Consider the following 52,536-nt stretch of genomic DNA (forward strand, 5'->3'; position numbering starts at 1 on the left):
GTGTCCGAATCTTGAGGAATCCCTTGCAAAGGTCAACGCAGCCGTCATCTCCAAAACCGCAAATGGCAATTGTCAACTCATTGGCGGCAAACAGTTTGATACCTACGCCAACTTCGATTTTACGTATGTTTGGGACCGCATCGATTTTCAACCCCTTGAATTCTTCACAAACTGTTATTAGTGATTTTTTTCGATTACACACATCACATATGTTTGGTATTTGTTACCATGTCAAATAAAAATATAAAATGTGGCTTAATAATTGGTTATTGCACAAAAAAAGAAGACAAATTTAGAATAAACGGTGCTATTATTGAACTGCTTATTGGGTATTATTAGAAAGTTATTGATTGGACGGAATTGAGATTGAGAAATTTAAAGTTGGATTTTTGGTCGGAATGAAACTTGGAAATTGGAACCCTCTATCTTATTTTTGATGTTCTATTTTCGATTTTTTATAGTTTTTAATTATTTTTTTCTTAGGTTTTAGTAGTATAATATTTAGATAATTATAGTGGTTATAAAGTAGTTTATAGTGGTTATATTTAGATAATTAATTTTTTCTTATATATATATATAGGGGAGCGCTCCAATGATACCCCTTATTTTTAGTGAGACCTGAGACACGATCTTGTGCGTTTATTTCATCAATCATATGATTGATATTGTATCTAGTTCAATTTGTATCATCCCCTTTCCTAATTCACAAAAAATTAAAATTTTGTATGGTAACACTCATAAATCATACGAGCTAAAATGCTTCCACGGGGAACCTTAGCTTTTCTATTTTGTTGGATAAGGATAATTCTCATACAAAAATGAAGATACGTTCAAACGATAGAAATATGTATTGTAAAATTTGCACGATAAAAGCACAAAATATGAAACCAAAAATAAAAGTAATCATCGTGGAAATTTATTCAAACCAAGAAAACGAAAATTGAACATTATTAAATGTGAGGCCCTGATGTGTGTATTTTAGCTACCTAGTTTAGTGTGCGTTTTGCCGTGGTTTCATGTGATATTACATGGTTTGCTATGTTTTTGGCGCAGGAATGAGAAGAATTGGAGATGGAGCTGCTAATTGGAAGAAATTGGAGAAAGACGAGCTTGCGATGGGATTCGACGTGAAGATGGAAGAAAGTAAAGATTGGGCTTTTAATTACTTGTTATATTTTTATAAAGCTCAAAACTCTTATTTGTTAAAAGAGTCGAGAACCCATCTTTCGTGGGCTTTGTGCGGTCTCTTTAGGGATTAATTCCCTTAGCAATTAGGGGTGTGGTTATTATTATGAGGCTTAGCCGCCACTTTAGGCACATATACATGTAGGAGTTAGTTGACTTTAGGGAAGACCTTTAATTCCTTAGTTCACACAACTTTTGACTCCATATATTTTTTAGCACTTCACGATTATTTAGTTTTTAGTTTGATTAGGTGAATTTATTTTTAGCTTTTGAGAATTGAAGAGTGGCGGCTGGGATTCCAAGTTGTGGCAGAAGATTTCTTTTTAATTTCCATTGGTGATTTAATTCAATTTGTTTTAATTCGTTAGTTTAATTTTCGGTTTGAAGTGTTTAGTTAATTTCTTCGATTGCAATTTATTCGTTTGCTTGTGTTTGATTATTTTATGTTTGCTTTTGATTGCTTAATTGTTGTTAATTTAATTATGAGTAGCTAAGTTTTTAATTCGGCGAGAATAATGAAACTCTAATTTAATGATATGTGAGACCTAATTGGTTTAAAATTGATTCCTATTGATTCCGATTAATTCCTAGGTTCAATGATAATTCTGATTTTATTTAAGCCTGATCAACTTAGATTAAATTGGATTACAGTCAATTAGTTCCTGCCAATCCGTAATTGTTGGAATTGGACTAATTAGTGATACAACTACCGTGTTCGTAGGGGGAATTAATTGGTATATTAATTATTACTAGCGTCTCTAGGATAATTGATATAAATTGGGTTCCTTCAACTTAATGCTATTAGAATATTAAATCTAGGTCTGGCGTCTCCAGCTAAGTTATATTTTAATAAGGGAAATAAGCAGGTCTGGCGTCTCCAGCTGTTTATCGACACAGTAAGTAGGAATTGGGGTACGTCCGTTGCGTTTCACGGTATCCTATAACTGGTTGGTTGGTAGGGATTGATTAATTATTGCGTCGAGGATCAGAGTTGAATTAGAGTGGATTTATTTGAGCCGAATTACCTTTTTCATATATTTACTTCAAGCGTATTTTATTTGATTTAATTCTGCATTCTTAGTTTAATTAACTCCTCTTAAAATTAAGGCGTGGTGGCATCACCGTTTTTATAGACTTAGGAGGTGATTGGTATGATGGAATGGAATGAGGGTGGAATCGAATGAAGGTAGGAATGGAATGAAGGGGGGAAAGGAATGACAAACCTTGGTGATTCCTTTGCTTGGTATGCATAAGGAATACAAAAGGAATGGAATTGTAATTCCTTGTTTGATTCCACTAGTGTTTTACCCGTGCGATGCACGGGATTACATATGTTGTTAAAGTTTTATTGTAACATTCTCGAAGACATTTTTGTATAATCTCTAAAATAAATGAGTTTTAAAAATATTTTATTATACAATTGTTATACCAATTATATTACTACTAAAATATATTTAAGACTATCATTTTTAATTACATAAAAATCAATGTAAAAATAATAATACATGAAAAGACAATTGGAAACTTCTCATCTTATTATTATAAATTTTGGAAAATTTCTTTATATACAACATTTGTAGTAGACGAACATTCTACTTTGTCTTCATTACATATCAAGATTTCAGACCCCTTCAACTTGTCTTCCATCATTGCAAAGTACAGTTTTGACTACTTTGTGATAAACCACACCAATTACACCTACATATATAAATGCATACCAATAATGTAGATATATCAAAATGTTGAGTTTATAAAAATATGAATTTTGAGATTATCAATTGAATATGCATGTATAAGGAAATAATGAAATAAACACATTACCAAATAGCATATTGTCATTGCAATGGAGGCCACTTCTTCAAAACTTTTAAAGTTAAATAGTTGGCGTGGAAAACCTTCTTCATAAATTTCAACTATATGATTACTATTAATAAATTTAATAGAGTAGACATTTGTCGTTGTTCTATACTTTTTGTTGGAATCATGCATCACCAAAATATTTTTTATGGCATAAACATTGTCTTCTTTCAAGTATAAATTCATAAATATACTATTGGTGATTTTAAATTTTAAATATTGGATATTTAAATTCACACGGGTAAATTCACAATATATATATATATATATATATATTTCAAAATTTATATAAATTCACACTGAAAAATATTGGTGACTTTAAATTTTAAATATTGGATATTTATATAAATTTATCTAAAAAAAATATAAATTCACAAAAATAAAGGATATTTTTCACAAAACTATAAATTGCATGATATAAAAGAGCACTATATAGATTGTAGCAAGTGGGCCCCACAACTTATATATATCATCCTATGAATTAGTGAACTTTTTAAATATAAATCAACTTTCCAAAAATAGATTGAGTAAAAGAGCGGAAATTTTTTTTTGCTAGATGGACCAGCTTTTATATATGTATAGATTCCTATGATTGGTAACTAAAATAAATTCTAGTAATGGAATGGAATTATTTTGTTTTACTAAATTAACATTTACTAATTTTTTTTTTAAAATTTTCTTGCCACCTCCACTCCCACCCAACCCAACCCCCAATTTTTTTTTTCTCGCCACCCCACACCCCACCCACCCCCCCCACACACACACTCACAATTTTTTTTTAATTTTTCTCGCACCCCCCCACCGACTCCTCTCCCCAATAATTTTTTTTTCTCGCCACCTCCCACCCTTCCCCCAATTTTTTTTAAAATTTTTATAATATTCATTGTTCTGTTTTGCAATATGCATAGTTCATTTTTTTTTGTTTAGGGGTGGGGGTGGGGTGGGTAGGTGGAGGTGGCGAGAAATATCATGCATATTGTGTCAATAAACATGACATATTGCAAAACAGCACAATGCATATTATAAAACTGAACCATGCATCTCGAGTTAATGAAGCCTGGTGAGAGGTGGGGCCGGTCTTCTGGCGTGGCGACAGAGGGAAGGCCGAAGCGGAGAAGGAGTAGTTCTCTAGGGTTTCACTTTGAAAGTTCAGATTCTAGAATATGGGTGTGCGGCGCAGCGGTAGTTCTCTAGGGTTTGAGTTTGAAATCCTTTATTTTGTTTGAAATACATGTATTTAGTTTTAAATTTTGTTCTCTAGGGTTCGACCCTTGATTCTCCTCTCTCGAGCCCATCATTGGGTTCTCGTCGCCCAGAGCTCGTCGCCTCTGGTCTGTTCCGATTTGGTGCCGCGATGAAGAAAAAACCCTCCTCAAGTGCAGATCCGGAATCTCTGAGCGGTGGCCGTCCCCCCTGGCACCCCGCTGCGTCCACTGGTGTGCCGGCGTCACCGGAGCCATTCGCCTCTCCGGGTGGCGTCAATCTACACTCAAATCGACGCAAATTTGAATGGAGCCCTGAGTCCTTCGCCTCTCTGAGTGGTCGCCGTTCTCCCTGGAATTCCGTTGCGTCCACTGGTGTTCCGGCTTCACCGGAGCCTTTCGCCTCTCCGGCTGGCGTCGATCTACACTCAAATCGCCGCAAATTGGTGTTTGAATGGAGCCCTGAGTCCTTCGCCTCTCTGAGTAGTCGCCGTTCTCCCTGGAAGCCCGTTGCGTCCACTGGTGTTCCGGCGTCACCGGAGCCTTTCGCCTCTCCGGGTGGCGTCGATCTACACTCAAATCGATGCAAGTTGGTGTTCCAATCGAGCCCTGAGTCTCCGGCGAAGCCGGAGCCGTATCAGTCTCCGCCTGAAACACCCGATTCCGATGGCTGTGTTGTGGCGGACACACTGTCACCGTGGTCTCTTGGGGAATATGCTGTGCCCCTCGATGACGACGTCGACACCGCTGGGTGGACGCCAGTGCCTGAGACTGAGATGCAGTCCTCTCCGGCGAAGCCCCCTCCGGTGAAGAAAATGACCCGTTGGCAAACATTGAAGCAAATGTTTCCTTACTCGGTGAGAATGTTCCTTTTAGTTGTCTTATCTGATTTTGTATGATGATTGAGTGGGGATTAATTGTTGCATTGTTGGTTGTTGGTGTACATGGTGCTGAAATGATGAAAATATTGAACTAAATTCTGTGATGAAAAATGATTTTGAATTGTATTTCTGAGAATTTTTGTGAAATTGGCTTTTGGTGTTTTGTTTGCATTATGTTTAAGGCCACTTGGTGCCATCTTTGTTGTTGATGTATCGGGCTGTGATGTACAGCCCGGTGCCTTCAGTTTTGATGTTGTGCCTTGTTTGAAGCTTTAAGGCCGGCTGGTGCCTTCGTGTGTTGATGTCTCTGTTGTCTGAAGCTTTAAGGCCGGCTGGTGCCTTCTTGTTTGATGTCTCTGTTGTCTGAAGCTTTAAGGCCGGCTGGTGCCTTCTGTTATGTTTGAACATCACATACTAGGCTGCACACATGAGTAATGCATAACTAATTTGCTTGGTCTTTCATTCATTTGCCTCCAGCCCTTTACAAAATGCATAACTGAGTTTCTTTACAAAAAACATACCTTTGCTATACAAAAAAACAGACCTTTGCTATACAAAAAAACAGACCTAGCAGCCCTAAATTTCTTTACAAAAAACATACCCTTGTTTTTTTTAAAAAAAGAGACCTAGCAGCCCTAAATTTCTAACTGTTGGAAGTCATTGATTAGGCCTTCTTCTGTTGCACCATGATCTGCAAAGGGATACCCTAACTTCTCCATGATCTGTTGCACCAAATTCATAGGTGCATGTTCAGTCAAGTAAGTAATGCACTCTTCCACCAAGTTCTTAGAAACCTCCAAATCCCTTGGCAGCTCCCCTGCTCTCATTAGTGCATCTTTCCTCATGTGGGGAATTTTGTATGCATTATGACCTCGCTGTTTCATAATCTCTACCATGCATGATTGCAAAGCCTCTAGTGAGAACCGTAGTCGCAATAACTTGTTTGGTGCTGTTAAGTCGGGCTTAATAGCACTAGAATGCGCTCTGATCAGCCCTTTGTTTACCCACCTCCAAACAGTTGATTTGCTTTGATTAATCCCCACTGCGAGTCGTCGTATGGTTGATCTTTTTTGTAGCTCCAGACTTTGTATGAGCTCTATGTCGACTTGTATTCTTTTTTTTCTTGTTGCACCTGGTTTGGCATTGGCTAGATAAATTTCTTGACCATTCTCCTTTTGTTTTTTTGCAGCCGCCCAAAGACGAGTAATCGTACGTTGTGATGTGTTGAAGAGGGATGCCGCCTCCTTCATGGCTCCGTACCGAGGCTTGCCATTCTTCAAGTTGGCAAGAAGATATTGCACAATCTTATTTCGATCTTGGTTAGAGAGATCCTTAGGTGGTCTCATTGGTAGATGTGTTTTTCTAGGATTTTTGGAATCGGCTGAATTTGTAAAAATGAATCAGCCCTTGTTTTTATAGATGTTCTGCCGCCTTTTTAGTTGTCTTAGTGCACCGAAAATTTTTGGTGGCAAATGAAAATTATGTACTGCCGCCTTTTTACTTTATGTAACAGTCCACAATGTGTGCATTATTAAATTAGTTTATCTAACAGCCGTTTTTTTCATTGCAAGTCTTTATGTTTAAGTTTTCTCATTGTTTAAAATATTGACTTCCTTAAATATAATGGGTAGATTGAATAAGTTAAATGATTGAATAAAATAAAACTGAAAATTAAATTTAAAACTGAAAATAAAATAAAACTGAAAGTAAAATAAAACTGAAAAGTGAAAATAAAACTGAAAGTAAAATAAAACTGAAAGTTAAAACTGAAAATAAAATAAAACTGAAAATATTGGTTTTAATTTAATAAATAAAATAAATTAAATTTATAAAAAGTGAAAAAGGTGGTTGTTAAGTTAGTTGAAATTAACAATTTAATTAAGTTTCAAAAAGTACATCAAATTTGAGGGGACCACCCTTAATCTCCACTAACTATCCCTTTCTTAATCTCCGTGCCGAAAAGAATGTGGCCAACTTTCTTGGGACGGAGGGAGTATGATTTTATACCAAATTTACCATTTTTTTTATTGCATGTTCAGGTTCACCAGCAAACTTTTCCCTAAGAACTGGATCTTGAGTTGCAATACCAATGGGGCATGTGTCTTTGTGGCATTTCTGCATTATGATGGATGGGTGTGGCTGGGGTGGGGGTGGGGGTGGCGAGTAAATTAAAAAAAAATTGTGGGGGTGGGGAGATAAATTAAAAAAATAATAAAAAAAATAAAATTTTTGAAGGTGGGGATGGCAAGAAAAACTAAAAAAAAAAAGTTACTTTTTTTTGGGTTGGTTAAGGGGTGGCGAGAAAAATAAAAAAAAATAAAATGTTGGAGGGTGGGGGTGGGTGGGTGGCAGGTGGGGTGGGGAGAAAAACAAAAAAAAAAATTTGGGGGGGGGGGGGGGAGGGGGAGGAAGGGAGGGGTGGGTGAGGTGTGGGGGTGACGAGAAAACTTAAAAAAAAATGGGGGATGGGGGGTGGGATGGCAAGAAAAAATTTTAAAAAAATAAAAAATATTTTTTTTTGGGTGGAGGGGGTGAGGTGGGGTGGGGTGGGGTGGAGTGGGTGTAAGTAGGGGTGGGGTGGGGTGGAGTGGGGTAGGGTGGGGGTGCAAATTATATAAGGATAATTTTGTCAAAACCTAAATTTAGGTGAATTAGAAATGGAATGGAATGGGTAATACCATGTTGGAGGGAAGGAATGATGATTCCTATATGTAAAGGAATGGTGATTCCCTTAAGAATGATGATTCCTAAAATAAAATTGTACCAAGCATAGGAATGGAATGGAGGTAGGAATCACCATTCCATTCCCACCTCCATTCCATCATACCAATCACCTCCTTAGGGATTGAATGATTTTTAACTGCTCTCTGTGGGATCGACCCTGCTTACCATTGTATTAATTTATCTTGGTAATTCCGCAGGAATTATTTGGTGGTTGGCGACGTCCACCAGGCCCTCTGCTTCCACCATTGCCATGAAGAACTCCAGTTCATCATCTTCTGTGTCGAAACTAATTTGGATTTGAAGGTCATCATTGGCCTGACACTCGAGCTGCACATTCGTCCAACTAATAATTAAGGCACATTGACTCGTCATTTTTCTTTTTCTTTTTATTTGCATAGATCATTTTCTTCTTCGTGTGTAAATGAGTTCTAAATAAAATATGCAATATGTCTATTAAATGAAAATTTATAAAAAGAGGTTTAATTTAATATATCATATGTATAAATTGAATTTAAAATGAATATGTTATAATAGTTTAAATTTTCAGCATATTGGTTGAATGAAACAACTTTTTTGGTGAGGAGCAATATATGCAGAGTAGGGAGAGAGTACAAATCAGGGGAATCATTCTCATCAGAGGAACCGTATGGGTCAGAAGAACCATTTTTATCAGAAGGATTTCACCCATCGGAGGAATGACTCTAGCCAGAGGAGTCATCCACACCAAAGAAGTCATTCTTGACAGAGGAGCCCTCTTAGTCAGAGGAGTCATCCACACCAGAGAAGTCATTCTTGACAGAGGAGCCCTCTTAGCCAGAGGAGTCATCCGCGCCAGAAAGGTTACCATCGCCAGAGGAGACACCTTTACCAGAGATGACGTGTTTACCAGAGGAGTCCTTCATGCCAGAGATGTCAACATCACCAGAGAAGACGCCTTCGCCAGAGAAGACATTTCCATCAGAGGAGCCAATAAACGCGCGGGAAGGTCTCCCGCGTATTATCGAAATTACCATTGTACCCTTCCATCACACAAGACGCATGCATCGAAGATGTTTTTACTATTTTACCCCTCTGTTTGTAAATCTATAAATAGGGCCCGAGCTCGTGTACTGTTACTTACGCTATCGTACATTTTCAAATACAACTGATATTTTCTCCTGCCGTGCAAGATTTCCGATTGTTCTTTACTCCGTCTTCTTCCAGTCATTACACTAGGTATAGTTCACGGTTTTTTCTCCATAGTTTTAGGTGTTGGTTTCATTAAACACCAACTGGCGCCGTCTGTGGGAAAGCTACTGAATTAAGACGTGAGATTACGGTCGCCGGCGTACGCAGATCTGTGAATTCAATCGGATTTGCGGGCGTTGGCACCGGTTGGTCCGAATAATCTGGATTTCCAACTATGTTTAATCGTTTAGTGGCGTTTTCTGGTTTAATATGTGATTAATTTGCTGAGCTCTGCGTTGATGTGTGTTTTGGGTGCATGGGGAAAGGTGGCGACGGGCGTAAAACATGAATTAGGGGAAATTTACGTTTATTTACCGTTTGTTTGGTGTAATTATCCGCGAATAAGGGGTTCTCTTGTAGAATTGAGATTTTACTCACCGATCTAATGTTTTGCATGAGGAAATTGTATTTGGGTGCTCTGTTCCGATTATGTTCGACATTTCCTTACGGATCCCCGATATTTTGGGTTTATGGTGCGTGTATATGGTCGTTTTATGTGTTAATGCGATAACTGTGGGTGATCTTCGTGTTTTATCTTGTTTTCGGTGAAGCGTGTGATTATTACTGTCAATTCAGGGGTTTGCATCGATAAAACGCCGATTAGTACTTTGCTTCTGTTGTGCTCGGGTTCGTGTTGCTAATCCGTGGGTATTCCTTGTTTACAATTGATAATTACCGTTACTTCCTATGTTTTGGTGACTAATCCTCGATTTGTATCGATTGGATCGGAGTTGATGCTCTATTTTTGTTATATTGGTTATGTGCCGAGGGTTTGTAGACGTTTTTCGTTTAAGGGAGGGGGTTTATGGGTGTTTTCCATGATTTTCGTGGTTGATCTTCGATTTCGATGATTGAATTGGGAAGCAATGCTCTGATCCTGATATATTGGGGTTTTTTGCTGCGGATCTATGGGTTTTCGTGGTTAATCGTCGATGTCAAGAGTATTTATTGTCGTTGATGCCAGAGTTTTACCTCAATAATATGATAATTAACACTTGGTCTTTGTTTTGGTGAAATTCATATTATTGTTTTGTGAATGATCTTCACTTGTGGGAAACGATTATTCATGATTCTTCATGTTTTCCTTGACCAATCTTCGTATTATTAGCTTGATCTCTTACATAATTCCTTTTCTTATCATGTTTAATGCAATCGTGCTAACATATCTCCTGGTGGTAGCTCTGCTTGTGTTTATCTCTGGGTATTTTGCATCTGTGGAAGTTTTATTGAGGGCCCTGTTTTCTCAATCTATACTCTGGGTTTATTTCCCCGAGTGTAGAATTACTTGGAAGGGAATTTTTTAACGGTCTCTGCACCGGAAGCCAGGATTTCTTATTGGATTTCTTACATTGGGACTCCAATCGGTAATAAGGGGTTTATTCTTTCGTCGTTAGAATGGTTTCTCACTCTGTTTATGTGTAGGTACCATGGGATCATCAGATGCACACCGCAACCTAGAAAGGGAGTTCGACTCCGCTGCTCTCACCACTGAGATGCCACCTTCACTGTTCCCAGGCCTACAGGGCAATGCTACTTTCACTACCCCACCAGGGTTTCAAGCTATCCCCGCCACTCCGTTGACAGGGTTGAATGCAAGTCTCCAGAGATCTGCTCTGGTGACTCCAGGATCTGACATGCCATGCTTAACTCCCGCGTCTGGAGCGGGACAACTCACGTTTGGATCGATGGAACAGATGATGGCGCTGCTTCACTACTCCGCTGTGCGCCAGGCACTAGGAACTCCCATGTTGTCCACTGTTCCCACTGTAGCTCCACTGGTGGGAACGGCTACTTTGCAGGGCACTGAGGCCCCACCTCCCGCTGCTCAGGAGGTAAACGCTCTAGCAATCAACAAACAAGCTGCGGTGCCTCTGGAAGTGCAAGGGGACCCTGCTGACAGGGAAGTGGAAAGAAGACCAGAGGGGAGCCGGGTCAGACTTAACAGTGTGGTGAGAAAGGAGAGGGTTGACGAGTCTGATAGTCAATCCGTCTCTTTGGTGTTCGAGGAAGAGAGACCGAGGGAGAAAGCTCGGCTAAAAAACCAAGTGTCTCAGCTAAAACATCAACTCCAGGATCTGGAGGAATCACTGAGGGAGAAATCCCGAAGGGAGGACAGGGAACAAAGGTCAGGAAAATCGCACCGGGTGGAAAAGTCCCATCGATCGGAAAAATCACGCTACACAGAGAGGTCAGAGGAAAGAGAGCCGGAGTATTCCTCTGGCAGACATGAATATAGAGTCCACAAGCGCCACGCTCATGAAGTACCCAGGGACAGAAGGGAACAGGGGAGGCATAAGGGGGACAAGAGAGCTAAGACATCGAGGTTCCACCTGATCCATAACCGCAGTCCTTTCTCGGACGATATTTTGGCAGATGCCTTACCTAGAAGCTACAAGCCCATCTCACTGGATTACGATGGCACTACCGATCCGGAGGTACACCTCAATCGGTTTGAAGGTTTGGTTACGTTGCACATGTACACGGAGGGCATCAAGTGCCGGATCTTCTCCACTACCCTTACTGGACCAGCTCAGTTATGGTTTGGGACGCTGCCCCCAAATTCCATTCACTCTTTCGAAGAATTACAGACTCGTTTTTTGCGTCAGTTCGCGAGTTCACGGAGGGTAGGGAAGTCAGCCCTTTCGCTGATGGATATTAAGCAGGAGCAGGGAGAAACGCTTCGGGAGTACACAGCAAGGTTTAACCTTGCCGCTCTGGAAGTGCCAGAGGCAGAATCGCAAATTAAAAACTGCGCCTATGTCAGAGGACTCAGGCCAGGGATCTTTTTTGATGAATTACAAATTCGACCAGCAAGGGATTTTGATGACATCATGGCAAGGCTGCCGGGTTATCTACAGTTGGAGGACGCCAAAATGGCGAGGAAGGTGGAAAATGAAAAACACAGAGTCAAGAAAGCTGAGGAAGCACCCGAACGACAAAGACAGCAGGATAGGGTCCCATTCAGAGGGTTGCCTCCTAGGGTACTCCCACCTCAGGGAGGAATGCCATCTAATCAACAGCGCACAGTGAATGAAGTAACGCGGTTTACCGAATACACGCCCTTGATTAAACCACAAGAAGAAATTTTTCATTTGATAAAGGATCAGCCGTTCTTTAGGGCACCGGGGACCTACCGGACTGGGCCGCCGCAGGAAGGGCCTAACAATAAGTTGTGTGAATATCACAATTCCTTCGGGCATTACACGAAATATTGTGGACACCTTAAGCACCAATTGGAGTTATTGGTGCGCCAGGGATGTCTTGACCACTTCATTGACAGGGGAAATGAAGGTCAGAGGAGGATTGATCAGAGGGACCAGCATAATCAGAGGGATCAGCGAGATCAGAGGGATCAAAGAAATAACCGGGATCAGCGACGAGAGCAGGGGAACAACAACAGAGATCGCAGGCTCGATGATAACCAGGATAATCGCAGAGAAGGGGCAGACAGACAAAATCTTCCTCCCCCCCATATAGAAGGGAAGTTCACATGATTTGTGGGGAAAATGGGATGCCCACATCAAATAGGGCTAAAAAGCAAGTCGTCAGAGCAGTCAAAGCAGGGTATTATCCTAAAAGAGTCATGGAAGTCACCAGCGCGGCAGAGGAGCCGGCAATCACTTTTGGAGCAGAGGATATACGCACATTAATGTATCCGCATGATGATGCGCTGGTCATCACGGCGGACATTGCCGGTTGCATTATTCACCGTATCTTCGTGGATTCGGGCAGCGCTGTAAACATCTTGTACAAGGAATGTCTCCAAAATATGGGAATTAACGCTCATGTTGAGCCGACAAATGCTCCTCTGTTTGGGTTTGGAGGAGAGATGGTCATGCCCCTGGGATATGTAGAGCTGCCGTTGATTCTTGGCAGTACAGCGGCGGGCAACAAAACAAGGATGGTACGTTTCTTAGTGGTGGATATGCCTAAACCCTCGTACAATGTCATACTCGGCCGGCCCGCCTTGACGGCGTTCAAGGCGGTTATCTCTTTGTTCCACCTAAAAATGAAGTTTCCAATCGAGGGTGGAAGAGTGGGAGAAGTGTGTGGCGATCAGACGACATCAAAAGCATGCCACGTGCAAATGCTCACACAGTCAGCGGGGCAGAAAAGGGAAAGATGGACGGAGGGGTCGAACGCCCGGAAGAGGGGGAAAGTGGGCGAGGTGCATGCCCCAGCAGAGGAGCGCCAAGAGTTGGCGGATTTATTAAAAGACAGAGACTCCACAGAGAAAACCGCGCTGGTGTCCACTAGCGATGTTTGCAATATGATAGAGTTATTTCCAGGGAAAGAGGGTTTCCAGACTAAGATTGGATCGGCCATGAGTGATCAAGTCAGAGAAGAGCTCATTGGTTGTCTTCGACGAAATGCGGATGTGTTCGCTTTTAGTACCTCAGATTTGAAGGGAATCGATAGAGGGTTGGCGGAGCATTGCCTCAACGTGGACCCTAAGGTCAAGCCGGTAAAGCAACGGACAAGGAATTTTGGGGCTGAAAAGGACACTGCCATCAGAGAGCAGGTCTATGAATTATTGAAAGCTGGGCATATTGTAGAAGTGCAATACCCAGAGTGGATCTCAAACGCAGTGATGGTACCCAAGAAAACAAACACCTGGAGGATGTGTGTGGACTTCCGAGATTTAAACGCTGCTTGTCCGAAGGACCACTATCCTCTGCCGAGGATTGACCAATTGGTGGACTCCACTTCAGGATGTGCCTTATTATCCATGATGGATGCGTACCAAGGGTATCATCAGGTAAAGATGAACAGGGGAGACATAGCCAAAACGGCCTTTGCCGTCTGTTGCGGGGTATATGGGTGGAAGAGTATGCCGTTCGGTCTGAAGAATGCAGGAGCCACATATCAGCGGATGATGGAGAAAATTTTCAAAGAACAGCTTGCTAAGAATATTTCAGTATACGTAGACGATATGCTCGTACGGAGTAACAGGGCAGAGGACCATGTGTCTGATCTGGAAGAGATCTTCACAGTAGTCAGAGATCACAGGCTCATGTTGAACCCAGCCAAGTGTACTTTTGGGGTCACCACAGGGAAATTCTTGGGGTATAAAGTCACGCCAGCAGGGATTGAGGTCAACGCCGACAAGGTCAAAGCTATTTTGGAAATGACACCGCCTAGAGGAATCAAGGAGGTGCAGACTCTGAACGGGCGTATCACTGCCCTGAGCAGGTTTATATCGAGATCGGCAGAACGGAGCATGCCGTTTTTCAAAGTACTGAGGAAGGGAACCAAGTTTTTGTGGACAGAGGAATGCCGCGCGGCGTTTGAGGATCTTAAAGTATACCTAGCAAAACTCCCAACTCTGACCAAGCCAGTTCCGGGAGAAACGTTGTATCTATACATAGCTATGGGGGAGGAGTCAATCAGCTCTGTGCTAATCAGAGAGGAGGGAAGTCATCAGAGACCCATCTATTTTGTCAGCAGAATTATTCAGGGCCCTGAGCTCAACTACACAGAGATCGAGAAGGCGGCTCTGGCGGTCATGATCACGGCAAGAAAGCTGAGGCCTTATTTCCTTTCACATCGAGTGGTGGTACGCACGTCTCTACCTTTTAAACAAGTTTTGGGGCGCGCGGATTTGTCGGGAAGAATGGTCAAATGGGCTGTGGAACTAGGGGAATATGATGTAGAGTACGAGCCACGAACGGCGATCAAGGCACAGGCATTGGCAGACTTCATACAAGAAACAACTCGTCGTCCCATACCAGAGTTCTGGGTGGCTTATGTGGATGGGTCAGTGACAAAAGAGGGGTGCGGAATTGGGGTTTATATTACTTCGCCGGGTTATGGGACATACCAGTTCGCCATCAAATTCACCTGTCGGTTATCTAACAATGAGGCGGAGTATGAGGCCGTGGTCAGAGGGGCTCATATCCTATCAGAGCTTAAAGCTGAGTGTGTCATTATAAAGACAGACTCCCAGTTGGTTGCACAACAATTCTCGGGAAGTTATAATGTCAAGGATCAGAGGATGAAGGCGTACCATACCAAAATTAGCGAAATGAAAGAAAAATTCATGGAGTTCAAGCTCGAACAGATCTCTCGGGAAGAGAACACGAAGGCCGACCTACTGGCGCGCATGGCTAGCGCAGTAGAGCAAACTTGGAGCGACGAGATTATTTTACTCTGTGATACCAGAGAGATGGAAACTTCGCAGGTGTTCTCGGTAGAAATCAGGGATGATTGGCGGGCTCCGATTATACACTTTCTGAAGACAGGGGAACGACTAAGCAGAGAATCCAACCAAAGGGCCCGCTATGAAAATTACTGCCTAATCAATGATCAACTCTTCAAAAGATCTTTTACTCAACCTCTGCTAAAATGTTTATCGCCAGAGGAAGCTAACTTTGCTCTGAAAGAGATTCATGCAGGTTGCTGCGGCGGGCATACCGGATTTCGAGACCTCGTACGCAAGATCATTCGGGCAGGTTTTTACTGGCCTCACATCAACCAGGAAGCCAGAGAGTTTGTCCGCAAGTGTGAAGCTTGCCAGCGGCATGCCGGGAAAATCAACATACCAGGGGAGCCTATGGGTGTAATGTACGCCGCTTGTCCGTTTGATAAATGGGGCATTGATATAGTTGGGAAGCTGCCTACAGCACCTGGAGGGAAATGCTTTCTCATTGTGGCAGTGGACTAGTTTTCCAAATGGGTCGAAGCTGAGGCCGTGAGTAAGATCGATGAAGTTACAGTGGAACGTTTTATCTGGAGGAATATCTGCTGCAGATTCGGAGTGCCACGCATCATCGTGTCTGATAATGGGACTCAATTTACGGGGCAACGGGTTGCGGACTTCTGCGATCGAATGGATATCACACAGCGTTTTGTCTCGGTGGCTCATCCACAGGCAAATGGACAAGTAGAATTGGCTAATAGGACCATATGTGAGGGCATCAAGAAGAGGCTAAATCAGAGCAGAGGGAAGTGGGTGGAGGAGCTGGATACCGTTCTTTGGGCTTACCGAACTAGTCCAAAAACGGCGACAGGGGAGGCACCATTCACACTGGTGTATGGATCCAATGCGGTGATACCAGCAGAGGCACGACTAGAATCATACCGGATTACCACGTACGACACTGAGCACAATGAGGAGCTCCGCCGAGCAGAGCTGGACTTGGTGGAGGCACAGAGGGAGGAAGCCCGTGTCAGAGCGGCCAAGTACAAAGGCATTATCAAAGCGGGATATGATAAACGGGTCAGAGTGAGGAAATTGTCGAAGGGAGATTTGGTTCTCAAGCGAGCTGATGCATTAAAGGCGGTGGGTAAGTTCGAAGCCAATTGGGAAGGGCCATACATCGTCACAGAGGTTTTGGGAGGCGGTGCGTACATATTGTCGGATTCAGACGGCAGAGCTCTACCCAGACCATGGAATATAAACACACTCAAAAAGTTCTATGTATAACTGCTTCTTAGCAGGAGTAATCACTTGTAGACCGGATACTCTTTTTCCCCACAGGGGTTTTAACGAGGTCCGGGGCCATAATATCAATAAAACAGATATGTGGTTCTAGGGAATTCCCTGGTGTTGTGTTTGTTTATTTCAATTCTTGTTTTCTTACACTACATATGCTACTTAACATGTTCGTGCAGAGCACTGCACATGTCACCAGAGGGGGGAGTAGGGTGTATACCCATAATCCTCAATTTTTAAAATTCAAAATGCAAACTACTTCTTAGCAGGACAAGGGAGAAACAAATACAAAAACTGCTTCTTAGCAGGTCAAAGGGAAAACAAGCATCAGGGATGGACGTCTCTTCTTCCATGATCCAACACCCCAAGTTCTTCTTCGTGGCTGGGACATGCTCACCTCTCAGATCTACTTCAACTCCACTTTGTGTCTGCAGAATACCAAGAAAAACAACAAGTCAAAATGCCAAAAAGAAAGAATACAGAGGAGGGGGTTACTATTCAATCGTAAGCCGCGAAAGTTGGTCGCGCCATCCGGGCCTTCCATGCTCCGCGCAGAGGTGGCACATAATCATAAGCCGCGAAAGTTGGTTACACCCCCCGGGTCCTCCATGCTCCGCGCAGAGGTTGTCCTTAACCGTAAGTCACGAGAGGTGGTGTGCACCCCCCGGGTCTACCAAGCCTCGTGCAGGGTGTTCATTTAATCGTAAGCCGTGAAAGTTGGTCGTGCCACCCGGGCCTTCCATGCTCCACGCAGAGGGTTACTATTTAATCGTAAGCCGTGAAAGTTGGTCGTGCCACCCGGGCCTTCCATGCTCCACGCAGAGGGTTACTATTTAATCGTAAGCCGTGAAAGTTGGTCGTGCCACCCGGGCCTTCCATGCTCCACGCAGAGGGTTACTATTTAATCGTAAGCCGTGAAAGTTGGTCGCGCCACCCGGGCCTTCCATGCTCCACGCAGAGGGTTACTATTTAATCGTAAGCCGCGAAAGTTGGTTGCACCCTCCGGGTCTTCCATGCTCCGCGCAGAGTGCTCAAGCATGGATGGGAAGCAGCGTGGATGGGAAGCACGAAATCGCCAGCAAAGAAATCAACCAAATCCTCGTCAGAGGAGGCGGTGAAATCCTTTCCAGAGGAATCAACCAAATCCTCGTCAGAGGAGGCGGTGAAATCCTTCCTAGAAGAGTTAACCAAATCCTCGCCAGAGGAGTCATCACAATCCTCGCCAGAGGAGTCATCACAATCCTCGCCAGAGGAGTCATCACAATCCTCGCCAGAGGAGTCATCTCAATCCTCGCCAGAGGAGTCGTCACGATCCTCGCCAGAGGAGTCATCTCAATCCTCGCCAGATGAGTCATCTCAATCCTCGCCAGAGGAGTCATCTCAATCCTCGCCAGAGGAGTCGTCACGATCCTCGCCAGAGGAGTCGTCACGATCCTCGCCAGAGGAGTCATCTCAATCCTCGCCAGAGGAGTCATCTCAATCCTCGCCAGAGGAGTCATCACAATCCTCGCCAGAGGAGTCATCACAATCCTCGCCAGAGGAGTCATCACAATCCTCGCCAGAGGAGTCATCACAATCCTCGCCAGAGGAGTCATCTCAATCCTCGCCAGAGGAGTCGTCACGATCCTCGCCAGAGGAGTCATCTCAATCCTCGCCAGAGGAGTCATCTCAATCCTCGCCAGAGGAGTCATCTCAATCCTCGCCAGAGGAGTCGTCACGATCCTCGCCAGAGGAGTCGTCACGATCCTCGCCAGAGGAGTCATCTCAATCCGCAGAAGAGGAGTCATCACAAGAAATTAAAGCAATTCCAAGGGAGGGGATTAGAGAAGCATCAACAACAATCATAATAAACCAATTCAAATCAACAGGGGAAAGACGGAAATATAAACCCCACCTCAACAGGCAGCGAAAACAACACAAATAACAGAGATAAAAGAAGCAAGGAGGTGAACGAAATTTCATTAAAGCACGCTCAAGAAGCAAAGCTGTACATCAAAAACCGGCGGTAAGTGTTTAATTGGTACAAATTAAAGAGTTACAAAATTCTCTTTTGGTAAAGTCAGGAGAGAAAGGGGAAACATCAAGAGGGAGGAACAGGGGCAGCTTGGGCAACAGCAGAGGAGACGGGAGCAGAGGCAGAGGGAGCCCGGGAAGGAACACCACTTGCAGAAGCATGACCCGAAATGGTTTTCTCTGAGAACACGGGCAACAGGCCAGTTTCCTTCGCTTGGGGAAGACGAACTCCCAAATCCAACAACGGTGCAGCCTCCTGCACATACAGATCCTCATTCTGGTACAGATTGAACAGCTGTTCCACCGCGGCAGAGGAAGAGGCAGGGTCGGTGAAGGCAGAAGCCGCTAAGTCAGAGGGCAGGGGAGGCTCCAGGCCGAACTGAGAAAATGTTCGAGAACTCTCGCCAGAGGGATCCCGCAGCCGGTTCACAAAGCGCGCCAGGGTAGCAGAGAACGCAGGCGCATATATGGGAGCAGAAGGTAGCAAGTCAGATCCAATCCCAAGAGAAAAATAGGGAATGGCTTTCTCTAGCACCGGGTACCACCACTCTGGCTTCTCTGGAGAATGCGCAGGGATCCCCATCCGCTTATTTATCTCCTCATCCTGGAGATTATCCATCAGGGCTTTGAAATTCAAAGTGGCAAGTTGCTCCGGGGTGGCCCCCGCCATCTCCAATGCCTTGGAAGCTGTTTGCTCTATCACATAAGCAAAGAGGGGTCCAAAATCCGCCAAGTACTCGGGAGTCTTTTTGAAAGCCTCCAGAGTACCTTCCAGCATCAACCCCAGGAAATGTTGACCCCGCGGAGACAAGAAATATTCCAGGCGTTGATCTCGAGCCCCCAGAACGAACGCGCGGTTCTGAGCTTCCACAAGTATCCTCTTCCAACCCCGCCTGGCTTCCCTGTAGTCTCTTTCATAACCAGCTTTGAACTTGACTAAGCTTTCGTGGCTCTCCTTTGTGGCTCTCAACAACTCGGAGGCCAAGGATGCTCTCTCCACCTCCACCTGAGCTAATTTATCTTTCAGATCAGCGATCTCCGCTTCAGCTTTACTCAGACGCTCCACCACCCCAGCGACATCATCATCACGCTTGGCGATGTCCACCTGTTCCTTCTCCCGTTCTTTCTCAGCCATTTCGTAGTCATGGATGCATTTAACAGCCCCCCACATCCCTGACTCCACCTGCAAGAAGATAAAATGGGTTCCAACAAAACCATAAAAAGGTTAGTAATTTAAAAAAATTCTTAATAAAGAGCATAACATGCAGGATACCTGAAGAGCCAACCGGCAGAGCTGAGTAGCTAAAGCCGGTCGGGTCAGCTTCCCCATCTTCTCTTGGTCCTTTGAATGGACACGAGCTATCAAGGCGTCAATCAATTCCTGCCCCGATAAGCTCGAAATCGGTCCAGGAACAAGATCCTCTGGTTCGTCAGCCGAGGGCATTGCAGCTTTGCCCTTACCCTTTCCACCGGCAGAGGGGAGAACCTTGGAACCACCAGCTGACTTCTTCGCTGGCCCTTTGCCCTTGTCCCCAGCAGGAGTGAGAATCTTCACACCACCAGCAGACCTCCTCGCTGGCTCTGAGGACTTGCCAGTCTTTTTCAGGCTTTCCTGTCTCTCCTTCTCACCCATAGAGATCAGGGAACCTCTCTTCCGCTTCTTCGTAAGATCAGCAAGGGTGGCATCGGGAGCCGAATCAGGTGAAGGAACCTCATCAGTAATATCCACGACTTGGATATCTTCTTCACGGATGCCAGTGACATCATCAACGCTGGAGTGTCTACCCCTGCGAACAAGGGCCCCCACATCAACTTCCTCCGCATCAAAGGGGCGCGAGGCTTCCACATGCCTCTCTGGGATCTCAACTACAGGGGGAACAAGGATCAGTTCGGACCCAGCAGGTTGCTCCGAGGGACTTGTTCCGGAAGCAGAACCGCCCGGGCCATGTGCTCCGCGGCCAGCAAGAGAAGGGGTGTCAGGCAAATTGTCCCCACATTTCGATCTCCAAGACATATCTGCAAACCAAAAGTTCACATCATTAAAAGCAGGGTAACAAAAGCTAATGTGTTTTCTAATGTATATTTTTTACCTATTGATCTCGCTGGATACAGGGGAAACAGACCATTATATGCCAGAGAGGAATTGTTCTCGGCCAGGTACTTACAGTCTAGAGTCTGGGCTTTATTCATAGCATTAAGGTGAGTTATAATACTCTGGTCACGGGTAGAAGGGACTTCGGGAGAGGCTGGCTTATAAGTAGTGCGACTTGTATGCCATTCCAGCTCCGAAGCACCATAATCGCGCCAGTTGCCAAAAGGGGTGCGCACATAACAATAGTATTCCAGGAAGCCCTTATCGAAAGAATTCAGAGAGGAAAGGAAGGTGATAGGATATTTCGGGTGAGCAGCAAAGCTATACAAGGGATTGCCCTGCATACGAAGGGTCTGGGTCTGACAGAACAATTTGGCGGTGTCCCCAACACCGTGAGCCCGGCACAAAACATGAAAGGCATATAATCTCCGAATAGCAGAAGGAGCGACTTGAAAGAAAGGGATGTGAAAATAGTTACAAACGTCAACCAGCAGAGTAGGAGGAGGGAGCCTTAAACCAGCATCTATCTGAGCTTTCCAAACAATTATCACCTTGGGATGACGAAGGCTTTCAGGAGGCGTTGACTCCTTAGAGAAGGCCTCGAACTTCAAACCCTCAGGACGCCTACATTTGCTCTTCAATTTTTCCACCTCCGCGACACTAAGGCGGGATGGAGGAATACGTTTGGGGGGTAGGCGGGGCTTTTTCCCTTTTTTCTTAGGTGGAGAAGGAGGGGGTGTAGTTTGAGATTCATCAGAAACAGAAGGGGAGGGAAGATTTTCAAGATCTTGCTGCGACGGGGAGGAAGATGAAGGGTCTTGGGCAGAAGGAGAGGGCGAACGAGAGGGTTGAGGGGCGGAGGTGCAGGCCATGATGGGAGATGTTAACCCTAGGGTTTCTAGCACGCTCAATCAGAGCACCAACAGTTATACCACTACACTACGATTAAACACAAAATTGCAGTGAAGAGGATACGCGAGTTACCTAGACCGGAGAAAGATGGACGGTAAAACCTGGAGCGGAAAGGTCGCGGGAGAATGCCGGAACAGTGAGGAAATCGCCGGAAAATGCAGAAAATTCGCTCGGAAAACTTGGAGAAGAAGAATAGGGAAAAAAGGGGAGTTCGAATCGGCTAAGTAAGATTGTACGCGGGTAACCACCAGCACGCGGGATGAACGGCACGTGGCATACGGAAGAAATCAACGGATGAGAATTTTTACGGAAAGGCGAAAGGACGCGAAGGTTAAAAAGTAACCTCGGGGTACGGGGAAAATACTGTAGACTGGGCAGACATTTAATGCGGATGACGTCATCCACGCGGGCGAGTCCTCTGACTAGTTGCATCTCTCCAGAGTGAACTAGCCAGACCAAGGGGTGGGAGTAACAAAAACGCCAGAGAACAATTTACAGGGCTTCTTTTTATTCTCTCATAATGTCAAAATGCTTATGTCTTTATGATTTGCAGGGGTCAAAGAAAACAACAAAGTGTTGATAATACACCACTGGTTGAACACGAAGAATACCCGGTTCAACCAGACTAGAGGGGGGAGTGGTTGGTGAGGAGCAATATATGCAGAGTAGGGAGAGAGTACAAATCAGGGGAATCATTCTCATCAGAGGAACCGTATGGGTCAGAAGAACCATTTTTATCAGAAGGATTTCACCCATCGGAGGAATGACTCTAGCCAGAGGAGTCATCCACACCAAAGAAGTCATTCTTGACAGAGGAGCCCTCTTAGTCAGAGGAGTCATCCACACCAGAGAAGTCATTCTTGACAGAGGAGCCCTCTTAGCCAGAGGAGTCATCCGCGCCAGAAAGGTTACCATCGCCAGAGGAGACACCTTTACCAGAGATGACGTGTTTACCAGAGGAGTCCTTCATGCCAGAGATGTCAACATCACCAGAGAAGACGCCTTCGCCAGAGAAGACATTTCCATCAGAGGAGCCAATAAACGCGCGGGAAGGTCTCCCGCGTATTATCGAAATTACCATTGTACCCTTCCATCACACAAGACGCATGCATCGAAGATGTTTTTACTATTTTACCCCTCTGTTTGTAAATCTATAAATAGGGCCCGAGCTCGTGTACTGTTACTTACGCTATCTTACATTTTCAAATACAACTGATATTTTCTCCTGCCGTGCAAGATTTCCGATTGTTCTTTACTCCGTCTTCTTCCAGTCATTACACTAGGTATAGTTCACGGTTTTTTCTCCATAGTTTTAGGTGTTGGTTTCATTAAACACCATTTTTATTTTTATTTTTTAGAATTTTCTTTTTATAGAGTTAGGATCATGTGAGAACTCATCTTTTTGTGAGAACGAAAAATCATGAACAAATACATAAAATACTTGAACAAATTATGAACATTGTTGTTCACATGAACAACAATATTCATGTCTTACTGTTGAACAACAATTGGATCTGCCCAAATCAATGGCTGTGATTTTTTTTTTTTCGTTCTCACAAAAATATGTGGTTCTCACAGGATATTTTGAAAGTTGAGACTACTACAACACTTAACATTTTGTTGTTTTTCTCATTGTTATTTTTATTTATTTATGATATTCCAATTTTTCGTATTATGTAGTTTTATTTGTTTACATTGAAAATTTGTTAATATAATACAATTTCACTATTATTAAAAAAAAATAGCAGTATTATATTATATTATGTTATATGTGTAGCTCACGCAAGTCTAAAATCATAATCACCGCACATCGCGCGGGAGATACACTAGTAGTATTAAATGCTTAATTTTATTTTTAAATTTGGGTTGGATCATTTAAAATGGGACAATCCAAAATAAAAATTGGATCATTTGAAATGGGACGGAGGGAGTAAATACTAGTATAATATTATCGACTCTACCTCTTTAAAAATTATGCAATGAAGATGGAATTGTTTAATCCGGAAGCATATAAATCATATGTAATTCACAATTTGGGGGGCTATATCTTATACTAATATAAAAAGAGCTTTAGCACAACATATGAATTACCTATTTTATCTTATATTTTATTTTAAGGTTATTTTTTGTATATTATATATTGATGTTTCCAATCATACGAAATCAGCCGCCAATGAATTTTTCATATATATCGAAATTAGGAGCCAATGATTTAGTTTGGCTTAGTTGTAATATACTCCCTCCGTCCCTGAAATAAGTTCCTCTTTTTCCATTTTGGGACGTCCCCCAAATAAGTTCCTCTTTTTTTCTTTCTATTTTTGGACAACTACCCCACCACTAATAATATTTTATTTATTCTTACTTTTCACTTTTTCACCACTCCCAATACTAATTATAACACTTTTTCACATTTTCACCACTCACAATACTAATTATAACATATTTTTTTCCACTATCAATACACTTTACCATTTTCCTTAAAACCCGTGTCGTCCCCAAAGAGGAACTTATTTTGGGGACGGAGGGAGTATTTGATATATATCTAATTACTTTTATATTTGAGTTGAATTGGGAATCCCTTATAACTAATACAAATTTATATATAATATAAAAGAGGAGTTTTTTTACCTTTAATTTTTCTCTCTCCTCATAATTTTTTCCTCCAAATTTTCTATCTTCTTTTTTCTATTTTAATTATTTTCTATAAAATAATTAATTTCGATTCATGAAAAAAATACTCAATATGGATGTTAAATTACAGATTATGAAAAGATATTTAATTTGATGTAAAAATTATAAAAAAATAATTTTGAAATGAATAAGTTATGATCATTTGAAGTGTCAAAATTATAAAAAAATGAATAAGTTATGATCATTTGAAGAGCCAAAGAGCTTGGTAGCTTAATTGTGATATTCTTGAATGACAACAATAGTTGCATTTTTTTTTTTGGTCCTTCGTGTCCCTTTTATGTGCATTTAAGGGTATTCTACATGATGTGAATAACGACATTCTTTTGTGGTTAGGATAATCATGAGGAGGCTGATGAGGAATTGCCCAAGAAAGCAAAATTTTTCTTTAGCGCAGCAGTGCAGATGTGGGATGCAGAGTTTTACATTAAAGTTGATGACAATGTTGATCTGCAACTTGGTAAATTCTGGAAATATTACTTAGAAAGTTGCAACTTTGCTTAAATTTCCTATGCTCGGTAAGGATATCATATTTGCCGTTCTCTTGGCAGATGATTTGATTCAACTTATACAAAGCCGCCATGGTCAGGATAGTGCTTATATTGGTTGCATGAAGTCTGGGGAAGTAGTAGCTGAAGAGTAATTCATTTCTCTTAATTTGATTCTATTTGAGTTGTTATGTGTAATCTATATTTCAGATGAGGCTCTTGTTCATGCTGGTTTATCTAATGATCCAATTGTGTGCATTATAAGTCTATATTAGCGAATCTTAGTCATTTCTGGGGGGCGCTTATTTTGTATTATTGATAACGATTGAGCATTTTGATCCTTAAGAATATCATTTCTCCAATTCCACCATTTGAATGGGATATGAATCAAGCAAAACTAGTTCAATGGTAGAAATTATTAAGGGCCTTGAAGTATCCCAAAGTTTCAATTCATCTTAGTAAACAAGGGATTAACCTTACTATTTTTGTCTATCTAGGCTTATCCTCAAAAGGAAATGTCACCTCAGTTGGTGAGGAGCAATATATGCAGAGTAGGGAGAGAGTACAAATCAGGGGAATCATTCTCATCAGAGGAACCGTATGGGTCAGAAGAACCATTTTTATCAGAAGGATTTCACCCATCGGAGGAATGACTCTAGCCAGAGGAGTCATCCACACCAAAGAAGTCATTCTTGACAGAGGAGCCCTCTTAGTCAGAGGAGTCATCCACACCAGAGAAGTCATTCTTGACAGAGGAGCCCTCTTAGCCAGAGGAGTCATCCGCGCCAGAAAGGTTACCATCGCCAGAGGAGACACCTTTACCAGAGATGACGTGTTTACCAGAGGAGTCCTTCATGCCAGAGATGTCAACATCACCAGAGAAGACGCCTTCGCCAGAGAAGACATTTCCATCAGAGGAGCCAATAAACGCGCGGGAAGGTCTCCCGCGTATTATCGAAATTACCATTGTACCCTTCCATCACACAAGACGCATGCATCGAAGATGTTTTTACTATTTTACCCCTCTGTTTGTAAATCTATAAATAGGGCCCGAGCTCGTGTACTGTTACTTACGCTATCTTACATTTTCAAATACAACTGATATTTTCTCCTGCCGTGCAAGATTTCCGATTGTTCTTTACTCCGTCTTCTTCCAGTCATTACACTAGGTATAGTTCACGGTTTTTTCTCCATAGTTTTAGGTGTTGGTTTCATTAAACACCAACTGGCGCCGTCTGTGGGAAAGCTACTGAATTAAGACGTGAGATTACGGTCGCCGGCGTACGCAGATCTGTGAATTCAATCGGATTTGCGGGCGTTGGCACCGGTTGGTCCGAATAATCTGGATTTCCAACTATGTTTAATCGTTTAGTGGCGTTTTCTGGTTTAATATGTGATTAATTTGCTGAGCTCTGCGTTGATGTGTGTTTTGGGTGCATGGGGAAAGGTGGCGACGGGCGTAAAACATGAATTAGGGGAAATTTACGTTTATTTACCGTTTGTTTGGTGTAATTATCCGCGAATAAGGGGTTCTCTTGTAGAATTGAGATTTTACTCACCGATCTAATGTTTTGCATGAGGAAATTGTATTTGGGTGCTCTGTTCCGATTATGTTCGACATTTCCTTACGGATCCCCGATATTTTGGGTTTATGGTGCGTGTATATGGTCGTTTTATGTGTTAATGCGATAACTGTGGGTGATCTTCGTGTTTTATCTTGTTTTCGGTGAAGCGTGTGATTATTACTGTCAATTCAGGGGTTTGCATCGATAAAACGCCGATTAGTACTTTGCTTCTGTTGTGCTCGGGTTCGTGTTGCTAATCCGTGGGTATTCCTTGTTTACAATTGATAATTACCGTTACTTCCTATGTTTTGGTGACTAATCCTCGATTTGTATCGATTGGATCGGAGTTGATGCTCTATTTTTGTTATATTGGTTATGTGCCGAGGGTTTGTAGACGTTTTTCGTTTAAGGGAGGGGGTTTATGGGTGTTTTCCATGATTTTCGTGGTTGATCTTCGATTTCGATGATTGAATTGGGAAGCAATGCTCTGATCCTGATATATTGGGGTTTTTTGCTGCGGATCTATGGGTTTTCGTGGTTAATCGTCGATGTCAAGAGTATTTATTGTCGTTGATGCCAGAGTTTTACCTCAATAATATGATAATTAACACTTGGTCTTTGTTTTGGTGAAATTCATATTATTGTTTTGTGAATGATCTTCACTTGTGGGAAACGATTATTCATGATTCTTCATGTTTTCCTTGACCAATCTTCGTATTATTAGCTTGATCTCTTACATAATTCCTTTTCTTATCATGTTTAATGCAATCGTGCTAACATATCTCCTGGTGGTAGCTCTGCTTGTGTTTATCTCTGGGTATTTTGCGTCTGTGGAAGTTTTATTGAGGGCCCTGTTTTCTCAATCTATACTCTGGGTTTATTTCCCCGAGTGTAGAATTACTTGGAAGGGAATTTTTTAACGGTCTCTGCACCGGAAGCCGGGATTTCTTATTGGATTTCTTACATTGGGACTCCAATCGGTAATAAGGGGTTTATTCTTTCGTCGTTAGAATGGTTTCTCACTCTGTTTATGTGTAGGTACCATGGGATCATCAGATGCACACCGCAACCTAGAAAGGGAGTTCGACTCCGCTGCTCTCACCACTAAGATGCCACCTTCACTGTTCCCAGGCCTACAGGGCAATGCTACTTTCACTACCCCACCAGGGTTTCAAGCTATCCCCGCCACTCCGTTGACAGGGTTGAATGCAAGTCTCCAGAGATCTGCTCTGGTGACTCCAGGATCTGACATGCCATGCTTAACTCCCGCGTCTGGAGCGGGACAACTCACGTTTGGATCGATGGAACAGATGATGGCGCTGCTTCACTACTCCGCTGTGCGCCAGGCACTAGGAACTCCCATGTTGTCCACTGTTCCCACTGTAGCTCCACTGGTGGGAACGGCTACTTTGCAGGGCACTGAGGCCCCACCTCCCGCTGCTCAGGAGGTAAACGCTCTAGCAATCAACAAACAAGCTGCGGTGCCTCTGGAAGTGCAAGGGGACCCTGCTGACAGGGAAGTGGAAAGAAGACCAGAGGGGAGCCGGGTCAGACTTAACAGTGTGGTGAGAAAGGAGAGGGTTGACGAGTCTGATAGTCAATCCGTCTCTTTGGTGTTCGAGGAAGAGAGACCGAGGGAGAAAGCTCGGCTAAAAAACCAAGTGTCTCAGCTAAAACATCAACTCCAGGATCTGGAGGAATCACTGAGGGAGAAATCCCGAAGGGAGGACAGGGAACAAAGGTCAGGAAAATCGCACCGGGTGGAAAAGTCCCATCGATCGGAAAAATCACGCTACACAGAGAGGTCAGAGGAAAGAGAGCCGGAGTATTCCTCTGGCAGACATGAATATAGAGTCCACAAGCGCCACGCTCATGAAGTACCCAGGGACAGAAGGGAACAGGGGAGGCATAAGGGGGACAAGAGAGCTAAGACATCGAGGTTCCACCCGATCCACAACCGCAGTCCTTTCTCGGACGATATTTTGGCAGATGCCTTACCTAGAAGCTACAAGCCCATCTCACTGGATTACGATGGCACTACCGATCCGGAGGTACACCTCAATCGGTTTGAAGGTTTGGTTACGTTGCACATGTACACGGAGGGCATCAAGTGCCGGATCTTCTCCACTACCCTTACTGGACCAGCTCAGTTATGGTTTGGGACGCTGCCCCCAAATTCCATTCACTCTTTCGAAGAATTACAGACTCGTTTTTTGCGTCAGTTCGCGAGTTCACGGAGGGTAGGGAAGTCAGCCCTTTCGCTGATGGATATTAAGCAGGAGCAGGGAGAAACGCTTCGGGAGTACACAGCAAGGTTTAACCTTGCCGCTCTGGAAGTGCCAGAGGCAGAATCGCAAATTAAAAACTGCGCCTATGTCAGAGGACTCAGGCCAGGGATCTTTTTTGATGAATTACAAATTCGACCAGCAAGGGATTTTGATGACATCATGGCAAGGCTGCCGGGTTATCTACAGTTGGAGGACGCCAAAATGGCGAGGAAGGTGGAAAATGAAAAACACAGAGTCAAGAAAGCTGAGGAAGCACCCGAACGACAAAGACAGCAGGATAGGGTCCCATTCAGAGGGTTGCCTCCTAGGGTACTCCCACCTCAGGGAGGAATGCCATCTAATCAACAGCGCACAGTGAATGAAGTAACGCGGTTTACCGAATACACGCCCTTGATTAAACCACAAGAAGAAATTTTTCATTTGATAAAGGATCAGCCGTTCTTTAGGGCACCGGGGACCTACCGGACTGGGCCGCCGCAGGAAGGGCCTAACAATAAGTTGTGTGAATATCACAATTCCTTCGGGCATTACACGAAATATTGTGGACACCTTAAGCACCAATTGGAGTTATTGGTGCGCCAGGGATGTCTTGACCACTTCATTGACAGGGGAAATGAAGGTCAGAGGAGGATTGATCAGAGGGACCAGCATAATCAGAGGGATCAGCGAGATCAGAGGGATCAAAGAAATAACCGGGATCAGCGACGAGAGCAGGGGAACAACAACAGAGATCGCAGGCTCGATGATAACCAGGATAATCGCAGAGAAGGGGCAGACAGACAAAATCTTCCTCCCCCCCCATATAGAAGGGAAGTTCACATGATTTGTGGGGAAAATGGGATGCCCACATCAAATAGGGCTAAAAAGCAAGTCGTCAGAGCAGTCAAAGCAGGGTATTATCCTAAAAGAGTCATGGAAGTCACCAGCGCGGCAGAGGAGCCGGCAATCACTTTTGGAGCAGAGGATATACGCACATTAATGTATCCGCATGATGATGCGCTGGTCATCACGGCGGACATTGCCGGTTGCATTATTCACCGTATCTTCGTGGATTCGGGCAGCGCTGTAAACATCTTGTACAAGGAATGTCTCCAAAATATGGGAATTAACGCTCATGTTGAGCCGACAAATGCTCCTCTGTTTGGGTTTGGAGGAGAGATGGTCATGCCCCTGGGATATGTAGAGCTGCCGTTGATTCTTGGCAGTACAGCGGCGGGCAACAAAACAAGGATGGTACGTTTCTTAGTGGTGGATATGCCTAAACCCTCGTACAATGTCATACTCGGCCGGCCCGCCTTGACGGCGTTCAAGGCGGTTATCTCTTTGTTCCACCTAAAAATGAAGTTTCCAATCGAGGGTGGAAGAGTGGGAGAAGTGTGTGGCGATCAGACGACATCAAAAGCATGCCACGTGCAAATGCTCACACAGTCAGCGGGGCAGAAAAGGGAAAGATGGACGGAGGGGTCGAACGCCCGGAAGAGGGGGAAAGTGGGCGAGGTGCATGCCCCAGCAGAGGAGCGCCAAGAGTTGGCGGATTTATTAAAAGACAGAGACTCCACAGAGAAAACCGCGCTGGTGTCCACTAGCGATGTTTGCAATATGATAGAGTTATTTCCAGGGAAAGAGGGTTTCCAGACTAAGATTGGATCGGCCATGAGTGATCAAGTCAGAGAAGAGCTCATTGGTTGTCTTCGACGAAATGCGGATGTGTTCGCTTTTAGTACCTCAGATTTGAAGGGAATCGATAGAGGGTTGGCGGAGCATTGCCTCAACGTGGACCCTAAGGTCAAGCCGGTAAAGCAACGGACAAGGAATTTTGGGGCTGAAAAGGACACTGCCATCAGAGAGCAGGTCTATGAATTATTGAAAGCTGGGCATATTGTAGAAGTGCAATACCCAGAGTGGATCTCAAACGCAGTGATGGTACCCAAGAAAACAAACACCTGGAGGATGTGTGTGGACTTCCGAGATTTAAACGCTGCTTGTCCGAAGGACCACTATCCTCTGCCGAGGATTGACCAATTGGTGGACTCCACTTCAGGATGTGCCTTATTATCCATGATGGATGCGTACCAAGGGTATCATCAGGTAAAGATGAACAGGGGAGACATAGCCAAAACGGCCTTTGCCGTCTGTTGCGGGGTATATGGGTGGAAGAGTATGCCGTTCGGTCTGAAGAATGCAGGAGCCACATATCAGCGGATGATGGAGAAAATTTTCAAAGAACAGCTTGCTAAGAATATTTCAGTATACGTAGACGATATGCTCGTACGGAGTAACAGGGCAGAGGACCATGTGTCTGATCTGGAAGAGATCTTCACAGTAGTCAGAGATCACAGGCTCATGTTGAACCCAGCCAAGTGTACTTTTGGGGTCACCACAGGGAAATTCTTGGGGTATAAAGTCACGCCAGCAGGGATTGAGGTCAACGCCGACAAGGTCAAAGCTATTTTGGAAATGACACCGCCTAGAGGAATCAAGGAGGTGCAGACTCTGAACGGGCGTATCACTGCCCTGAGCAGGTTTATATCGAGATCGGCAGAACGGAGCATGCCGTTTTTCAAAGTACTGAGGAAGGGAACCAAGTTTTTGTGGACAGAGGAATGCCGCGCGGCGTTTGAGGATCTTAAAGTATACCTAGCAAAACTCCCAACTCTGACCAAGCCAGTTCCGGGAGAAACGTTGTATCTATACATAGCTATGGGGGAGGAGTCAATCAGCTCTGTGCTAATCAGAGAGGAGGGAAGTCATCAGAGACCCATCTATTTTGTCAGCAGAATTATTCAGGGCCCTGAGCTCAACTACACAGAGATCGAGAAGGCGGCTCTGGCGGTCATGATCACGGCAAGAAAGCTGAGGCCTTATTTCCTTTCACATCGAGTGGTGGTACGCACGTCTCTACCTTTTAAACAAGTTTTGGGGCGCGCGGATTTGTCGGGAAGAATGGTCAAATGGGCTGTGGAACTAGGGGAATATGATGTAGAGTACGAGCCACGAACGGCGATCAAGGCACAGGCATTGGCAGACTTCATACAAGAAACAACTCGTCGTCCCATACCAGAGTTCTGGGTGGCTTATGTGGATGGGTCAGTGACAAAAGAGGGGTGCGGAATTGGGGTTTATATTACTTCGCCGGGTTATGGGACATACCAGTTCGCCATCAAATTCACCTGTCGGTTATCTAACAATGAGGCGGAGTATGAGGCCGTGGTCAGAGGGGCTCATATCCTATCAGAGCTTAAAGCTGAGTGTGTCATTATAAAGACAGACTCCCAGTTGGTTGCACAACAATTCTCGGGAAGTTATAATGTCAAGGATCAGAGGATGAAGGCGTACCATACCAAAATTAGCGAAATGAAAGAAAAATTCATGGAGTTCAAGCTCGAACAGATCTCTCGGGAAGAGAACACGAAGGCCGACCTACTGGCGCGCATGGCTAGCGCAGTAGAGCAAACTTGGAGCGACGAGATTATTTTACTCTGTGATACCAGAGAGATGGAAACTTCGCAGGTGTTCTCGGTAGAAATCAGGGATGATTGGCGGGCTCCGATTATACACTTTCTGAAGACAGGGGAACGACTAAGCAGAGAATCCAACCAAAGGGCCCGCTATGAAAATTACTGCCTAATCAATGATCAACTCTTCAAAAGATCTTTTACTCAACCTCTGCTAAAATGTTTATCGCCAGAGGAAGCTAACTTTGCTCTGAAAGAGATTCATGCAGGTTGCTGCGGCGGGCATACCGGATTTCGAGACCTCGTACGCAAGATCATTCGGGCAGGTTTTTACTGGCCTCACATCAACCAGGAAGCCAGAGAGTTTGTCCGCAAGTGTGAAGCTTGCCAGCGGCATGCCGGGAAAATCAACATACCAGGGGAGCCTATGGGTGTAATGTACGCCGCTTGTCCGTTTGATAAATGGGGCATTGATATAGTTGGGAAGCTGCCTACAGCACCTGGAGGGAAATGCTTTCTCATTGTGGCAGTGGACTATTTTTCCAAATGGGTCGAAGCTGAGGCCGTGAGTAAGATCGATGAAGTTACAGTGGAACGTTTTATCTGGAGGAATATCTGCTGCAGATTCGGAGTGCCACGCATCATCGTGTCTGATAATGGGACTCAATTTACGGGGCAACGGGTTGCGGACTTCTGCGATCGAATGGATATCACACAGCGTTTTGTCTCGGTGGCTCATCCACAGGCAAATGGACAAGTAGAATTGGCTAATAGGACCATATGTGAGGGCATCAAGAAGAGGCTAAATCAGAGCAGAGGGAAGTGGGTGGAGGAGCTGGATACCGTTCTTTGGGCTTACCGAACTAGTCCAAAAACGGCGACAGGGGAGGCACCATTCACACTGGTGTATGGATCCAATGCTGGTGATACCAGCAGAGGCACGACTAGAATCATACCGGATTACCACGTACGACACTGAGCACAATGAGGAGCTCCGCCGAGCAGAGCTGGACTTGGTGGAGGCACAGAGGGAGGAAGCCCGTGTCAGAGCGGCCAAGTACAAAGGCATTATCAAAGCGGGATATGATAAACGGGTCAGAGTGAGGAAATTGTCGAAGGGAGATTTGGTTCTCAAGCGAGCTGATGCATTAAAGGCGGTGGGTAAGTTCGAAGCCAATTGGGAAGGGCCATACATCGTCACAGAGGTTTTGGGAGGCGGTGCGTACATATTGTCGGATTCAGACGGCAGAGCTCTACCCAGACCATGGAATATAAACACACTCAAAAAGTTCTATGTATAACTGCTTCTTAGCAGGAGTAATCACTTGTAGACCGGATACTCTTTTTCCCCACAGGGGTTTTAACGAGGTCCGGGGCCATAATATCAATAAAACAGATATGTGGTTCTAGGGAATTCCCTGGTGTTGTGTTTGTTTATTTCAATTCTTGTTTTCTTACACTACATATGCTACTTAACATGTTCGTGCAGAGCACTGCACATGTCACCAGAGGGGGGAGTAGGGTGTATACCCATAATCCTCAATTTTTAAAATTCAAAATGCAAACTACTTCTTAGCAGGACAAGGGAGAAACAAATACAAAAACTGCTTCTTAGCAGGTCAAAGGGAAAACAAGCATCAGGGATGGACGTCTCTTCTTCCATGATCCAACACCCCAAGTTCTTCTTCGTGGCTGGGACATGCTCACCTCTCAGATCTACTTCAACTCCACTTTGTGTCTGCAGAATACCAAGAAAAACAACAAGTCAAAATGCCAAAAAGAAAGAATACAGAGGAGGAACAAACCAAAGGCCAAATCTGAGGAACCAACGCTCAGATCCGGAAACCCAACGCCCAAATCTGGGAAATCAACGTCTAGATCTGAGGAGCCTGGTTACAAAACACTCAAGCAAGGGAACTCCACTCGTTACAACCACAAAGTTAGAGATCTACACCAAAAACACAGGGGAAAAGGCGGAGCCCTCGGGGATGTGAGTGTTTAGAGGGGAAATTCCCTTACTTGAGTGCCTTACAACCGATCTAGGGAGGCAAAACATCAACAGATCCAGGGTTTGAAGGATCGGAAGAGGATATATATGGAGGCGATACTGGGCTTAAGAAATGGGCTAAGGGGTAATGGGCCCGCATGAGCTTATGGGCCGGAGAAGGGAGTAAGAAATAATTGGGCCAACATGTTCATAACAGAGTATTGCACATGTCACCAGAGGGGGGAGTAGGGTGTATACCCGTAGGTCCCAATTTTTAAATTCAAAAATTGCTTCTCAGCAAGATTAGGGCAAACCAGAGGAATTACGCTCCACCAGAGCAGAGGGGTCATGCTCAACCAGAACAGAGGTTGCTGACAATCGTAAGCCGCGAAAGTTGGTTGTGCCGCCCGGGCCCTCCATGCTCCGCGCAGAGATAGCACTTAATCATAAGCCGCGAAAGTTGGTTGCACCCCCCGGGTTTTCCATGCTCCGCGCAGAGGTTGCTTTAACCGTAAGCCACGAAAGTTGGTCGCACCCCCCGGGTTTTCCATGCTCCGTGCAGGGTGTTCCTGTCAATCGTAAGCCGCGAAAGTTGGTTGTGCCGCCCGGGCCCTCCATGCTCCGCGCAGAGATAGCACTTAATCATAAGCCGCGAAAGTTGGTTGCACCCCCCGGGTTTTCCATGCTCCGCGCAGAGGTTGCTTTAACCGTAAGCCACGAAAGTTGGTGGCACCCCCCAGGTCCTCCATGCTCCGTGCAGGGTGTTCTTTCAATCGTAAGCCGCGAAAGTTGGTCGTGCCAACCGGGCCTTCCATGCTCCGCGCAGAGGTGGCACATAATCGTAAGCCGCGAAAGTTGGTTACACCCCCCGGGTCTTTCATGCTCCGCGCAGAGGTTGTCCTTAACCGTAAGTCACGAGAGGTGGTGTGCACCCCCCGGGTCTGCCAAGCCTCGTGCAGGGTGTCCACTTAACCGTAAGCCATGGAAGGTGGTGTGCATCCCCCGGGTCTGCCAAACTCCGTGCAGGGTGGACCTTTAACCGTAAGCCACGAAAGTTGGTCGCACCCCCCGGGTCTTCCATGCTCCGTGCAGGGGGTTACTATTCAATCGTAAGCCGCGAAAGTTGGTCGCGCCATCCGGGCCTTCCATGCTCCGCGCAGAGGTGGCACATAATCATAAGCCGCGAAAGTTGGTTACACCCCCCGGGTCCTCCATGCTCCGCGCAGAGGTTGTCCTTAACCGTAAGTCACGAGAGGTGGTGTGCACCCCCCGGGTCTACCAAGCCTCGTGCAGGGTGTTCATTTAATCGTAAGCCGTGAAAGTTGGTCGTGCCACCCGGGCCTTCCATGCTCCACGCAGAGGGTTACTATTTAATCGTAAGCCGTGAAAGTTGGTCGTGCCACCCGGGCCTTCCATGCTCCACGCAGAGGGTTACTATTTAATCGTAAGCCGTGAAAGTTGGTCGTGCCACCCGGGCCTTCCATGCTCCACGCAGAGGGTTACTATTTAATCGTAAGCCGTGAAAGTTGGTCGCGCCACCCGGGCCTTCCATGCTCCACGCAGAGGGTTACTATTTAATCGTAAGCCGCGAAAGTTGGTTGCACCCTCCGGGTCTTCCATGCTCCGCGCAGAGTGCTCAAGCATGGATGGGAAGCAGCGTGGATGGGAAGCACGAAATCGCCAGCAAAGAAATCAACCAAATCCTCGTCAGAGGAGGCGGTGAAATCCTTTCCAGAGGAATCAACCAAATCCTCGTCAGAGGAGGCGGTGAAATCCTTCCTAGAAGAGTTAACCAAATCCTCGCCAGAGGAGTCATCACAATCCTCGCCAGAGGAGTCATCACAATCCTCGCCAGAGGAGTCATCACAATCCTCGCCAGAGGAGTCATCTCAATCCTCGCCAGAGGAGTCGTCACGATCCTCGCCAGAGGAGTCATCTCAATCCTCGCCAGAGGAGTCATCTCAATCCTCGCCAGAGGAGTCATCTCAATCCTCGCCAGAGGAGTCGTCACGATCCTCGCCAGAGGAGTCGTCACGATCCTCGCCAGAGGAGTCATCTCAATCCTCGCCAGAGGAGTCATCTCAATCCTCGCCAGAGGAGTCATCACAATCCTCGCCAGAGGAGTCATCACAATCCTCGCCAGAGGAGTCATCACAATCCTCGCCAGAGGAGTCATCACAATCCTCGCCAGAGGAGTCATCTCAATCCTCGCCAGAGGAGTCGTCACGATCCTCGCCAGAGGAGTCATCTCAATCCTCGCCAGAGGAGTCATCTCAATCCTCGCCAGAGGAGTCGTCACGATCCTCGCCAGAGGAGTCGTCACGATCCTCGCCAGAGGAGTCATCTCAATCCGCAGAAGAGGAGTCATCACAAGAAATTAAAGCAATTCCAAGGGAGGGGATTAGAGAAGCATCAACAACAATCATAATAAACCAATTCAAATCAACAGGGGAAAGACGGAAATATAAACCCCACCTCAACAGGCAGCGAAAACAACACAAATAACAGAGATAAAAGAAGCAAGGAGGTGAACGAAATTTCATTAAAGCACGCTCAAGAAGCAAAGCTGTACATCAAAAACCGGCGGTAAGTGTTTAATTGGTACAAATTAAAGAGTTACAAAATTCTCTTTTGGTAAAGTCAGGAGAGAAAGGGGAAACATCAAGAGGGAGGAACAGGGGCAGCTTGGGCAACAGCAGAGGAGACGGGAGCAGAGGCAGAGGGAGCCCGGGAAGGAACACCACTTGCAGAAGCATGACCCGAAATGGTTTTCTCTGAGAACACGGGCAACAGGCCAGTTTCCTTCGCTTGGGGAAGACGAACTCCCAAATCCAACAACGGTGCAGCCTCCTGCACATACAGATCCTCATTCTGGTACAGATTGAACAGCTGTTCCACCGCGGCAGAGGAAGAGGCAGGGTCGGTGAAGGCAGAAGCCGCTAAGTCAGAGGGCAGGGGAGGCTCCAGGCCGAACTGAGAAAATGTTCGAGAACTCTCGCCAGAGGGATCCCGCAGCCGGTTCACAAAGCGCGCCAGGGTAGCAGAGAACGCAGGCGCATATATGGGAGCAGAAGGTAGCAAGTCAGATCCAATCCCAAGAGAAAAATAGGGAATGGCTTTCTCTAGCACCGGGTACCACCACTCTGGCTTCTCTGGAGAATGCGCAGGGATCCCCATCCGCTTATTTATCTCCTCATCCTGGAGATTATCCATCAGGGCTTTGAAATTCAAAGTGGCAAGTTGCTCCGGGGTGGCCCCCGCCATCTCCAATGCCTTGGAAGCTGTTTGCTCTATCACATAAGCAAAGAGGGGTCCAAAATCCGCCAAGTACTCGGGAGTCTTTTTGAAAGCCTCCAGAGTACCTTCCAGCATCAACCCCAGGAAATGTTGACCCCGCGGAGACAAGAAATATTCCAGGCGTTGATCTCGAGCCCCCAGAACGAACGCGCGGTTCTGAGCTTCCACAAGTATCCTCTTCCAACCCCGCCTGGCTTCCCTGTAGTCTCTTTCATAACCAGCTTTGAACTTGACTAAGCTTTCGTGGCTCTCCTTTGTGGCTCTCAACAACTCGGAGGCCAAGGATGCTCTCTCCACCTCCACCTGAGCTAATTTATCTTTCAGATCAGCGATCTCCGCTTCAGCTTTACTCAGACGCTCCACCACCCCAGCGACATCATCATCACGCTTGGCGATGTCCACCTGTTCCTTCTCCCGTTCTTTCTCAGCCATTTCGTAGTCATGGATGCATTTAACAGCCCCCCACATCCCTGACTCCACCTGCAAGAAGATAAAATGGGTTCCAACAAAACCATAAAAAGGTTAGTAATTTAAAAAAATTCTTAATAAAGAGCATAACATGCAGGATACCTGAAGAGCCAACCGGCAGAGCTGAGTAGCTAAAGCCGGTCGGGTCAGCTTCCCCATCTTCTCTTGGTCCTTTGAATGGACACGAGCTATCAAGGCGTCAATCAATTCCTGCCCCGATAAGCTCGAAATCGGTCCAGGAACAAGATCCTCTGGTTCGTCAGCCGAGGGCATTGCAGCTTTGCCCTTACCCTTTCCACCGGCAGAGGGGAGAACCTTGGAACCACCAGCTGACTTCTTCGCTGGCCCTTTGCCCTTGTCCCCAGCAGGAGTGAGAATCTTCACACCACCAGCAGACCTCCTCGCTGGCTCTGAGGACTTGCCAGTCTTTTTCAGGCTTTCCTGTCTCTCCTTCTCACCCATAGAGATCAGGGAACCTCTCTTCCGCTTCTTCGTAAGATCAGCAAGGGTGGCATCGGGAGCCGAATCAGGTGAAGGAACCTCATCAGTAATATCCACGACTTGGATATCTTCTTCACGGATGCCAGTGACATCATCAACGCTGGAGTGTCTACCCCTGCGAACAAGGGCCCCCACATCAACTTCCTCTGCATCAAAGGGGCGCGAGGCTTCCACATGCCTCTCTGGGATCTCAACTACAGGGGGAACAAGGATCAGTTCGGACCCAGCAGGTTGCTCCGAGGGACTTGTTCCGGAAGCAGAACCGCCCGGGCCATGTGCTCCGCGGCCAGCAAGAGAAGGGGTGTCAGGCAAATTGTCCCCACATTTCGATCTCCAAGACATATCTGCAAACCAAAAGTTCACATCATTAAAAGCAGGGTAACAAAAGCTAATGTGTTTTCTAATGTATATTTTTTACCTATTGATCTCGCTGGATACAGGGGAAACAGACCATTATATGCCAGAGAGGAATTGTTCTCGGCCAGGTACTTACAGTCTAGAGTCTGGGCTTTATTCATAGCATTAAGGTGAGTTATAATACTCTGGTCACGGGTAGAAGGGACTTCGGGAGAGGCTGGCTTATAAGTAGTGCGACTTGTATGCCATTCCAGCTCCGAAGCACCATAATCGCGCCAGTTGCCAAAAGGGGTGCGCACATAACAATAGTATTCCAGGAAGCCCTTATCGAAAGAATTCAGAGAGGAAAGGAAGGTGATAGGATATTTCGGGTGAGCAGCAAAGCTATACAAGGGATTGCCCTGCATACGAAGGGTCTGGGTCTGACAGAACAATTTGGCGGTGTCCCCAACACCGTGAGCCCGGCACAAAACATGAAAGGCATATAATCTCCGAATAGCAGAAGGAGCGACTTGAAAGAAAGGGATGTGAAAATAGTTACAAACGTCAACCAGCAGAGTAGGAGGAGGGAGCCTTAAACCAGCATCTATCTGAGCTTTCCAAACAATTATCACCTTGGGATGACGAAGGCTTTCAGGAGGCGTTGACTCCTTAGAGAAGGCCTCGAACTTCAAACCCTCAGGACGCCTACATTTGCTCTTCAATTTTTCCACCTCCGCGACACTAAGGCGGGATGGAGGAATACGTTTGGGGGGTAGGCGGGGCTTTTTCCCTTTTTTCTTAGGTGGAGAAGGAGGGGGTGTAGTTTGAGATTCATCAGAAACAGAAGGGGAGGGAAGATTTTCAAGATCTTGCTGCGACGGGGAGGAAGATGAAGGGTCTTGGGCAGAAGGAGAGGGCGAACGAGAGGGTTGAGGGGCGGAGGTGCAGGCCATGATGGGAGATGTTAACCCTAGGGTTTCTAGCACGCTCAATCAGAGCACCAACAGTTATACCACTACACTACGATTAAACACAAAATTGCAGTGAAGAGGATACGCGAGTTACCTAGACCGGAGAAAGATGGACGGTAAAACCTGGAGCGGAAAGGTCGCGGGAGAATGCCGGAACAGTGAGGAAATCGCCGGAAAATGCAGAAAATTCGCTCGGAAAACTTGGAGAAGAAGAATAGGGAAAAAAGGGGAGTTCGAATCGGCTAAGTAAGATTGTACGCGGGTAACCACCAGCACGCGGGATGAACGGCACGTGGCATACGGAAGAAATCAACGGATGAGAATTTTTACGGAAAGGCGAAAGGACGCGAAGGTTAAAAAGTAACCTCGGGGTACGGGGAAAATACTGTAGACTGGGCAGACATTTAATGCGGATGACGTCATCCACGCGGGCGAGTCCTCTGACTAGTTGCATCTCTCCAGAGTGAACTAGCCAGACCAAGGGGTGGGAGTAACAAAAACGCCAGAGAACAATTTACAGGGCTTCTTTTTATTCTCTCATAATGTCAAAATGCTTATGTCTTTATGATTTGCAGGGGTCAAAGAAAACAACAAAGTGTTGATAATACACCACTGGTTGAACACGAAGAATACCCGGTTCAACCAGACTAGAGGGGGGAGTGGTTGGTGAGGAGCAATATATGCAGAGTAGGGAGAGAGTACAAATCAGGGGAATCATTCTCATCAGAGGAACCGTATGGGTCAGAAGAACCATTTTTATCAGAAGGATTTCACCCATCGGAGGAATGACTCTAGCCAGAGGAGTCATCCACACCAAAGAAGTCATTCTTGACAGAGGAGCCCTCTTAGTCAGAGGAGTCATCCACACCAGAGAAGTCATTCTTGACAGAGGAGCCCTCTTAGCCAGAGGAGTCATCCGCGCCAGAAAGGTTACCATCGCCAGAGGAGACACCTTTACCAGAGATGACGTGTTTACCAGAGGAGTCCTTCATGCCAGAGATGTCAACATCACCAGAGAAGACGCCTTCGCCAGAGAAGACATTTCCATCAGAGGAGCCAATAAACGCGCGGGAAGGTCTCCCGCGTATTATCGAAATTACCATTGTACCCTTCCATCACACAAGACGCATGCATCGAAGATGTTTTTACTATTTTACCCCTCTGTTTGTAAATCTATAAATAGGGCCCGAGCTCGTGTACTGTTACTTACGCTATCTTACATTTTCAAATACAACTGATATTTTCTCCTGCCGTGCAAGATTTCCGATTGTTCTTTACTCCGTCTTCTTCCAGTCATTACACTAGGTATAGTTCACGGTTTTTTCTCCATAGTTTTAGGTGTTGGTTTCATTAAACACCATCAGTGTATGGACCAATCTGTATGTGTCTTATTTACTGTATTATTATAATTATGTTTTATCAATAAATTTTAGTTTCTTATTTAAAAGAAAGAACATGAAATGCAAATCACCTTTCTAAACCGGAAAACATTGTTCAATTTTCAGGGGAATGCAATGGTATGAGCCTGAATGGTGGAAATTTGGTGATCAGAAATCGTAAGTAAAGCACTATGATATCATGAGTAGCAGATATTCTTTGAAAGGCTATTTCTGAATATCAGTTCCAAATTGTCGGTAGATGATCTGAGCTTATGTTTCAGGTATTTCCGTCATGCAGCTGGTTCTATCTTCATACTCTCAAAAAATTTAGCTAAGTACATACATATCAATAGGTAAGCTTATCATAGCATGCATTGAAACTGAAACTACGAGTTGGTGTGAAAAAGTAGATATGACAATCTCATCCACTTCCATTCCACGCAGTGCATCCTTGAAGGTTTATGCTCACGAGGATGTATCCGTGGGGTCATGGATGATGGGTCTTCGCGCAACCTATATAGATGACAGCCGTATGTGCTGTAGTTACTCAAGCCAAGGTAGGTATGCATTGATAATATAATACTACATGGCTATGCTCACTCTTATTGGTATGTCTCAAATGGTAACTCTGCAGACAAGATCTGCTCGTTGGCTTGAAGTTACAGTGAGACGAGCCTTTGCAGCAGCGCTACTGTTGGGATACATTTTGTGCAGAGAAACAGAGGAACTCATGGATCTTTAGTTAGTACCATTCTTATTTTTTGTTAGCTGCCGCATCTGCCAAGAATGTCGGTTTTTATACCTCAAAAACTCGTAACTGCATAGAAAGATATATCTGAATTAGGTGGATTGCTCTGGGAAAATTGCTCACCCAGAAGCATGTTCAGTATAGAACTATAGATACATACAATACATACATATTTGTCACAACAGAGGCTGGCACACACAGTTTTCCAAAAGATATATATATTCCTTTTGTTTCTTAATTATGAGCGTTTTTCTTGTATGAAGGCTGCAAATACTATGGAAAGTTGAAAAATAAATAAGTCAAATGATGGAGTTGATTGACGAAATTGGATGCATAGTAATTTATTTGACTTGTTATGAGCGTTTTACTTGGATGAAGGCTGCAAATATTATAGAAAGTTTAAAAATAAATAAGCGAAATCGGATGCATAACATGAGTTGGGGATCTATAATTCCTGGAGTTACAAAAATGAATCATTAATATCTTTATATAATATTTAATACATCAAACCAAACATAAACTATATTTTTATTAGTATTTTAATACATACTACCAAACTTAATATTAGTATAAATGTAATAAAAGACATTCTAATAAAATAAATCACACCTTATCACATATTGCGTATTAAACGAATCCAATGGTGAAATATTTTGTGTCTTCAACTTTCAACGTTTTTCAGATGATATCCTCAACTTTTGTTTTCCAATCCATTAAAATCCTGCAACTTAAAACGTTTTCTAAAAAAATGTGCTGCTATACAAAATTCGGCAACAAAATAATGAGTACTTTACTTAATTTTTAAGTTGAGTGATGTCGTTTTATTGGGCGAGGTTGCAAAAAAATCCACCTAAAATTCTTAAAGTTCAGCGAGATGACTCGTCATTTTTGTCTGTCAGATTTTGTATGGCGCGATTTTTTTTTTTGCAAATGCTGAAAGTTTGAATTTTTTTGAATAGAGAGCAAAATTTGAGGACATCATTCTTAAAAACATTGAAAGTTGGAGTTTTTTTTTTACCATGATTGACTCTATATAATTGTACATGGCTTACTTTAACTTGCAATGCCACACTAAGATCATAAAATTTCTCAAGAAAAGGCCTTGAGTCTTAATATGGCGATAATGAACAATACCACAAGACTCCTTTGCTTCCTTGTGTTTGTTTGCCATGTTCAAAAAGGTACGACACACAAACACAAATATACAAATATAGTAGTATGAATTTTCAAATATGAGATTATGTTGTTACATCTTAACTTCATAGAGGATAATTTTCCTTGGGAGGCTCCCCAGACGTAGGTGTTCTATTACTGAATTGAGTTATTATTCTTGGTGTTCATTTCTGATACTGTATTTGTTACTGTACTTGTTACCTGCTTCGTTACAATATCTGTATAAGTACTCACATTGGTTATTACAACACATCTCACTACATGTTTTATGGACTAGTTATTCTTTCGCATAATTACAGGTTGGAGTCAGTCAGAGGATTGCCCTACGACGGCGTTGTTTGTGAATCAGACAGCAACGGGGAGAGAGATCGAGTTGAAGAAGGAATGGAACGTCACCATCAGACACATCTGCGTTACATGCTTACTCTCCGAAGTAAATGTCACGTGTCCGGATCTTGAGAAATCCCTTGCAAAGGTCAACGCAGCCGTCATCTCCAAAACCGCAAATGGCAATTGTCAACTCATTGGCGGCAAACAGTTTGATACCTACGCCAACTTCGATTTTACGTATGTTTGGGATCGCATCGATTTTCAACCCCTTGAATTCTTCACAAACTGTTATTAGTGATTTTTTTCGATTACGCACATCACATATGTTTGGTATTTGTTACCATGTCAAATAAAAATAAAAAATGTGGCTTAATAATTGGTTATTACACAAAAAAAGAAGACAAATTTCGAATAAATGGTGCTATTATTGAACTGCTTATTGGGTATTATTAGAAAGTTATTGATTGGACGGAATTGAGATTGAGAAATTTAAAGTTGGATTTTTGGTCCGAATAAAAATTGGAAATTGGAGTATTTTTTTTCTTATGTTTTAGTAGTATAATATTTAGATAATTATAGTGGTTATAAAAGGTTATAGTGGTTATATTTAGATAATTAATTTTTTCTTATATATATATATATATATAGGGGAGCGCTCCAATGATACCCCTTATTTTTAATGAGACCTGAGACACGATCTCGTGCGTTTATTTCATCAATCATATGATTGATATTGTATCTAGTTCAATTTGTATCATCCCCTTTCCTAATTCACAAAAAATTAAAATTTGTATGGTAACACTTATAAATCATACGAGCAAAAATGCTTCCACGGGGAACCTTAGCTTTTCTATTTTGTTGGATAAGGATAATTCTCATACAAAAATGAAGATGCGTTCAAACGATAGAAATATGTATTGTAAAATTTGCAAGTGTATAACGATAAAAGCACAAAATATGAAACCAAAAAAAAAAGTTATCATCGTGGAAATTTATTCAAACCAAGAAAACGAAATGCCTAACTTGTATCAAATTGAACATTATTAAGTGTGAGGCCCTCTGTTTCCACCATTGCCATGAAGCACTCCAGTTTATCTGTGCCGACATTAATTTGGATTTGAAGGTCATCATTGCCCTGACACTCGAGCTGCTCCTCTTTTATTTTGATAGCTGAAATCGCGGCAGAGTTACTACATTTCCACAGATTAATAAGTTTGAGTGTTGGTATGTCACCAATACCCCATGGGATCTCTTCCAACTGATATAGACGACAAAGAATAAGCTTCTCCAGAATTGGGAAATGACAACTATCTGCATTCCAACTTGTCAGATTACAGTCATAAATTTTCAAGAACTTGAGGCGTTGAAATTGCCCATCAACAGGACTCCACGTGCTGCCATTCCAGTTAAATTCTATCTGGAGAACTTCCAGTATGGGCAGCGAACCAATCATTGTCAGATCATCCCATTCAAAATTGATGAATTCCAAAGCCAACTTGTTTAGAGATCTGGGAAACGAGAGCATCTCATTCAGCTGGCAAGACCTGACGCATCCCAGTTTGAGTGATTCAAGTTTATGCAAGCGATCAATATTACACAAACACTCAATCAAACTATCATCCCATCCATGCAAGTCTTCATCATATTCAAGATCCAATTTCTTGATGTTGGGAATGATGTTGCACACATCCTCACTCAACCTCAAATTCACTGCTCTCCCAAGCGTCTGAAGATTATCCAAGATTAACAACTCATCTTGCCCATCGGGATGAGGAAGATAAATTCGACGACACTGGATATGCCTAAGTTGTCGCATCTTCCAAATTTCAATAGGTGCAACAACTAGACAACCGTACAAGGAATATATGTGAAAGATTAAAACATGCAGATTCCATACCAAGGATAATGAACTAGGAAGCTCCAACACAGACAGGTGACCAAGTTCCCTCACAGCAACGTAGCGCAAGTTAACACGCCCATTTAATAATTCTTCAACTGACCCGTAACTGTATACATCCAAAACTCTCAGCAATCTATGTTTATGAAACTCCTCCTTCTGAAATTTAGAGTTCATGATAGAGCGTGCAAGTTGGGGTCTGGAAGTTTGCCTCCACCAATCAGTGTGATATACGAGGCGACATTCTGTGCCTACTACATGACCTTGACCTTGAGAGATCACATGAAAAAACCACCCTTGTTGATCTGCTACTTTTAAGCATAGGTCTCTTAAAAGATCATGAATATCACAACGTTTCATCTTCCCATTTTTACTTCGCCTGCCGACCAATATCAGATTTCTATCAACAAGTTCCTTCAAGTAATCCTCTGCAATCTCTTCCAAAACTTGGCCTCCATTTGATTTCAAAAATCCCTCAGCAACCCAGAGTTGGATGATACTCAAGATATCGAGGTTTGCATAATCAATACTCTTAAGAACTCCAATATGAAGAAAGCAAGGCTTTAGATGAGGAGGCAAGTGGTTATAACTTGAAAACAATACATCTAAGCTTTCTTGCTTCTCTTTTGAATTGGGACTTGATTCTATATCTTCGGCAACACTCTTCCAATATCCTACTGTCCTAGGAGACTTTTGAAGACTCCCACCAATCACAACAATGGACAATGCTAGTCCTTTGCATAATCTAACAATCTCATTTCCAACCTCCTCAAGTTCACTTGGGCAATCTTCATTTTGGAATGCCTTCTTACAGAATAATTCCCAACTTTCATTCTCATTTAGAAGATTCTTTGAAAAACAAGAAGAGCCACAACCGTTAGCCACATCTGACAACCTTGTAGTTAGAAGAATCCGGCTTCCACTTCCATTATCGGGAAAGAAATACTTCACTTCATTCCAAGCTTCGACACTCCATATGTCGTCTAAAATGATCAAATATCTCCTACCAGACAAAGTTCTATATAATTGTTCTCCTAATTCATCTACACTTTTATCGGAGGATTTTTCTTGGCTAGAAAGTAGTTGTTGAAGAATTTGTTTAGCATTGTATTGGTGAGATACGGTAGCCAAAGCACGAATATGAAAGTGTTCGATGATGAGTTGATTAGCATAAATAGTTTTGGCAAGAGTAGTCTTACCCATGCCGCCCATACCGACGATTGAGATGGTATGCAGATTGGATCGTTGACCGGTGAGCTCGTCAAGAAGCTGAATCAACTCATCACGAAGCCCCACCATAGCAGTTTCTTCTCCGGTCTGAGTATACTGAGGTGTTGAATGCGTGGGAGGTTGGTCCTCTCTCACTCTCTGTTTCTCCATCAATTCATTGGCCTTTCCGATGATAGCATCCATGTCTTCAATTATCTGTCGCAGATACTCCAAGCATCCATCTCCAGCCACATGATCAATTGCTTGGTTGGATCCACCGTGAACTTGATCCACATCTACAACTGCAGCTGCATTTTTCTCTTCGATTGCCCTTTTTTTCTGTAGATACAAGGAGAAACTCAAAGCTGCTTCCCGATCATCAGCTGAAAGAGGAAGGAGTTGATTGGCGATGTGAGATTCAATCATATCTTGGGCTGTATGAGCAGCAGATGTGATTAAGCTTTCGAGATCTTGTGCTTCTTCGCTAACTCCACCATAATTAAAGGTCTCTATGAAATCGAGCAACAAATCAGCCTTCTCCTGAAGGGATTGGATCTGATTAATGTTGTGGAAAGAAGTGGAAAGGGTAGGATGGGTCATCATCTGCTGAATGGTATTCAAGAGAGAAGCGAGAGCTGCATAAGCTGCCATCTCAGATTAAACTGCAGATTGCAAAATGAAAATTGGTCAACGGAAGTGTTGTTGGAGACGAAAGAGTGTTTGGTTGGTAGCAATATTATTAGGAAGATATATTTCTTTTAGATATGAACAACCATTTCTCGACCCAACATCTAAAGTGGTGATGGGACACCCAAAAAATCTATACATACATAAAAAGAGAAGTAAATGTAAATAAATTCAATTGCAAAGATATAATTGGAAAATTTGAAAAACAAATCCTAATCACATCTCGGCATCTCCTACAAAACCGCCGACATTTTGTTTCCTACGAAATTAGAATTATTGTTTGATCTTAATCTCTAAACAAAATTAACTCATTATTAATAATTAACCGTTTAAGAAAATATTGACTAATAACAATACTAATGATGGTTAAAAAAAAATAATTAATGATTGCCATTTTTTCCAAACAATATTAAAAGCCGTTTCTTTTAAAATTATTATATTGTAAAATATTTATTGATATTTTAAAAAAATGTAAATTATTCTATAACTTTTTTACCATTATTTTTAATTTATTATTTCCTCTCATTTATTGCATAATTTTTTCTTTCTTTCTGCAGTTGTGTAATTTTGTCTAGGAGACTAGTACAAAGTATACATTATGCATCTTATAAAACACGAGATCATATAGAGACCTTTAATTTGATACTTATATGATAAAAATAATGAATTTAAAATAACCAAGTTATGACAATTTAAATTTTATATATTTAATATTTTAATCTTTTATTGTATTTTTTATAGCTAAGACCATTGACATGCTTAACGTCTTTGTAAGTTTTACTTTAGCTTCCCTTTCTCTATTTAATTAATGACATTTCGACTTTTAGATTATATAGTCCTATTTATTTTAAAAAGAAAATTACAAAATTGTCATGTTGCAAAAGGATGTTTTTCAACATTAATAATTTATCCATATTTATTAAATTGATTAATGATTTCTTAAAATCAATTAATATATGTATAAATAGAAGAATATGTAAATAGATTTATTTTCTTAAGAAAACAAATTTATTTAGAAGGATATAATTGAAAGTTTACAATTAAATGTGTAATTAGATAAGGATAATTCTCATACGAAAAAGACCATTTTACTTTATTTTATTTTGGATTTTCGTTGGCACTTATGGCACTATTAGTGCCATAAGTGCCATAAAATAAAATAATAAAATAAATTTTTTGGCTTGGGGGTGGGTGGGGTGGGTGGGGTCGGGGGTCTGGGGGGGTAGACAGGGCAGGGGGAGTAAAAAAAATTCGTTGGCACTTATGGCACTATTAGTGCCATAAGTGCCATAAAATAAAATAATAAAGTAAAATTTTTTGGCTTGGGGGTGGGTGGGGTGGGTGGGGTCGGGGGTCTGGGGGGTAGACAGGGCAGGGGGAGTAAAAAAAAATTCGTTGGCACTTATGGCACTATTAGTGCCATAAGTGCCATAAAATAAAATAATAAAGTAAAATTTTTTGGCTTGGGGGTGGGTGGGGTGGGTGGGGTCGGGGGTCTGGGGGGTAGACAGGGCAGGGGGAGTAAAAAAAAATTTCGTTGGCACTTATGGCACTATAAGTGCCATAAGTGCCAAGCTTGGCACTTATGGCACTAATAGTGCCATAAGTGCCTAACCCGACCCGCGTGCCTGATCCTACCCGGCACGCGACCCGCGCTCCTGACCCTACCCAGTCCGCCCAATTAAGGGCAAAAACGTCCCAAAGCTATAAAAATGGCCAAAATTTGTGTTTTTTCAATGTGTGGCCATAAATTGTGTTTTATGCTTCATTTTGGCTACTTCAAAATTTTACTCTTTTAGACAATGTATTATAATATAGTATTAAACGCGATATAATAATAACAAATAATTATACTCAATGAAATAGAGTTGAATTAATTAATTGAAACAAATTAGTGAATTTGAAAAAAAAAATTAAAACTATATTACATATACTTTATATTATAATAAAGTATTGTAATCGATATGATGATAACAAATTGAACCACGATCGTGTGAGTAACGAAGTCGAAATAGTTATACTCAATGAAAAAAAAATTAATTAGTTGAAATTATATAACAATATACTTGAAGACCATAAATTATAATATAATATTAAAGTCGAAATAATTAAACTCAACATTCATCAAATTTAATTATATAATTGAAATATTATTAAAGTTGGAATAAAAAATAAAGTATAGTCAATCGTATGCAAAGATTTTTATTGGAATCTATATAACATATAGTTGAATACAATGAATTATAATATAGTATTAAATGAGATAAAATAATAAGAAATAATTATAGTAAATGAAATTTAGTTGTATTAATTAATTGAAATAAATTAGTGAATTTGAAAAAATAAAAATGAATCATACGGTGGTATTTTGGTCGGAGAACTATATAACAAATATTTGAAGACAATGTATTATAATATAGTATTAAGCACGATATAATAATAATTTTTTGCAATGTAATAACTATATACAATGTAATAAAGTTGAATAATATAATTGAAATAAAGTTTTGATTTTTTTAAAAATAAAGTATACGCAATGAAATAAAGTTTAAAGAATTAGTGATTTTGAAAGAAAAGAAAAAATAGGGAGGTTGCGCGGTAAACTTTATAACATACACTTGAAGACAAAGTAGTATGTTATAGTATTGTAATTGATACAATAACAAGAAAATTGACTACCATAGTGACAGTGTGAATAGAAAAGTCCAAATAGTTCATCTCAAAGAATCATATACTTGAATTATAATTTAGTATGAAACGCGATATAATAATAATGAATAATTATACTCAATGTAATAAAGTTGAATTAATTAATTGAAATAAATTAGTTAATTTGAAAATTAAAAATTAAATAAAATCAACCATGAATCATAAAAAAATAAGCTTATATGTCTTGCTTAATCGTAAAAAAAAAATGAACTACGATTGTGTGAGTAACGAAGTCAAAATAATTAAACTCAATGCAAACAAGTTTAATTGATAGTTGAAATTAATTAGTGAATTTGTAATAAAAAAGAATGAATCATATGATGGGATTTTGCTAGAAAAAAGTATATATAACGTATACTTTATTAAAAGCGACATAATAATAAGAAAATGAAATACTATAGGGTGAGTAATGAGAAAAAATTAAATAAGATAAATCATATGCAGGGATTTTGATCGTAAACCTATATAGCATATTCTTTATTTGAATATAATATAAGCAAGTATTGTAATCGATGTGGTAATAGCAAAATGAACCACAATTGTCTGAGTAACGAAGTCGAAAGTATTATATTCAATGAAATCAAATTTAATTGATTAGTTGAAATTATATAACAATATAACAATATACTTAAAGACCATATATTATAATATAGTATATTATAGTCGAAATAATTAAACTCAACATTCATCAAGTTTAATTATATAATTGAAATAATAATAAAAATTATATTATTAATTAAACCCGATATAATAATAAGAAATAATTAAAACTCAATGAAATAAAGTTGAATTAATTAAATGAAATAATGTAGTGACTTTGAAATAAAAATTAATATTCATGAATCATACGATGGAATTTTGCTCGGAGAACTACTATAGTGTGTCTAATGAACTCGTATAACTATACTCAATGTAATCAAGTTGCATAATATAATTGAAATAAATTAGTGTGAATAGCAAAGTAGAAATACAATTACTCAGTGATTCATACGTAGGGAAATCGTGTGAAAAAACTGTATAACATATATATTTTTTGAATGTGTTACATTTTTTTGTGGAGAATGAGAATATCTAAATTAGTGAAAACAAATCTATGATTATTTTTAGAAGAATCACCAAATATATTGGAAACAATATATTGAGTATATTTATCAACGGATAATTAGTGGAAACAAATAAAAATAACAAAATTTTAGCAATATAAATATCCAAAATAATAACATAATTTAATATTAGATAAAAATTTATTTTTATCTTATAAAAAAATCTAATTTTCAAAAAATTAAAAAATAATATCCGAAAACAAATATAGTACTTATTTTTTTTAAGGAGAAACACAAAATCAGTTGAAACAAATTAATAAAAAACAAATAAATACAAAATTTAGGAGTAATAATTTTTGAAAAATAAATAAATAATATTAATTTAGAAAAAAATGGAAACAAATCTAGAATTATTATAACAAGAAACACTAAATTATTGGTAACAAATCAATAATAAAATTTAAAAACAAATAAATCAATAACAAAACCGAAAAAAAAATATATATTCGAATTATATAATTTATAAAATTTTCTGAAATAAAAACATAAAAATAAGGAAACAAAGTCTTCAAAAATTAAGGAAACAAATTGGAAGATTTTGTGAAAATTAGAAACAAATTAGCCGAAAAAAAGGAAAGAAAATGGACGAAAAATAAGGAAAGAAAATGGACGAAAAAATCAAGGGAGAGAGACAGATATATATACATGGAAAAAATCAAGGGATAAAACAGTAAAACCAATAAATCCCTAAAACCGGCCCACTCTCTACCCACCAAAAAAACCGGTTTTTCACCAGGTGTTCAGTACACCTGGTGTCCGTTTATCACTACTCTATAAAAAGATATATAAAAAGAGAAGTAAATGTAAATAAATTCAATTGCAAGGATATAATTGGAAATTTTGAAAAACAAATCCTAATCACATCGAAGAATATGTAAATAGATTTATTTTCTTAAGAAAACAAATTTATTTAGAAGGATATAATTGAAAATTTACAATTAAATGTGTAATTAGACGTTTTCAATTAAATTATCTAATGCACAAATAGCCAACAATTTTATATCATCACACGCGTAATACAAATACTTCAACTATCTAATGCTCAAACTAAATTTACGTTTATTTCCAAAAAAAAAGGATAAAAGAATTCATTCGTCCAACTAATAATTAAGGCACATTGACTCATCATTTTTCTTTTTCTTTTTATTTGCATAGATCATTTTCTTCTTCGTGTGTAAATGAGTTCTAAATAAAATATGCAATATGTCTATTAAATGAAAATTTATAAAAAAGAGGTTTAATTTAATATATCATATGTATAAACTGAATTTAAAATGAATATGTTATAATAGTTTAAATTTTCAGCATATTGGTTGAATGAAACAACTTTTTATTTTTATTTTTTAGAATTTTCTTTTTATAGGGTTAGGATCATGTGAGAACTCATCTTTTCGTGAGAACGAAAAATCATGAACAAATACATAAAATACTTGAACAAATTATGAACATTGTTGTTCACATGACACATGAACAACAATATTCATGTCTTACTGTTGAACAACAATTTGATCTGCCCAAATCAATGGCTGTGATTTTTTTTTTTCGTTCTCACAAAAATATGTGGTTCTCACAGGATATTTTGAAAGTTGAGACTACTACAACACTTAACATTTTGTTGTTTTTCTCATTGTTATTTTTATTTATTTATGATATTCCAATTTTTCGTATTATGTAGTTTTATTTGTTTACATTGAAAATTTGTTAATATAATACAATTTCACTATTA

General features: G+C 42.2%; 2 protein-coding genes across 2 annotated transcripts; one reads left to right on the forward strand and one right to left on the reverse strand.

Annotated features, from left to right (window-relative positions):
* The first annotated feature begins 24,271 nt into the window (after window positions 1-24,271).
* LOC130994547 (hydroxyproline O-galactosyltransferase HPGT3-like) lies at window positions 24,272-41,940 on the forward strand. The gene is made up of 7 exons (XM_057919589.1): window positions 24,272-24,277; window positions 24,553-24,676; window positions 24,768-24,855; window positions 41,081-41,131; window positions 41,236-41,307; window positions 41,399-41,511; window positions 41,589-41,940. The coding sequence occupies exons 1-7, from the start codon at window positions 24,272-24,274 to the stop codon at window positions 41,609-41,611; spliced, it is 477 nt and encodes a 158-aa protein (XP_057775572.1). The 3' UTR covers window positions 41,612-41,940.
* A 2,283-nt stretch (window positions 41,941-44,223) lies between these two features.
* Window positions 44,224-46,962, reverse strand: LOC130994548 (putative late blight resistance protein homolog R1B-16). Its single transcript, XM_057919590.1, has one exon. The coding sequence runs from the start codon at window positions 46,960-46,962 to the stop codon at window positions 44,224-44,226; it is 2,739 nt and encodes a 912-aa protein (XP_057775573.1).
* Window positions 46,963-52,536: the final 5,574 nt, after the last annotated feature.

The sequence above is a fragment of the Salvia miltiorrhiza genome, chromosome 7, assembly GCF_028751815.1.
Source record: "Salvia miltiorrhiza cultivar Shanhuang (shh) chromosome 7, IMPLAD_Smil_shh, whole genome shotgun sequence".
Classification (NCBI taxonomy): domain Eukaryota; kingdom Viridiplantae; phylum Streptophyta; class Magnoliopsida; order Lamiales; family Lamiaceae; genus Salvia; species Salvia miltiorrhiza.

Excerpts from the sequence above, each read along its gene's own strand:
- LOC130994547 (XM_057919589.1), top strand. Across the intron at positions 24,677-24,767 it reads CAATGTTGATCTGCAACTTG|ATGATTTGATTCAACTTATA; the intron begins GTAAATTCTGGA and ends TTCTCTTGGCAG. Across the intron at positions 41,132-41,235 it reads AAATTTGGTGATCAGAAATC|GTATTTCCGTCATGCAGCTG; the intron begins GTAAGTAAAGCA and ends CTTATGTTTCAG.
- LOC130994548 (XM_057919590.1), bottom strand. The coding sequence starts at position 46,962 with ATGGCAGCTTATGCAGCTCTCGCTTCTCTCTTGAATACCATTCAGCAG.